The 50,665-nt window shown below is 44.5% G+C and overlaps 1 long non-coding RNA gene and 1 other non-coding gene across 2 annotated transcripts; one reads left to right on the top strand and one right to left on the bottom strand.

The window, feature by feature from the left end:
• Nucleotides 1–1,979: 1,979 nt before the first annotated feature.
• Nucleotides 1,980–19,285, bottom strand: LOC140187770 (uncharacterized). The gene is made up of 3 exons (XR_011883150.1): nucleotides 19,218–19,285; nucleotides 11,826–12,016; nucleotides 1,980–2,246 (listed from the first exon to the last, which is right to left on the bottom strand). It is a non-coding gene; the product is annotated as an uncharacterized lncRNA (long non-coding RNA).
• A 3,985-nt stretch (nucleotides 19,286–23,270) lies between these two features.
• trnar-ccu (transfer RNA arginine (anticodon CCU)) lies at nucleotides 23,271–23,343 on the top strand. Its single transcript has one exon. It is a non-coding gene; the product is annotated as a tRNA-Arg (tRNA).
• The last annotated feature ends 27,322 nt before the right edge of the window (nucleotides 23,344–50,665 follow it).

A 50,665-nucleotide genomic window follows, 5' to 3' on the forward strand; every position in this document is an offset into this window, starting at 1 on the left:
TGTGCAAGACTCCTAGAAGGTTAATCTCTCTACCACTACTGTCTACCTCTAATTTCCAAACCAATTTTGAATCTAATTATCTAGTTCACTTGAAATCCCAGATGCCTAAACCTTCTGGACCAGCTGATGTTGCAGGACTTGTGAAATATATTGATAAAGTGTGTTTGGACAACATCTGCTGTCCTGCCTTCATCAATCTCCTTTGTTAACTCCTCAAAAAATTCAATCAAATCAGCGAGACAGCCTTTTCCCTGTACAAGGCCAGGTCAACTAACCTTAATCAGTCACTGTTTTCCAATGAACATAAATCCTTTCTTTGCTGTTTTACTGAGGCAGCAGGAAGTAAGCTCACAGAGGGGAGGCTGGTTCCCACGAACAGCTGAGCTGTGTCGACAACTCTCTGCGGTTTGTTGCAGTAACGTGCAGTGCAGTTGCCATCTCAAGCTCACGATGGTGATGTCAAGGCCACTGGGCAGTAGTCAATAAGACACGTTACCTTATTTTTCTTAGGCACTAGGATGACTGTGGTCTTCTTAAACTAGGCGGGAATGACAGATTGAAGCAGGGAGAGGCTAAAAATGTCTTCAAGTAACCCTACCAGCTGACCTGTGCAGGTTCTAAGGACACCATCTGGGCCTGATGCTTTCCATGGGTTGTCTATCCGGACTGATCTTATGTTCACAACAGTAACTGTGGGTTGAGATTCACTGGCGATTGGAGACTATTGGGATGGCTGTTTCCATACTCATTTCCATCTGATCAAAACGAGAATGGGATCCACATTAGGAAAGGGTGTGCTGTTGTTAGCGATTCTGCCTGACTTTATTTTTAACCCTTTGCGGCATGTAAGCCCTACCACAGCTGACAGCTGGACTGAGACTCAGTTTTATACTAGTACTGTTTCTTGGCATCTTTGATAGGTTTAATTTGTATCCCAGTTTTTTGTACAGGTCAGGTTCATCTGATTTGAATACTACAATCCTGCACTTCAGTAGAGGGCAGATCTTCTGGTTCATCCACAGCTTTCAGTTTGGGATCAAATGGATTCAGTTCTAAGGTACACAGTCCTCAACACAACTGCTGACAAAAGCTGAGCTGGTGGTGACATGAACATCTGGGATGACTTCTCAGTGTTTGAACATGGACCAGAGGAATAACTCAACAGAGTCATGTATAAGCTCATCAGTTTTCTCAGACCAGCACCGTGTGACTCTGTATTGGATCCTCCCATTTCAAGGTTCACTTTGTAACACTGTGACCCTCCAGTCCTCTGATTACCTCAACAAAACTCCAAAAATCTTATATATAACCATATAACAATTACAGCACGGAAACAGGCCATCTCGGCCCTTCTAGTCCATGACGAACTCTTACTCTCACCTAGTCCCACCGACCGGCACTCAACTCATAACCCTCCATTCCTTTACTGTCCATATAGCTGTCCAATTTAACTTTAAATGACAACATCGAACCTACCTCAACCACTTCTGCTGGAAGCTCGTTCCACACAGCTACCTCTCTCTGAGTAAAGAAGTTCCCCCTCGTGTTACCCCTAAACTTTGGCCTTTAACTCTCAACTCATGTCCTCTGATTTGAATCTCCCCCACTCTCAATGGAAAAAGCCTATCCACGTCAACTCTATCTATCCTCCTCATAATTTTAAATACCTCTGTCAAGTCCCCCCTCAACCTTCTACGTTCCAAAGAATAAAGACCTAACTTGTTCAACCTTTCTCTGTAACTTAGGCGATGAAACCCAGGCAACATTCTAGTAAATCTCCTCTGTACTCTCTCAATTTTATTGACATCTTTCCTATAATTCGGTGACCAGAGCTGTACACAATACTCCAAACTTGGCCTTCCCCGCCAAATAACAGATAATACACCATATGCGATTAAATGATTACACTTTATAAGTATTTACTGGAACTATGTAATTAATAGAGATACAATATAAAAGGAAAGTAAAAGGCACCAGACTTATCAAAGTTCAACCACTTCGTGCACAACCGTTGTAGCTCAATTAACAGAGTCTTCTTTCCACCATTCGATCCCCTCTGACCTCCTCGACCTGCCACCTGGGACCAACCACGGTGGTCGACCAGACGCTCCACACGAGTCTGTCCTCGTCTCCTCTCCCCGCCGAAGATCCTGGGCCTCGGACTCCCGCTCGGGGTCCATTCTGTCGCCCAGCTTACAGTATCGCGTCTCCTCTCTCTGTTCCCATCGCGCCTTCTCCCCCAAAGCCTGCGAAAACAATAGCTTACAGACACACAGGAAAGAATAACGTCTATCCCAATTGGTTAGCAAATGAATACAAATTCTCGCTATTAGCTTTATAACCCAAACAAGTTGTTAGAGAGAGAACCACTGTCTCAGCAGTTAACATCGCAGAGAAGCCATTTTATTTTTAACATAACAAAGAAGCCATTTTATTAGCCTTAGCAGTAACATAAAAGAAGAAACCCCCTTACACTACCTTAAATCCCATACCGCCCCGGGATAGATCTAATTTGGCCATCCGATTTATCCAGCTTTACATATTCTAAGATATTTGGTACCTCTATAGTCTTAATATTAACATGCTCCAGATGCAAAATGTATCCCTTGGTGTGGTCATTGCCCACCTGGGTGCCTAGATGAATCAGAGAAGAAGATACGACTTAGGACCTCACCAACATCCCACAGCTCTGAACATAGACTACCAGTTGGGTATGCAAGGGAACCCATTCTGTATTGGTTAAAATCTTGCTCTAAATATAGAATGACATCCAAATATTACCTGGCCTCTTTTTTCCCATGACTGACCCCACACCAAACCCCACATGCCAAACCCTGCACACCCAGCCCCACACACCAAACCCCTCACACTGACATCACACATTGACCCCCACATAAACTACACACACTGCCCCCACACACGGACCTCACACACCAAAAATACATGTGTGTGTAGATGTGAACTTGTGACCAACGAGGCCATCCAATGTAACCGAGCCAGTGTAATCAAGGCCTGGATCTCTGGGATGTTGGCCTGCCAGAAAGTGATGATGTTGTAACACCTTACCTTCCAGTGAGATATTCTGCGTGCTTATTCCCATCTTATTCTCTCCTCATTCTCAGTAAGCCTTACATCAGTGGTAATAAAGCTACTGGAGAAGGACTGCCCGGACAGAATTTAGCTGCTTTTGGAAAAGCATGGACATTAGGCTAACAGTCTGGCTTTATGCAGGTCAGTTCTTGCCTCACAACTTCAGGACGGAGCTTTTGATGTTGTCTACGTGCATTTGGGGGAGGTATTTGACAAGATCCTTCATGGAAAGTTGATTCGAAATATTAAGTTGTTTCGGATTTACAGCAAGTTTGTAAAATGAATTATAGTATCAGCTTAGTCATAGTAGTCAGGGGGTAATGGAGATCTGGTTCTCTGACTGGGGGTGTGCAACTCATGCTGTTCTGCAAGAATCAGTGATAAGCTCTCTGTTGTTTATATGTACACAGAACAATACATCACAGGAACAGGCCCTTCAGCTCATGATATTGTACCTAACTAATTAAACCAGTAATCAAATGTCTAACGAAACAAGTCCATTCTGCCTACACAATGTTGATATCACTCCTTTGTCTGCACATACATCTGCCTGACCAAGAGCCTCCAGCGCCAGTCTTGGCACAGCATTCCAGACACCCACCGCTTTCTGTGTAAAAACTTGCCACTCACATCTCCTTTGAATATACTCCCTCTCACCTTAAATGCATACCTCTGGTATTAGACATTCTGACACTGGGAGAAAGATAATGGTTATCTTCTCTGTCCATGATGGAATTTAATGCAGACAATTGCAAGGTGTTGCTCTTCAGTTGGGGCAACTAGGGTAGGTCTTACACAGTGAACGGTACGACACTGTAGAATGTGGGACAACAAAGGGATCTGGGATTATAGGTTCATAATTCTTTGAAAATGGCGTCACAGGTAGAAAGACCCTGCAGCAGTTGGTGAGGTCAGCTGAGAAGATCATCGGGGTCTCTCTTCCCGCCATTATAGACATTTACACTACACGCTGCATCCGTAAAGCAAACAGCATTGTGAAGGACCCAATGCACCCCTCATACAAACTCTTCTCCCTCTTGCTATCTGGCAAAAGGCACCGAAGTATTCGGGCTGTCACGACCAGACTATGTAACAGTTTCTTCCCCCAAGCCATCAGACTCCTCAATACCCAGAGCCTGGACTGACACCAACCTACTGCCCTCTGCTGTGCCTATTGTCTTGTTTATTATTTATTGTAATGCCTGCACTGTTTTGTGCACTTTATGCAGTCCTGGGTAGGTCTGTAGTCTAGTGTAGTTTTTGTGTTGTTTTACACAGTTCAGTGTAGTTTTTGTATTGTTTCATGTAGCACCATGGTCCTGAAAAACATCGTCTCATTTTTACTGTGTACTGTACCGGCAGTTATGGTCGAAATGACAATAAAAAGTGACTTGACTTGAAAGGGTCATAAAGATCATTTTTGGCACAGTGATCTTCATAAATCAATGTATTGTATATAGGAGGTGGGATGTTATAAGACATTGGTGGGACCTAATTTGAGTATTGTGTGAAGTTTTGGTCACCTACCTTCAGGAAAGATGTAAACGAGGTTCAAAGAGTACAGAGGAGATGTACAAGGATGTTGCTGGCTTTGGAGGAGCTGAGTTATAAGGAGAGATTGAATAGGTTAGGACTGTATTCCTTACAACGTAGAAGAGTGAGAGGAGATTTGATAGAGGTGTATAGAATTGCAGCTATATAGGACCCTGGTCAGACCCCACTTGGAGTACTGTGCTCAGTTCTGGTCGCCTCACTTCAGGAAGGATGTGGAAGCCATAGAAAAGGTGCAGAAGAAATTTACAAGGATGTTGCCTGGATTGGGGAGCATGCCTTATGAGAATAGGTTGAGTGAACTCAGCCTTTTCTCCTTGGAGTGACGGAGGATGAGAGGTGACCTGATAGAGGTGTATAAGATGATGAGAGGCATTGATTGTGTGGATAGCCAGAGGCTATTTCCCAGGGCTGAAGTGGCTAGCACGAGAGGGCATAGTTTTAAGGTGTTTGGAGGTACAGAGGAGATGTCAGGGGTAATTTTTTTATGCAGAGAGTGGTGAGTGCGTGGAATGCCGGCGACAGTGGTGGAGGTGGATATGATAAAGTCTTTTAATAGACTCCTGGACAGGTACATGGAGCTTAGAAAAATAGAGGGCTATGGTAATTTCTAAGGTAAGGACATGTTCAGCACAACTTTGTGGGTCAAAGGGCCTGTATTATGCTGTAGATTTTCTATGTTTCTAAAATTATCAGGGCTATAGGTAGGGTAAATTTAAGCAGACTTTTCCCACTGAGGTTGGGTTGGACTACAACCAGAGGTTATTGGTTAAGAGCAAAGGGTGAAAATTTTAAAGGGAACATGAGGGGAAATTTCTTCACTCAGAGGGTCGTGCGAGTGTGGAGTGAGTGGCCAGAACAAGTGGTGCATGCACACTCAATTTCAACATTGCAGAGGAGTTTGGATAGGTACATGGATGATAGGGGTATGGAGGGCTGTAGTCCAGAGTAAGTCAATGAGAGCAGGCAGTTTAAATGGACTAAATGGGCCAAAGGGCCTGTTTTTGTGCTGTGCTTCTCTATGACTCTGTGTCTCTCATAATCTCTCCTAATCAAGTTTCCCCTTAGCCTCCACCACTCCAGAAAAAAAAACATTCAAGTTTGTCCAATATCTCCTTATAGCACATGCCTTTAATCAGGGCAGCATCCTGCTAAGCTACTTCTGCACCCTCCCCAAAGCCTCCACATCCTTCCTGTAATGGGGCGACCAAAACTGAATGCAACACTTCAGACTAACCAGAGTTTTACCAAGCTGCAGCTTGACATCCTGATTCTTGAATTCAGTGTCTTGACCAATAAAGGCAAGCATGTCATACACCTCCTTTACCACTTTACCATCAATCTGCGCAGCCACTTCCAAAGAACTATAGACTCTACCAAGATCTCTCTGTACATCAGTGTCCTAGAATTAACAGCATACTGTCCCTTTGCATTTGATTTCTCAAACTGCCACACCTCACACTTGGCTTGATTAAATTCCATCTTCTACTTCTACATATCTGTAAGTGATCTACATTCTGCCGTATCCTTCGGTAATATTCTACACTATTCACAATATCACCAATCCTTATATCATTTGCAAACTTACTAAACCAGCCATCTACATTTTCATCCAAGCCATTTATTAATATCACAAACAACAGTTGTCCCAGCAAAACTCCACTAGTCAGGAACCTCCAGCCAGATGAAACCTATCAACCACTGCCCTCACCCCCTATGGGCAAGGCAAGTCTGAATCCACACGGCCAAGTCACCATGGATCCATGCATCTCAATTTTCTGGATGAGCCTCACATGAAGGACCTACTCAGTGCCTTACTAACCCACATAGACAACATCCTCTCAAAAAATTTGTAAGATACAATTTGCCTTCCATAAAGTTCCTAATCAGCCAATGGTTTTTCAAGTGCACACAAATTCTACCCCTCCAAGAGCTTCCCTCTCACTGATGTGGGGCTCACAGATCTGTAGCTCCCAGGATTACACTTACCCTTGAACAAAGGGAAAGCATGGCTACTCGCCGTTTCTCAGTGACCTCACGTGTTGCTGCAGAGGACACGAAGATCTTGTGTCAAGACCCCATAATTTCATCCCTCACCTCTCTCACGTAACTCTCTCCCATCAGGTCCAGAGGACTTAGCCTCTTTAACCTCCTTCTTTACCCCAAATCATCTGTTAGTACACTCCACACTAATCTCCTTCACTTCAACATCCTTGTAAAATACCAAAGCAAAATACTCAAAAGAAGGATAACCCTTTCTCTTCTCCTCACTTGCCAATCACCTCCCATTGGCTCCCCTCCTCTTTCTCTTCTGGTTCACTGTCTTCTACTATTAGATTTCTCCTTCTTCAGTCTTTTACCTCTTCCACCTATCATCTCCTAGCTTCTTATATTATTCCCCCCCTCCGCCACCCACTGCCCCCTCACCTGGTCTCACTCATTACCTTCGAGCTTGTACACTTTCCCCTCCCCTCACCTTCTTATTCTGCCTTGCTTTCCAGTCCTGATGAAGGTCTCAGCTGGAATTGCTGGCGAATTATTCCCCTCCATAGACGCTGCCTGACCTGCTGAGTTCCTCCAGTATTTTGCCTTGCGCACTTAAGACCTCCCCTACATTCTCTGCCTCCAAGCTCATGTTTCCTCCTACATCCTGAGTGTCCCGCCTTCCCCCTAGCTATTCTCCAGCAAATGTAAAGAATTTGGATGAAAATGTAGGTGATTAGTAATTTTATAAGCAAAACAGAAATTGATGGAGTTGTGGATGTTAAGGAACGTTGTCAAAGGGCACAGCAGAATATAGGTAAGTTGGAAATTTGGATGGAGGAATGGCAGGCAGAGTTTAATCTGGACAAGTGTGAGGTGTTGCTTTTTGGGAGGTCAAAAGTACGAGGAAAGTAAATGGCAGGACCTCAGGAACATTAATATTAAAAAGGATCTTGGGGTGCGAGTCCATCACTTCTTGAAAGTGGCAACACAAGTTGGGTTGGGACACTAAGTATAAAATTTGGAATGGAGACTCAACAGATTGCAGATGCTGGAATCCCAAGCAACAAAGAATCTGCTGGAGGAACTCGCCCAGCTGAGCGGCAGTTGTGGTTGGCATTAAGGGTTGAGACCCTGCATCAGGTCTGAAAAGTAGACGGGAGATAGCCAGTATAAAGACAGAAGTCTGCAGGCAATAGGTGAAACTAGGTAAGGTTGGGGAGAGAGAACCGGGGTGGGCGTGGGTAAGTAAATTCAGGGCTGAGGGTTACCTGAAACTGGGAAATTCAATGTTCATAGCATCGGGTTGCAGGTAACCCCAGTGCAATACGTCAGGTATTGGTCTTGGCATATTGGCAAGTCAAGATACAGCTATATAAACCTTCAGTCAGGCCAGATGGAGTACTGTATGCAGTTCTGGTCACCACACTACAGAAAGCATGTGAAGGCTTTGGAGAAGGTGCAGAAGAGGTTCACTAGGATGCTGCCTGGGTCAGAGGGCATTAGCTACGTGGAGAGGTTGGTCAAATGCATTGTTTTCTCTGAGTGGTGGAGGCTGAGAGGAGATCTGATAGAAGTTATAAATTTATGTGAGTCAGCGATAAAGTAGATAGTCTTTTTCTCAAGTTGAAAATGTCAAATACCACAGTGGAGGGAAGATTAAAGGAGATTTACATGTCAAGTTTTTTCACACAAAAGGTGGAGGTGCCTAGAATGGTGGTGGTGGTGGTGAAGGCAGGCATGAGGGCAACATTTAGGAGGCACAGAGACAGCCACATGAATAGGCAAACAGATAGGATTAACTTAGACCGGCATTACAGCCAGCACAGACCTGATGGGCCGAAGGGCCTGTTCCTGTTCCATATGTAACTGCCCCGGATTCACCAATCCGTGTGCTTGGGATGTGGTAGAAAACCAGAGCACCTGGAAGAAATCTGCTGAGTCACAGGGGGACTGTGTAAACCCCTCACAGGCAATAGTGGGGGTCAGGACCAAACGCGAACCCGGGTATCTGGAGCTGTAAGGTGGCACCACTGGATTGAGAGGACTCTGTACAACCTCCACTCTGAGAGTGAGGTTGTTTCGGTCTCTGCACAGAATCTCCTGTCCCCATCCTCCACATCCTTCCAGTACGGTAGGCACTGTGGCTGCTGCCGCAGGCCAGAGACGGGCTCTCTCGGAAACAGACAGGCCTGGCACTGGCACTGTCTCGGGCTGGCGGCCCTCCACCTGATGCTGCAGGTTAATTTGTTTCTGTACTTCTGTCACAGGCTGAGTCAGATTTGACCTGTCCTTTGGAAATTCTGATTCAACGTGGATCGTAACACACCTTTCAAGCACCATTAACTAAGGCAGCAGGAAACTGGAACGGGAGCATCGCTGGGTCTCTGTCTCCTACTGCAGCTGCCTTGCTAGCACTGGGATAAGCGCCAGCTCATTCCAAGCAGTTGTCAGGCAGGTCTTCGAGACACAGACCCACAATGTGAAAAGTAAGTGATGACCTTATAGAGGTGCATAAAATCACGGCGGGCATGAAAGGGGTGAATGCAGTGTTTTTCCCAAGGGGTGGGTATCAAAAAGCAGACAGCATAGGTTTAAGGTGAGAGGGGAGAGATTTAGTGGGAACCCGTGGTGCAAACTTTTCTCCCAGAGGTCAGTGTTTGGCGTAGGCTACCAGAGGAAGTGGTTGAGGCAGGTACTGTACATTAACAACACTTTAAAGGTACTTGGACAGGTACATAGATAGGGACATGGGCCAAATGCAGAAATGGGACCAGCTTAAAATTGGAATCTTGGTCAGCATGGACCAGGAGGGCCAAAAGGCCTGTGTGGCACTCTGATTCAGATTTACTGGTGCTCACTGCCCTAACCCTGGCTGTCCTACACGTAAACTCAGAGTCACACAACAATACAAGCCCTTCAGTCCATTGAGTCTAGACGCAGCAGACTCGACGGGCCAAATGGCCTAACTCTGTTCGTATCTCTTATGGTCTCACACACCAACGTGCTGAGCTGTGAGCGGAGTCGTTTCGTACTGATCCTCCTATGGTCCACATTACGGAGAGCGTGGTATCTCTGCCAACCCAGCTACCTGGGTTAGTATTCAAGGACTCGGCAGCTAACCTCGATCAGTATGCCTCAGCTGTCATGAACTTTATTTGGAAATGCACGGAGGACTGTGTGTCTCGCAAGACGATCCGGGTATTCCCTAACCAGAAACCTTGGATGAATTATGAGGTCAAGTCCCTTTTAACGGCTAGAGCTGCGGCTTTTAGGTCCGGGGATACCAGTTGCTACACAGAATTCAGGCGTGAACTCCAGAAAGCCATTAAGGGCACCAAGAGGCAATATTGAGCCAAATTGGAAGACCAGGCTAACCAGAGGGATGCCAGTAGACTATGGCAGGGTCTAAATGAGATCACTGGGTGCAAAGAAAAGGCTGGGAATATCAATAACTGTGGCACTTCTCTTCCTGACGAACTTAACGTATTCTACACAAGATTCAAACAGAAGAGGAGCGTCCCGCTCCATCCGGATGAACCGGACCTGGTGGCATCGAGATTCATCGTCACCGAGGAGGACGTTAGATGGGCCTTCCTGAAGATAAATCCAAGGAAGGCGACGGGCTCAGATAGCGTCCCAGGTCGGGTTCTCCGGGCCTGTACAAGCGAGCTAGCTGGAGTGTTTGCTGACATCTTCAACTGCTCCTTGTCTAAGATCCCCTCGTGTTTTAAGAAGGCAACGATAGTCTCAGTGCCGAAGAAGAGCAAGGTGGCATGCCTGAATAACTATCGACCTGTGGCTCTGATGTTAATTGCTATGAAGTGCTTCGAGAGATTGGTTATGGCACACATCAACCACAGCCTACCGGTCAACCTCAAGGCTTTGCAATTCGCCTACCGGAGCAACAGGTCAAAGGCAGATGCCATCTCTCTGGCCCTACATTCCTCCTTTGAACACCTGGAGAATAAAGACGCATATGTAAGGCTCCTTTTCATTGACTACAGCTCTGCCTTTAATACCATCATTCCAAATAAACTGATTCCTAAGCTCCAGAACTTGGGCCTTAGCACTCAGATCTGCAGCTGGATCTTCAACTTCCTCACAGACAGGACCCAGGTTGTAAAAATAGGGGACAAGCTCTCCTCTACAATCACTCTGAGCACCGGTGCCCCACAAGGCTGTGTACTCAGCCCCCTGCTGTACTCACTGTACACCCATGATTGTGTAGCCAAGCTTCCATCAAACTCAATATAAAAGTTTGCTGATGACACAACAATTGTAGGCCGTATCTCGGGTAATGATGAGTTTGAGTACAGAGAGGAAATTAAGAACCTGGTGGCATGGTGTGAAGACAATAACCTATCCCTCAACGTCAGCAAGACAAAGGAATTGGTTGTTGACTTCAGAAGGAGTAGCGGACCGCACGACCCAATTTACATCAGTAGTGCGCAAGTGGAACAGGTCAAAAGCTTTAAGTTCCTCGGGGTCAATATCACAAATGACCTGACTTGGTCCAACCAAGCAGGGTTCACTGCCAAGAAGGCCCACCAGCGCCTTTACTTCCTGAGAAAACTAAAGAAATTTGGCCTGTCCCCTAAAACCCTCACTAATTTTTATAGATACACCGTAGAAAGCATTCTTCTAGGGTGCATCACAACCTGGTATGGAAGTTGTCCTGTCCAATACCAAAAGAAGCTGCAGAAGATCATGAACACGGCGCAGCACATCACACAAACCAATCTTCCGTCCGTGGACTCTCTTTACACCACACACTGTCGGAGCAGTGTTGCCAGGATAATCAAGGACACGACCCACCCAGCCAACAGACTTTTCATCCGTCTTCCCTCCGGGAGAAGGCTCAGGAGCTTGAAGACTTGTATGGCCAGATTTGGGAACAGCTTCTTTCCAACTGTGATAAGACTGCTGAATGGATCCTGACCTGGATCTGGGCCGTACCCTCCAAGTATCCGGATCTGCCTCTCGGTTTTTTTGCACTACCTTACTTCCCATTTTTCTATCTTCTATTTATGATTTATAATTTAAATTTTTATACTTACCAATTTTTACTATTTTTAACATTTTTAATATTTAATATTTGTAATCCAGGGAGTGTGAAGCACAGAATCAAATATCACTGTGATAATTGTACGTTCTAGTGCCAATTATTTGGCGACAATAAAGTATAAAGTATGAAGTACCTGTGGCCTACCACGGGCCTCGGCACCCCCATCTCCTCTTCCGTGAGGAACGCCCTGCCTGGACTGACTGTCTGGCTGCCAGCAACTTTGCTCAGTTCTGGTCGACAGAACATGTTGGGATGAAACTGGTGTTGAAACATGTGGTTCCTAGTGGGGCCGGGAGAGAAGGGGTGTTCAATTCTGTTCTGCAGCTTGAGAGAATGAGAAATGAGCAAGTAAATTAATTCCTGACTGAGTCACATGCAATGTCAGTGATTACTTTCCCAATCCCCCTACAACACAAACATTCCCAGCACACATGGTTATCCCTTCACCCTAAGCAGCTGCCTCCGGAACCAATTTCACTCCCCCGTCCTGTCCCCAGAGTCAACAAGCTTCCTCTGCCTTACACAGTGAGAAGAGAGATCAAACGGCATTCAGCCGGTGCCGTTCCCAGACTCAGCCGTGGCAGTGATATGGGACCCAAGGCAGGACGACCCCTCTGCCTCAGAGTGGGATGGCTGGCGTGCTGTTCCCATCCACTCAGAGGAACATCTTATCCAAAGGACAACAGCTTTGAACCGAGTACTCGGGGAGTGTGCACACCCTCTCACTGATGTCTTCACGGACATCTTCAACACTTCACTCTTCCAGGCTGCTGTCCCACATGCTTCAAATCAGCCACCATCAACCCTGTACCAGAGAACTCTACACCTTCAGAACTAAATGACCACTGCCTGGTGGCACTGACACCAATCATCATGAAGTGCTTTGAACGGCTGGTATTGGCATATATCAAAAACTCCATTTCAGCCACATGGGACACTCACCAATATGCTTACTGACAGAACTACTCTACAACAGATGCCTTAGCATCTATCATGCACCTGGTCCTTACACACCTAGAAAAGGACACTTCTGTCAAAATCTTTTTTCTGGATTTTAGTTTGGCATTCAACATGATTGTCCAACAGACCTTGGTGAATAACCTCCTACTCCACACCACTGTGCAGCTTCCTCATCAGACAGTCAGGATGCTTCTCCCTCCCTTCAGCTTTAACATGGCTGACCCCAGGGCTGCCTGCTGAGCCCACTGCTGTACACTCTGCTCACACCTGACTGCACGCCCAAACACCCAAGTAATCACATTGTCAAGTTTGCCGATGACACCACAGTGGTGAGACTCATCATCAACAACGATGAGGCAGCCTTCAGGCGTGGGAGAGCTCGAGGCAGCTGCCAGGCAAGTAACCCCCTCCACAATGTTAACAAGACAAAGGAGATGGTTATTGACTCTGGGAGAGCTCACACCCCTTTTTACATCGGTGGTACAGCAGTGGAAACTCCTGGAAGTGCACGCCTTACACTTCATCTCATGGCCCCAAAACACATGATCACAAAAGCCCTCTCATTTTAACCATTTTAGCCCTAGGAAAAAACCCAGGCTATCCACACGATCAATGCCTCTCATCATCTTATACACCTCTATCAGGTCACCTCTCATCCTCTGTCGCTCCAAGGAGAAAAGGCCAAGTTCACTCAACCTATTCTCATAAGGCACGCTCCCCAATCCAGGCAACATCCTTGTAAATCTCCTCTGCACCCTTTCTATGGCTTCCACATCCTTCCTGTAGTGAGTTGACCAGAATTGAGCACAGTACTCCAAGTGGGGTCTGACCAGGGACCTATATCACTGCAACATTACCTCTCAGCTCTTAAACTCAGTCCCACGGTTGATGAAGGCCAATGCACTGTATGGCTTCTTTAACCACACAGCCAACCTGCACAATACAGGCCCCTTGGCCCACAAAGCTGTGCCGAACAAGTCCCTACCTTAGAACTACCTAGGCCTTACCCATAGCCCTCTATTTTTCTAAGCTCCATGTAGCCATCCAGGAGTCTCTTAAAAGACCCTATTGCTTCCGCCTCCACCACCACCGCTGGCAGCCCATTCCACGCACTCACCACTCTCTGTGTAAAAAACTTACCCGACATCTCCACTGTACCTACTTCCAAGCATCTTAAAACTATGCCCTCTCGTGCTAGCCATTTCAGCCCTGGGGAAAAGCCACACGATCAATGCCTCTCATTATCTTGTACTCCTCTATCAGGTCACCTCTCATCCTCCGTCGCTCCAAGGAGAATAGGCCAAGTTCACTCAACCTATTGCAAGTACAGAGGAAGAACTACTAAACTTAATTGATATAGTTGTTGAAGAAAGTGAAAAAATGGGTCTGTCTATTAATTGCAAAAAGACAGAATGTATGGTGATATCCAAAAAGAAGGAGAATCCTATCTGTAGGCTGAAAATAAACGGGGAAGACATAAAACAAGTAAAGAACTTTTGCTATTTAGGAAGCTGGGTGACATCAGATGGCAGGTGCGACTTGGACATCAAAAGAAGAATAGGGATGGCAAAAGACACCTTTACGAGAATGAAGAGTATACTGACCAACACTAAACTAGGCATGACAACCCACCTCAGAGTACTGAAATGTTACGTTTATCTAGTTATGTTATATGACTCAGAATGTTGGGACAATATCTAGTACCATGAGGGAACGAATTGAAGCAGCAGAGATGTAGTTTTTGAGGAGGATGCAAAGAATATCATGGACGAAAGCAAAAGGAAGGCAAAGACAAATGATGACGGAGACAGCAGCCAGAGAACTGGAAATGAATACCAATGGATTGATCCACTTGACCCGAAACAGGAGTGTGTGGGCCATGACAGTCAAAGCTTAAACTGGGCATGGCACCTGATGATGATGATGATGATGACGCCTCCAAGTGGGGTCTGACCAGGGCGCTATATAGCTGCAACATTACCCCTCGGCTCTGAAACTCAATCCCACAACTGATGAAGGCCAATGCACCGTATGCCTTCTTAACCACAGAGTCAACATGCGTAGCAGCTTTGAGTGTCATATGGACTTGGACCCCAAGATCCCTCTGATCCTCCACACTGCCAAGAGTTTTACCATTAATACTATATTCTGCCATCATATTTGACCTACCAAAATGAACCACCTCACATTTATCTGGGTTGAACTCCATCTGCCACTTCTCAGCCAAGTTTTGCATCCTATCAATGCCCCGTTGTAACCTCTGACAACCCTCCACACTATCCACAACACCCACAACCTTTGTGTCATCAGCAAATTTACTAACCCATCCCTCCACTTCCTCATCCTGGTCATTTATAAAAATCACAAAGAGTAGGAGTCCCAGAATAGATCCCTGAGGCACACCACTGGTCACCAACCTCCACACAGAAAATGACCCATCTACAACGACTCTTTGCCTTCTGTGGGCAAGCCAGTTCCAGATCCACAAAGCAATTTCCACTTGGATCCTATGCCTCCTTACTTTCTCAATAAGCCTTGCATGGGGTAGCTTATCAAATGCCTTGCTAAAATCCATATACACTACACTACATATTGATTCTCTACCTTCATCAATATGTTTCGTCACATCCTCAGAAAATTCAATCAGGCTCGTAAGGCACAACCTGCCTTTGACAAAGCTATGCTGACTATTCCTAATCATATTATGCCTCTCCAAATGTTCATAAATCCCGCCTCTCAGGATCTTCTCCATCTACTTACCAACCACTGAAGTAAGACTCACTGACCTATAATTTCCTGGGCTATCTCTACTCCCTTCCTTGTATAAAGGAACAACATCCTCCAGGGTAACAATCTCGGTATTGCTACCTGTGCCACGTGCGAGTGAGGCGAGGAACAGAAGGATTATACAGATCAATACGTGGCTGAGAGGATGGTGCAGGAGGGAGGGCTTCAGGGTTTTAGATAATTGGGCTTTGTTCCAGGGAAGGTGGGATCTGTTCCGACGGGACCGTTTACACCTGAACTGGAGGGGTACTAACATCCTTGCAGAAAAGTTTGCTAGTGCTGCTTGGGGGGGTTTAAACTAAATTTGCAGGGGGCAGGGATCCAGAATGTGAGAGAGGATAGCGAGATGAAGTATAAAGGACAGGTGGGGACTACACGGTTCCGGAATATTAAGTGTGAAGTAGAGAAAGGTGAGGCGGAACGAGTGATAAGGAGGATACATGTGCAGAGGGATGGTCTGATGGAGCATGGAGTTAAATGTGCAGAAAGAGTAAGTAAATTTAAGAAGGACAACAAAATTCAAGGGGCGTATAGCCCGGTGAGAGTTCGGGGAGCTGGGTTATGCACAATAGGCAGTGATTTAAACAGAGAGAGGAGAAATGGGTTAAAAATTCTATATCTGAATGCATGAAGTGTCAGAAATAAGGCGGATGAGCTTGAAGCTCAGGTGCGAATGGGTAACTATGATGTTGTTGGGATAACTGAGACATGGCTGCAGGGGGATCAGACCTGGGAAATGAATGTACAAGGGTATACGTGCTATTGAAGGGACAGAAAGGTGGGCAGAGGGGGTGGGGTGGCCCTGTTGGTGAGGAATGAGATTCAGTCCCTTGCAAGGGGGGACATAGAATCAGGAGAAGTAGAATCAGTGTGGATAGAACTGAGGAACAGTAAGGGCAAAAAGACCCTAATAGGTGTTATCTACAGGCCCCCAAACAGTAGCATGGATATTGGGTGCAAGTTGAATAGGGAGTTAACAATGGCATGTAGCAAAGGAAATGTCGCAGTAGTTATGGGGGATTTCAACATGCAGGTGAACTGGGAAAATCAGGTTGGTACTGGACCCCAGGATAGGGAGTTTGTAGAGTGCCTACGGGATGCATTTCTGGAGCAGCTTGTAGGAGAGCCGACCAGGGATAAGGCTATTTTGGATTTAGTGTTGTGCAATGAACAGGTTTTGATTAGTGATCTTGAAGTAAAGGAGCCATTAGGAAGTAGTGACCATAGTATGATAAGTTTTTATCTGCAAGTTGAGAGGGATACGGGCAGATCAGAAGTGTCAGTATTGCATTTGAACAAAGGAGACTATGGAGCCATGAAGGAGGAGCTGGCCAAAGTTGACTGGTCGGATATCCTAGCAGAAAAGACAGTGGAACAGCAATGGCAGGTATTCTTGGGAATAATGCACGAGGTGCAAAATCAGTTCACCCGCCAGAGAAGGAAGAATTCAAAGGGGGGAAAGTGGCCACAGTGGTTGACAAAGGAAGTCAGAGATAGCATAGCATTAAAAAAGAAGTATAACAGAGCTAAGGTGAGTGGGAAGATGGATGATTGGGAATTTTTTAAGGAGCAACAGAACTTAAACTAAAAAGGCAATACGGGGAGAAAAAATGAGGTATGAACGCAAGCTAGCTAGGAATATAAAGGAGGATAGCAAAAGTTTTTTTAGGTATGTGAAGAGAAGGAAAATAGTTAAGAACAATGTTGGGCCCTTGAAGAATGAATTGGGAGAAATTGTTATGGAAAACAGAGTCATGGCAGACAATTGATAAGTACTTTGGATCTGTCTTCGCTAGGGAAGACACAAGCAATCTCCTAGATGTATGGATGGGCCAAGGACATAGGGTAACAGAGGAACTGAAACAGATTGACATTAGGAAGGAAATGGTGATGAGTAGACTGATGGGACTGAAGGCTAACAAATCCCCAGGTCCAGATGGTCTGCATCCTAGGGTACTAAAGGAGGTGGCTCTGGAAATTGCGGATGCATTGGTGATCATTTTCCAATGTTCCTTAGATTCAGGATCAGTTCCTGAGGATTGGCGAATGGCTAATGTTATCCCACTTTTTAAGAAAGGAGGGAGGGAGAAAACAGAGAACTATCACCCTGTTAGCCTAACATCCATAGTGGGGAAGATGCTAGAGTCCATTATTAAAGATGAAAGAGCGGCATATCTTGATAGCAGTGATAGGATTGGGCCGAGCCAGCATGGATTTACCAAGGGCAAATCATGCTTGACTAATCTATTGGAGTTTTTCGACGATGTAACCAGGAAGATGGACGCGGGAGATCCAGTGGATGTGGTGTACCTTGACTTTCAGAAGGCATTCGATAAGGTACCACATAGGAGATTGGTGGGTAAAATCAGAGCTCATGGCATTGGGGGGAGGATATTGACATGGATAGAAAACTGGTTGGCAGATAGAATGCAAAGGGTAGCAGTGAATGGGTGTTTCTCGGAATGGCAGGTGGTGACTAGTGGGGTGCCACAGGGCTCGGTATTGGGACCACAGTTGTTTACGATTTACGTCAATGATTTAGAGGAAGGCATTGTGAATAACATCAGCAAGTTTGCTGATGTTACTAAGCTGGGTGGTAGTGTGACATGTGATGAGGATGTTAGGAGAATTCAAGGTGACTTGGATAGGCTGGGTGAGTGGGCAGAAACTTGGCAGATGGTGTTTAATGTGAATAAGTGTGAGGTTATTCACTTTGGGAGCAAGAACAGGAAGGCAGATTATTATCTGAACGGTGTGGAGTTAGGTAAGGGAGAAATACAAAGAGATCTAGGAGTACTTGTTCATCAGTCTCTGAAGGTGAATGAGCAAGTGCAGCAGGCAGTGAAGAAGGCTAATGGGATGTTGGCCTTTATTACAAAAGGAATGGAATACAAGAGCAAGGAAATCCTTTTGCATTTGTACAGGGCCCTGGTGAGACCACACCTGGAGTATTGTGTGCAGTTTTCGTCTCCAGGGTTAAGGAAGGACATCCTGGCTGTGGAGGAGGTGCAGCGTAGGTTCACTAGGTTAATTTCTGGGATGTCCGGACTGTCTTACGCAGAGAGGTTAGAGAGACTGGGCTTGTACACGCTGGAATGAAGGAGATTGAGGGGGGGATCTGATTGAGACATATAAGATTATTAAGGGATTGGACAAGATAGGGGCAGGAAATATGTTCCAGATGCTGGGAGAGTCCAGTACCAGAGGGCATGGTTTAAGAATAAGGCGTAGGTCATTTAGGACAGAGTTGGGTTGGAACTTCTTCTCCCAGAGAGTTGTGGAGGTGTGGAATGCGCTGCCTCAGAAGGCAGTGGAGGCCAATTCTCTGGATGCTTTCAAGAAGGAGCTAGATAGGTATCTTATGGATAGGGGAATCAAGGGGTATGGGGACAGGGCAGGAACCGGGTATTTATAGTAGATGATCAGCCATGATCTCAGAATGGCGGTGCAGGTTCGAAGGGCCGAATGGTCTACTTCTGCACCTATTGTCTATTGTCTATTGTATCCACAACTGTCCAATCCTCTGGAACCTGTCCCGTCCTCATTGATGCAAAGATCATTGCCAGAGGCTCAGCAATCTCCTCCCTCACTTCCCACAGTAGCCCAGGGTACATCCCGCCTGGTCCCAGTGACTTATCCAACTTGATGCTTTCCAAAAGCTCCAGCACATCCTCTTTCTTAATATCTACATTCTCAAGCTTTTCAGTCCACTGCAAGTCCTCCCCACAATCGCCAAGATCCTTTTCCGTAGTGAATACTGAAGCAAAGTATTAAGTACCTCCCGTATCTCCTCCAGTTCCATACACACATTTCCATTGTCACAGTTGATTGGTCCTATTCTCTCACGTCTTATCCTCTTGCTCTTCACATACTTGTAGAATGTCTCGGGGTTTTCCTTAATCCCATCCACCAAGGCCTTCTCATGGCCCCTTCTGGCTCTCCTAATTTAATTCTTAAACTCCTTCCTGCTAGCCTTATAATCTTCTAGATTTCTATCATTACCTAGCTTTTTGAACCTTTCGTAAGCTCTTCTTTTCTTCTTGACTAGATTTACTACAGCCTTTGTACACCACTGATCTTGTACCTTACCATCCTTTCCATGTCTCATTGGAACGAACCTACTTAGAACCCCATGTAAATATCCCCTGAACATTTGCCACATTTCTTCCGTACGTTTCCCTGAGAATATCTGTTTCCAATCTATGCTTCCAAGTTCCTGCCTGATAACCGCATATTTCCCCTTACTCCAATTAAACATTTCCCTAACTTGTCTGTTCCTACCCCTCTCCAGTGCTATGGTAAAGGAGATAGAATTGTGATCACTATCTCCAAAATGCTTTCCCACTGAGAGATCTGACACTTGACCAGGTTCATTTCCCAATACCAGATCAAGTACAGCCTCTCTTCTTGTAGGCTTATCTACATATTGTGTCAAGAAACCTTCCTGAACACACCTAACAAACTCTACCCCATCTAAACCCCTCACTCTTGGGAGATGCCAATATTTGGGAAATTAAAATCTCCCACAACATCCCTGTTATTCCAGAATCTGTCTCCCTATCTGCTCCTCGATATCCCTGTTACTATTGGGTGGTCTATAAAAAACACCCAGTGTAGTTATTGACCTAACGTCCTAACGTCCACCCACAGAGACTCAGTAGACAACTCCTCTATGACTTCCTCCTTTTCTGCAGCCATGACACTATCTCTGATCAGCAGTGCCGAGCCCCCACCTCTTTTGCCTCCTTCCCTATCCTTTCTTTTCTTTCTTGGTTCCATGGTGACCCAGAGAATTGAAGATTTCTAGAGTTGTATACTGTGATATTAAATGAACCTTTGATGATGGATGCTGCTCACTGGTGAGGAAGTTTTTCCTGTGATGGATTGGGCTGTATTCACCACTTATTGCAACCTTTTTGGCATTGTTGTTTCCATTCCAGACCATGATACCAGTCACTATACTCGCCATTGTGCATCTATAGAAGTTAACAGTTTCAGATGTCATGCTGAATCTTTTAGGAACGTAGGATCTCCCAATCTTCAGCATGTCATAAACCAATCAGTCAGGATGCAGCCCTGGGTCCCACAGCTCAGCTGAAATGACTTCCCAGCCCATCCAACACAAGACGATCCCACCCCCGTGGCCCCCAACACAACCCTTTCACAGAGAAATCTATTGCTGGACCCTTGACACCTGCCTTGTACAGCAGGAGTACCTGTCCACGTGCAGAATGCTGTAACATTTCCATGATTCTGTGACCCCGCAGCCAGCAGGAACTCAGCCTGATCTCTCAGAGAACCACGAGGAGCACTGGGCATGAACAGGAAGGAGCCATGCCCCTTTGCAAAAGGGCAGAAACAGTGATGGGAAGGGGCTTGTTGGCGGAGGAGTGAGGTGATTTAAAATACTGGGAAGGATCAGAAGAGAAGTCTGTCTGATAAATCTGTTAAGAGTTCTTTGAGGAAGTAACAAGCAGGGTGGAGAAAGGAGAGGCAGTGGATGACTTTTATTTGGATTTTCAAAAGGCATTTGAAAAGGTGCCACACATGAGGCTGCTTAACAAAATAAAACCCTATGTCGTTACAGGAAAGATACTGGCATGGATAGAGGAATGGCTGACAGGCAAGAAGCAGTGAGTGGGAATAAAGGGGGACTTTTCTCGTTGGCTGCCAGTGACTAGTGGTGATCCCCGGGGACTGTTACTTTTCATATTGTTTGTCAGCAATTTGGATAATGGAATTGATGACTTTGTGGCAAAGTTTGTGAATGAAATGAAGATAGGTGGAGGTTTAGGTAGTGCTGAAGAAACAATGCGACTGCAGCAGGACTTAGACAAATTGGAAGAATGGGCAAAAAAAAACTATTATCTGAATAGGGAGGAGAATCAAACAACAGAAGTGTAGAGGGACTTAAAAGCCCTCGTGCAAGACTCCCCAGAAGGTTAATTTATAGGTCGAGTCTGCGGTAAAGAAGGCAAATGCAATGTTAGCATTTATTTCAAGGGGAATCAAATACAAAAGCAAGAATACTGAGCCTTTATAATACTCTAGTCGTCACACTTCAGGTATTGTCAACAGTTTTGGGCCCCATATCTCAGAAAGAATGTGTTGTCATTGGAGAGAGTCCCCAGAGGAGGTTCATGAGGAAGATTCCAGGAATGAAAGGATTAACATATGAGGAGTGTTTGGCAGCTTTGGGCCTGTACTCACTGGAATTTAGAACAGGGAATCTCATTGAAATCTACAGAACGTTGAAAGGACTAGATAGGGTGGATGTGGAGAGGAAGTTTCTTCTGGCAGGGCTATCCAAAACTAGAGGGCACAGCTTCAAAATTGAGTGACAACCTTTTAGAACAGAGATAAGGAGGAATTTTTTTAGCCAGAGAGTAGTGAATGTGTGGAATGCTCTGCCACAGACTGCGGTGGAGGCCAAGTCCGTGGGTATATTTAAGGCAGAAGTGGATAGTTTCCTGACTGGAAGGGCACTAAAGGATATGGTGAGAAGGCAGGTGTATGGGGTTGAGTGGGATCTGGGATCAGCCATGATGGAATGGCAGAGCAGATTCGATGGGCTGAATGGCCTAATTCGGCTCCTATGCCCTATGGGACCAGTTTTTATAACATCAAACAGTACTGCACAGAGCAGACAGACCCCTTATCTGACAATGCGTGATGAACTAATTCAGCAAGACACCCTTCAGCCGGCACATGGTGCTTATCCCTCAATTCTCTGCACATTCATTTGCTTATCTCAGAGACTCAGATGTCGTAGCTGGCTCCACCACCATCATTGGCAGGGCATTCTAGGCACCCACCAAACTGTGTTAAAAAAGTTTGCCTTGCACATCTTTTTTGAACTTATCCCCTCTCACCTTAATGCATGCCCTCTGTTATTAGATAATTCAATCCTGACAGAAAGATACTGATTGTCTACTCTATCTATGCCTCTCAATATCTTCTCATGTCTCCCCTCAGCCTCCGCTGCTCCAGAGTAAACAACCCAATTTATCAGTGGAATTTATTGCCACAGGGAGCTGTGGAAGCCTAGGCATTGGGTGTTGATTGATTCTTGATTAGTCAGGGCATGAAAGGATATGGGGGCTGAGAAGGAAAATGGATTAGCCATGATGAAATGATAGAGCAGACTCAATGGGTCCAATGGCCTAATTCTGCTCCTATATTTTATGGTCTTATAAGTTTGTCCAACCTTTCCTTCTAGCACATGCCCTCTGATAGAGGCTGCATCCTCCACATCCCTCCTATAACGGGGAGACTAGCACTGAATGCAATACTCCAGATGTGACCTGCAATTTTATAAAGCTGCAAAATAACTTACTCTAATATCAATTTAGAATTCCTCTGGCCACGGAAGGAGGAGGGCTAGCAATCCCAACTCGTAAAATCCCAGAGCTACAGAAATACCGACAGAAGCTCCAAAGCCCACATCCCTGGGAGAAAAATGAAGTCGTGTGGTAAACCTTCGGCCAGGGTCCTGGTCAGAGGATTCTGGCGAGCTGCTGTCCCAGCCAGAGTGACGGGTTTAAAAACAACATAATCTCCCGACTCTGGCGTAGTAACCCCACCGACTTCTTTCACCACAGAGGGGCCCTCTACACCCGCCATCACCGGGCCCGTCCCGCCCACGCTCCAGCCCCTTCTGCTCGGCCCTCTGTCCCTTATCGTCCCTGTCCCCCTATCCCGCCCGCCATTCCTTTCCTCTCTGCTCTTCCCCTCAAACCATTCACCCGCTTCCGCGCCTCCCCTCAGCCGGCTCGGCGCCTCCGGTGATCAGTCTCTGAAAGATCAGCGCCGCCATCTCCGCACCCGGGCAGCCCCAGTGGCCTAATGGATAAGGCACTGGCCTCCTAAGCCAGGGATTGTGGGTTCGAGTCCCATCTGGGGTGGGAATTTGCTTTTACCTGCTCGCCGCATCAGCGTTACAGTATTTAGAATTTACTACGATTAATTTGAAGAGTAAACGCTTTGTCCTAAATCTTTTAATAGGTATTTCTCGATGCTGGTTTAGAACAGTTCCGGCTCAGTACCTATTCTGGAGAATCAGCCCAACAGACAGCTTGAAAATTTCCAATAAATACACAGTAAATGATAAACTGTGACACAAACACAACGACCTCTCCCCTTGCCTGCTCTCCTTCTTCCTCTCTTCATCTCCCCTCCTTCCCTTCCTGCTTACATCCCTTACCCTCTTCCCTTCTCCTTCTCCCTGGCCCCACTCGTTCTTCCTCTTCTTCTCTCCCCCTCTCCCCGTCACCCACCTCCTCTTTTTTTCATGCTCTGCTTTCTTTTCCTATCAGATTCCAACATCTTCAACCCTTTGTCATCTCCACTGATCACCTCCCAGCTCCCTGCACCACCCTTCCCCACCACCACCTCATTACATGCACTGTTTCCTGTCCTCACTTCCAGTCCTGAGGAAGGGTCTTGACCTGTCTATTTCTCCCGCAGACACTGCCTGTTGGCTGAGTATGCCAGTGTTGTGTGTGTTGCTCCAATACGAAAGGGTGAGTAAGCTGCCAGTGCTTGGACCTGCACAGCTGGAGATGCTCTGATGCTGGTGGATAGAGAAGGGAGCAGAGTTCCATGGCGTCTGTGAAACCAGGAGGGCAACACAGGAACATCAGCTCCACTGCTGAAGGGTGAAGACTCTCTTGCCAGGAGTGCCAGTGTTTAAAGGGACACTCAGTCCGATGACTTCAGAAGTTAACATGACCAAATGAGAGTTGGGCACTGCCAGCAGATTTAGACTGGTTGGGGAGGGACAGTGGGTTGACGGAGAGGCTGAGGGGAGGGAGGCTTGGTGGGTGAGGGGTTTGAGGAGTTTGACAGGCAGTCGGTGAGAGGCAGAAAGGGTGTTTTCTGTAGGACAGGGATGGAGAATGAGGGTGAGGGGCCAAGGAGAGGATGGATTGAGTGGGAGAGGGGCTGGGGAGGGGTATTTTCTGCTGCGGCAAAGACAAGGATCTGGGAGACGTCACTTGCAAGTTACAGTTATAGAATGATAGAGTCCTAGAGCACTACAGCACAGAAAGAGGCCTTTCAGCCCACTTAGTCTTTGCCAGCCTGGTTTTCTGTCCTGTCCCAACAGCCTATACCTAGGCCATAACCCTCTATGCCTCTGTCATCCATGTACCTATCTGAACTTCTCTTAAATGTTACAATTGAAGCCAATGAACCACTACCATTGGCCACTCATTCCAAATCCTCCCCAGACTCTGAGTGAAACAGTTCACCTTTCATCCTAAACCTATAACCTCTAGTTCAAGATCCACCCCATCTGAAGGGAGAAAGCTGCATACATTCACCCTATCTACTCTGCTTATAAAATCATACATCTATAACATCTCCTCTCATTCTCCTGTGCTCCTAACCTATTCAACCTATCCCTGTAACTCAGACCTTCAAGTCCTGGCACATCCATGTAAATTTTCACTTCACCCTTTCAAGCTTATTGATATCTTTCCTGAGGTAGGAAGCCAGGACTCCACACAACATAACGCCCCAACTCCTGTATGCAAGGCCAATGTGCCGAAAGCTTCCTTTACCATCCTATCTACTTGTGATCCACTTTTAAGGAACTATGGATCTTTTTCTAGGTTTCTTTGTTCTACTGCTCTCCTCACTGCCTTATTGTTCACTGTCCTTCCAAAGTGCAACACCTCATACTTGCCTGTGTGAAATTCCATCTGCCATTTTTGAGCTGATTTCCCCAGCTGGTCCAGATCACTTTGCAAACTTTGATAGACTTTCTCACTGTACACTTCGCCCACCCCTTTAGTGTAGTCTGCAATTTTGCTGTTCTAGTTTATCACACTATCATCTAAATCATTAATATAAATGATAACATTGGCCCAGCACCAATCCCTGCGGCATACCACTCCAGTCAGAGAGACAATGATCTACCACCATTCAATAGCTTCCTGCGCTAAACCAATCAATGTTGAAACCAATCCTGAATGTCTTCTGGACCAGCCTCCCTTGCTAAACTTCCTTGTCAACTATCCCTAATCAGGTCTTGAATAATGTGAATTAGAATCTCAACCCGAGGACCAGTCCTATACTTCTTCATGATTATCTTGAAGCTAATGGAATTTTGTTCACTAGATTCACAGTGCATCCCTGCACACACTTCTGTCACCTGGCTTGTCGCATTTCCTAACAGGAGATAGAGTATCTTTTTTTAAACAAGATAAACTTTATTATAAAGATATTTATGAGAATAAACTATTCAATGCCTTTTCATTCTTAACGTTCACAGTCAATGCTTTTCGCACTGTTCTATTGCACATACACATCAACAGCACTGTTACCACTCTGGGGTGTTATGCCATGAAAGATTTGAAGGGCTTCTTTCCTGTCTCTCCCGACATAGAAGAAGAACCCGACATTGTGGGGTACTTGCAGTGGCTGCACCAAACTTCAGTGGGACCCTCAGCACGTTCTCTGCTGTCTGGAATCTGTGAGTTTGCAGCATTCCTCCACAGATGTCTTGATGCGCTGGTAGACCAGCAATTTTTGGGCAAACCAAAAGATCTTTCACCAAGTCAATGACCTGCACTCGATCTCTGTTCGTCTGTGTGCATCCCCAGGAACATGCCGTGAATCAGAGGGTCCTCTTTCACGCAGCTGCTTGTGACGAACTGTGACACAGGCCCTTGCGTCTTTCTCCACACCCACTTCACAAACCCATCCTGCAGAGAGACCATAAGACGTAGGAACAGAATTAGGCCATCTGGCTCATCAAGTCTTCTCTGCCATTCAATCAAGGCTGATCCTTTTTTTCTCCCTTCTCAACCCCAGTTCCCGGCCTTCTCCCCATAACCTTTGATGTCATGTCCGATCAAGCACCTATCAATCTCTGCCTCAAATACATCCAACGACCTGCCCTCCACAGCTACAAATTCACCACCCTTTGGCTAAAGAAATTTCTCTGCATCTCTGTTTTGAAAGGGCACCCCTCTATCCTGAGGCTGTGCCCTCTTGTCCTGGACTCTCCCACCATGGGAAACATCCTATCCACATCTACTCTGCTTAGATCTTTCAACATTTCTTGATTACCTGACTGGCAGACCACAGTATGTGTGCTTGCAACACTGTGTGTCCGACAGAGGGATCAGCAGCACTGGGGCTCCACAGGGGACTGTCTTGTCTCCCTTTCTCTTCACCATTTATACCTTGGATCTCAACTACTGCACAGAGTCTTGTCATCTTCAGAAGTTTTCGGATGACTCTGCCATAGTTGGATGCATCAGCAAGGGAGATGAGGCTGAGTACAGGGCTACGGTAGGAAACTTTGTCACATGGTATGAGCAGAATTATCTGCAGCTTAATGTGAAAAAGACTAAGGAACTGGTGGTAGACCTGAGGAGAGCTAAGGTGGTGACCCCTGTTTCCATCCAGGGGGTCAGTGTGGACATGGTGGAGGATTACAAATACCTGGGGATACGAATTGACAATAAGCTGGACTGGTCAAAGAACACTGAGGCTGTCTACAAGAAGGGTCAGAGCCGTCTCTATTTCCTGAGGAGACTGAGGTCCTTTAACATCTGCCAGACGATGCTGAGGATGTTCTACGAGTCTGTGGTGGCCAGTGCTATCATGTTTGCTGTTGTGTGCTGGGGCAGCGGGCTGAGGGTAGCAGACACCTACAGAATCAACAAACTGATTCGTAAGGCCAATGATGTTGTGGGGATGGAACTGGACTCTGGTGTCTGAAAAGATGATGCTGTCTAAGTTGCATGCCATCTTGGTCAATGTCTCCCATCCACTACATAATGTACTGGGTGGGCACAGGAGTACATTCAGCCAGAGACTCATTCCACCGAGATGCAGCACAGAGCGTCATAGGAAGTCATTCCTGCCTGTGGCCATCAAACTTTACAGCTCCTCCCTTGGAGGGTCAGACACTCTGAGCCAATAGGCTGGTCCTGGACTTATTTCATAATTTACTGGCATAAATTACATATTACTATTTATGGTTCTATTACTATTTATTATTTATGGTGCAACTGTAACGAAAACCAATTTCCCCCGGGATCAGTAAAGTATGACTATGACTATGACTATTTGAAAGGTTTCAATGAGATCCCCCCTCATCCTTCTGAATTCCAGCAATTACTGACCCAGAGCTATCAAACGTTCCTTGTATGATAACCCTTTCATTCCTGGAATCATCCTTGTGAACCTCCTCTGGATCCTCTCCTGTCCATATACCTATCCAATTTTACTTTAAATGATAATATCAGACCTGCCTCTACCACTTCTACTGGAACTTCATTCAACACTTACTTCAAGCTCCCCTGTCCTCCCCTGATAATTGACTCATCACTATATTCATGCGAGGAAAATATGCGCTGTGTGTTTAATATTAAATTCGTTAGATAAACCCTTTTAGAAATGAAATTGAGTGTATTAGCACTTATCACCTATATTCCAGTTGTGATTAACACCCCCCCCCGAACAGAATCGTCAAAAATAATTTGTAGAAGAGATCGGCACGTACACGCAGGCGCAAGTCACGCATATGCACTGGTGCCCGTGCAAGGCTTCATGGTCATGGTAGTCTTTCTTGGGGTAAACACAACATATTTTACGCTACTCTTGTCCGTTGGCAACACTACCCCCCCACCCCACCCCCCACTCCCGGTCGGCCGGTCCGCAAGAATATTGTCGATATGAAACCGGTCCGCAGTGCAAAAAAGGTCGGGAATCCCTGATGTAGACGATAGTGTCCCTGAGCAGTGCGAGACTGTTAAAGATCTTTCTGCGGTTTGGCCTCTCCCAGAACGGATGATCATGTTAGCAAAGGCCTTGGACAGGATTCTACAGCCTACATTTGACAGTGAAGTGGGTTTCCAGTTCCTGATGATATCCCTCTTCCCCTTCTGCTTGTAGATGAGGGTAATGCTGCCCTTATTCCCAGAGTGTGATATGCTGCAGCCCGAAGGATAGCATTGTACTCTTCCAGCAGGCCTGGGCCACCCAGTCCCACTGATCTGAGCTGCTAAGCCATCGCTTGAGGGAGTTGCGAAAGAATGGATGGAGCCAGTCAGCTCGTACAGCTGGTCCAGACTCCCGCCTGTTGTCCAACACCTCCGTGATAGACAACAAAAAGCTGCAATATAGTATTGCACTCTCTCTGCTTGGGTCCTCTATATGTTGATTCAGAAAACTTTCCTGAATACATTTGACAAACTCTATCCCATTCAGTCCTTTACAGTATAAGAAGCACAGTCAGTATAATATGTATGTGGAAAGCTAAAATAACCTAATATCTCAATCTTAGTTTTCTGCAACTGTCTGCTATCTGTCTACTCTAAATCTCGCTGACTATTGGGAGGTCTATAATATAGTCTCATTAATGTGGTCAATTCTTTTGTATTCAGTTTCACCCACATTGCCTCAGGAGATGAACCCTCCAACAGTTTTTCCCGTTTTACCACCGTGACATTTCCCCGAACTAGTAAAGCCAGTCAGTGACTATACTTTATCAGGAGTTTGAAGAGATTTGGTATGTCAATAAAAAGAAATCAAAAACTTACATAGTTGTACCGTGGAGAGCATTCTGACAGGCTGGATCACTGTCTGGTATGGAGGGGCTGCTGCACAGGACCGGAAGAAGCTGCAGAGGATTGTAAATCTAGTCAGCTCCATCTTGGGTACTCGCCTAAGAAGTACGCAGGACATCTTCAAAGAGTGATGTCTCAGAAAGGCAGCGTCCATTATTAAGGACCTCCAGCACCCAGGGCATGCCCTTTTCTCACTGTTACCATCAGGTAGGAGGTACAGAAGCCTGAAGGCACACACTCAGCGATTCAGGAACAGCTTCTTCCCCTCTGCCATCTGATTCCTAAATAGAGATTGAACCCGTGAACACTACCTCACATTTTTTATATATATGATTTCTGTTTTTGCATTATTTTTAATCTATTCAATATACATATACTGTAATTGATTTACTTAGTTATTTATTTTTACCTTTATTTCTTCTTCTATATTATGTATTGCATTGAACTGCTGCTGCTAAGTTAACAAAATCACGACACAGGCTGGCGATAATAAACCTGGTTCAGCTTGTGATTAATACCTCCCTTTCTAACGTGCCTAAAAAATACAGAATACTGGAATATTGAGTTGCCTGTCCTGACCCTCCTGCACCCAAGTCTCACTAATGGCTACAACATCTTAATTCCACGTGCTGATCCCATGTTCTAAGCTCATCCATCTGACCTATCATACTGCTTGCTCTGAGAACTAGTCCCATCATGTTCAACACTTCTGTTCCATCTTTGCTTGTAGGCTTAACATCTACTTTCCCCACAGCCACTATACCTGCTGTCATGTCGATTTGGCACTGCAGTTCGAAGTCTGTCCAGGCTGCAGATGACAGCTCCCAGGAACGCTTCCTTAAACATGGATGTGGTCTGCAACAAAGGAGTGAACGTGGACTGAGATAAAACACCTCACTGTCGCTGGCCACACTGTCGATCTCTGTACAACACCTGGTCTCTGGTCTTCCTGAGGAAAGTGGTCCATAATGTCACTTCAGTTCGTGAAATGAAATGAGATTAAATGATGCTTCACTTCATGTTATCTGGCCTCAAGTTTAGGAGTCAAGTGATCAGTACATACATCATTTCAAAAGATGTCTCAAAAGCCATGCCTCAGTAGGAAAGGATAATATTGTGTCTTTTCCAAGCTCCAAATCAATATATCACAGAACATGGAAGAGTACAGCAGGGACCAAGATACTGTGCTGAACTAATTGCATAATCATGTCCGCACATATATCCTCCACTCTCTGTAATCTCCGACACAATCTCTATATCCTCCACTCTCTGCAATCTCCTACACAATCTCCATATCCTCCACTCTCTGCAATCTCCTATACAATCTCTATATCCCTCCTCTCTGCAATCTCCTACACAATCTCTATATTCACCACTCTCTGCAATCTCCTATACAATCTCTAAATCCCTCCTCTCTGTAATCTCCTACACAATCTCTATATCCTCCACTCTCTGCAATCTCCTATACAATCTCTATATCCTCCACTCTCTGCAATCTCCTATACAATCTCTGCATCCCCCTTCTCTGCAATATCCTATGCAATCTCTATATCCCTCCTCTCTGCAATCCGCTATACAATCTATATCCTCCACTCTCTGCAATCTCCTATACAATCTCTACATCCTCCACTCCCTGCAATCTCCTATACAATCTCTATATCCTCCACTCTCTGCAATCTCCTATACAATCTCTGCATCCCCCCTCTCTGCAATCTCCTATACAATCTCTATATCCTCCACTCTCTGCAATCTCCAATACAATCTCTATATCCTCCACTCTCTGCAATCTCCTACACAATCTCTATATCCTCCACTCTCTGCAATCTCCTATACAATCTCTGCATCCCTCCTCTCTGCAATCTCCAATACAATCTCTATATCCCTACTCTCTCTGCAATCTGCTATACAATCTCTATATCCTCCACTCTCTGCAATCTCCTATACAATCTCTGCATCCCCCTTCTCTGCAATATCCTATGCAATCTCTATATGCCTCCTCTCTGCAATCTCCAACACAATCTCTATATCCTCCACTCTCTGCAATCTCCTATACAATCTCTATATCCTCTACTCTCTGCAATCTCCTATACAATCTCTATATCACTCCACTCTCTGCAATATCCTGTACAATCTCTATATCCCTCCTCTCTGCAATCTCCTACACAATCTCTATATCCTCCACTCTCTGCAATCTCCTATACAATCTCTATATCCTCCACTCTCTGCAATCTCCTACACAATCTCTATATCCTCCACTCTCTGCAATCTCCTATACAATCTCTGCATCCCTCCTCTCTGCAATCTCCAATACAATCTCTATATCCCTACTCTCTCTGCAATCTGCTATACAATCTCTATATCCACCACTCTCTGCAATCTCCTATACAATCTCTGCATCCCTCCTCTCTGCAATCTCCTATACAATCTCTAAATCCCTCCACTCTCTGCAATCTCCCATACAATCTCTATATCCTCCACTCTCTGCAATCTCCTATACAATCTCCTGTACAATCTCTATATCCCTCCTCTCTGCAATCTGCTATACAATCTCTATATCCTCCACTCTCTGCAATCTCCTATAAAATCTCTACATCCTCCACTCTCTGCAATCTCCTATACAATCTCTATATCCTCCACTCTCTGCAATCTCCTATACAATCTCTGCATCCTCCACTCTCTGCAATCTCCTATACAATCTCTATATCCCTCCACTCTCTGCAATCACCTATACAATCTCTATATCCTCCACTCTCTGCAATCTCCTATACAATCTCTATATCCCTCCTCTCTGCAATCTCCAACACAACCTCTATATCCTCCACTCTCTGCAATCTCCTATACAATCTCTATATCCTCCACTCTCTGCAATCTCCTATACAATCTCTATATCCCTCCACTCTCTGCAATCTCCTATACAATCTCTATATCCCTCCTCTCTGCCATCTCCTACACAATCTCTATATCCTCCACTCTCTGCAATCTCCTATACAATCTCTATATCCTCCACTCTCGGCAATCTCCTATACAATCTCTATATCCTCCACTCTCTGCAATCTCCTATACAATCTCTGCATCCCTCCTCTCTGCAATCTCCTATACAATCTCTATATCCCTACTCTCTCTGCAATCTGCTATACAATCTCTATATCCACCACTCTCTGCAATCTCCTATACAATCTCTGCATCCCTCCTCTCTGCAATCTCCTATACAATCTCTAAATCCCTCCACTCTCTGCAATCTCCTATACTATCTCTATATCCGTCCTCTCTGCAATCTCCTGTACAATCTCTACATCCCCCCTCTCTGCAATCTCCTATACAATCTCTATATCCTCCACTCTCTGCAATCTCCTATACAATCACTATATCCTCCACTCTCTGCAATCTCCTATACAATCTCCTATACAATCTCTATATCCCTCCTCTCTGCAATCTGCTATACAATCTCTATATCCTCCACTCTCTGCAATCTCCTATACAATCTCTACATCCTCCACTCTCTGCAATCTCCTATACAATCTCTATATACTCCACTCTCTGCAATCTCCTATGCAATCTCTGCATCCTCCACTCTCTGCCATCTCCTATACAATCTCTATATCCCTCCACTCTCTGCAATCTCCTATACAATCTCTATATCCCTCCTCTCTGCCATCTCCTACACAATCTCTATATCCTCCACTCTCTGCAATCTCCTATACAATCTCTGCATCCCTCCTCTCTGCAATCTCCTATACAATCTCTATATCCCTCTTCTCTGCAATCTCCTATACAATCTCTATATCCCTCCTCTCTGCAATCTCCTGTACAATCTCTACATCTCTCCTCTCCGCAATCTCCTATACAATCTCTACATCCCCCCCCTCTGCAATCTCCTATACAATCTCTATATCCCTCCACTCTCTGCAATCTCCTATACAATCTCTATATCCTCCACTCTCTGCATTCTCCTATACAATCTCTATATCCCTCCTCTCTGCAATCTGCTATACAATCTCTATATCCTCCAATCTCTGCAATCTCCTATACAATCTCTACATCCTCCACTCTCTGCAATCTCCTATACAATCTCTATATCCTCCACTCTCTGCAATCTCCTATACAATCTCTGCATCCTCCACTCTCTGCAATCTCCTAAACAATCTCTATATCCCTCCACTCTCTGCAATCTCCTACACAATCTCTATATCCTCCACTCTCTGCAATCTCCTATACAATCTCTATATCCCTCCTCTCTGCAATCTGCTATACAATCTCTATATCCTCCACTCTCTGCAATCTCCTATACAATCTCTACATCCTCCACTCTCTGCAATCTCCTATACAATCTCTATATCCCTCCTCTCTGCCATCTCCTACACAATCTCTATATCCTCCACTCTCTGCAATCTCCTATACAATCTCTATATCCTCCACTCTCGGCAATCTCCTATACAATCTCTATATCCTCCACTCTCTGCAATCTCCTATACAATCTCTGCATCCCTCCTCTCTGCAATCTCCTATACAATCTCTATATCCCTACTCTCTCTGCAATCTGCTATACAATCTCTATATCCACCACTCTCTGCAATCTCCTATACAATCTCTGCATCCCTCCTTTCTGCAATCTCCTATACAATCTCTAAATCCCTCCACTCTCTGCAATCTCCTATACTATCTCTATATCCGTCCTCTCTGCAATCTCCTGTACAATCTCTACATCCCCCCTCTCTGCAATCTCCTATACAATCTCTATATCCCCCACTCTCTGCAATCTCCTATACAAACTCTATATCCTCCACTCTCTGCAATCTCCTATACAATCTCTGCATCCTCCACTCTCTGCCATCTCCTATACAATCTCTATATCCCTCCACTCTCTGCAATCTCCTATACAATCTCTATATCCTCCACTCTCTGCAATCTCCTATACAATCTCTATATCCCTCCTCTCTGCAATCTCCAACACAACCTCTATATCCTCCACTCTCTGCAATCTCCTATACAATCTCTATATCCTCCACTCTCTGCAATCTCCTATACAATCTCTATATCCCTCCACTCTCGGCAATCTCCTATACAATCTCTATATCCTCCACTCTCGGCAATCTCCTATACAATCTCTGCATCCCTCCTCTCTGCAATCTCCTATACAATCTCTATGTCCCTCTTCTCTGCAATCTTCTGTACAATCTCTATATCCCTCCTCTCTGCAATCTCCTGTACAATCTCTACATCTCTCCTCTCCGCAATCTCCTATACAATCTCTGCATCCCCCCCTCTGCAATCTCCTATACAATCTCTATATCGCTACTCTCTCTGCAATCTGCTATACAATCTCTATATCCCTCCTCTCTGCAATCTCCTATACAATCTCTATATCCTTCCTCTCTGCAATCTCCTGTACAATCTCTACATCCCCCCTCTCTGCAATGTCCTATACAATCTCTATATCCCTCCACTCTCTGCAATCTCCTATACAATCTCTATATCCTCCACTCTCTGCATTCTCCTATACAATCTCTATATCCCTCCTCTCTGCAATCTGCTATACAATCTCTATATCCTCCAATCTCTGCAATCTCCTATACAATCTCCACATCCTCCACTCTCTGCAATCTCCAATACAATCTCTATATCCTCCACTCTCTGCAATCTCCTATACAATCTCTGCATCCTCCACTCTCTGCAATCTCCTAAACAATCTCTATATCCCTCCACTCTCTGCAATCTCCTACACAATCTCTATATCCTCCACTCTCTGCAATCTCCTATACAATCTCTATATCCCTCCTCTCTGCAATAGGCTATACAATCTCTATATCCTCCACTCTCTGCAATCTCCTATACAATCTCTACATCCTCCACTCTCTGCAATCTCCTATACAATCTCTATATCCCTCCACTCTCTGCAATCTCCTATACAATCTCTACATCCTCCAATCTCTGCAATCTCCTATACAATCTCTATATCCCGCCTCTCTGCAATCTCCAACACAATCTCTATATCCTCCACTCTCTGCAATCTGCTATACAATCTCTATATCGTCCACTCTCTGCAATCTCCTATACAATCTCTATATCCCTCCACTCTCTGCAATCTCCTATACAATCTCTATATCCCTCCTCTCTGCCATCTGCTAAACAATCTCTATATCCCTCCACTCTCTGCAATCTCCTACACAATCTCTATATCCTCCACTCTCTGCAATCTCTTATACAATCTCTATATCCTCCACTCTCTGCAATCTCCTATACAATCTCTGCATCCCTCCTCTCTGCAATCTCCTATACAATCTCTATATCCCTCCTCTCTGCAATCTCCTATATAATCTCTACATCCCCCTCTCTGCAATCTCCTATACAATCTCTATATCCCTCTTCTCTTTAATCTCCTATACAATCCCTATATCCTCCACTCTCTGCAATCTCCTATACAATCTCTGCATCCTCCACTCTCTGCAATCTCCTATACAATCTCTATATCCCTCCACTCTCTGCAATCTCCTATACAATCTCTACATCCTCCACTCTCTGCAATCTCCTATACAATCTCTATATCCCGCCTCTCTGCAATCTCCAACACAATCTCTATATCCTCCACTCTCTGCAATCTCCTATACAATCTCTATATCCCTCCTCTCTGCAAACTCCTAGACAATCTCTATATCCCTCTTCTCTGCAATCTCCTGTACAATCTCTACATCCCTCCTCTCCGCAATCTCCTATACAATCTCTGCATCCCCCCTCTGCAATCTCCTATAGAATCGCTGCATCCCTCCTCTCTGCAATCTCCTATACAATCTCTATATCCCTCCTCTCTGTAATCTCCTATACAATCTCTATATCTCTCCTCTCTGCAATCTCCTGTACAATCTCTATATCCCTCCGCTCTCTGCAATCTGCTATACAATCTCTATATCCTCCACTCTCTGCAATCTCCTATACAATCCCTGCATCCCTCCACTCTGCAATCTAGGATACAATCTCTATATCCCTCCTCTCTACAATCTCCTATACAATCTCTATATCCTGCCGCTCTGCAATCTCCTGTACAATCTCTACATCCCCCCTCTCTGCAATCTCCTATACAATCTCTATATCCCTCCACTCTCTGCAATCTGCTATACAATCTCTATATCCCTCCTCTCTGCAATCTCCTATACAATCTCTATATCCCTCCTCTCTGCAATCTAGTATACATTCTCTACATCCCCCCTCTCTGCAATCTCGTATACAATCTCTATATCCCTCCTCTCTGCAATCTCCTATACAATCTCTATATCCCTCCTCTCTGCAATCTCCTATATAATCTCTACATCCCCCTCTCTGCAATCTCCTATACAATCTCTATATCCCTCCTCTCTTCAATCTCCTATACAATCTCTATATCCCCCGTCTCTGCAATCTGCTACAGAATCTCTATATCCCTCCTCTCTGCAATCTCCTATACAATCTCTACATCGCTCCTCTCTGCAATCTCCTATACAATCACTATATCACTTCACTCTGCAATCTCCTATACAATCTCTACATCCCTCCACTCTCTGCAATCTCGTATACAATTTCTGCATCCTCCACTCTCTGCAATCTCCTATACAATCTCTATATCCCTCCACTCTCTGCAATCTCCTATAGAATCTCTACATCCTCGACTCTCTGCAATCTCCTATACAATCTCTATATCCCTCCTCTCTGCAATCTCCTATACAATCTCTATATCCTCCACTTTCTGCAATCTCCTATACAATCTCTATATCCCTACACTTTCTGCAATCTCCTATACAGTCTCTATATCCCTCCTCTCTGCAATCTCCTACACAATTTCTATATCCTCCACTGTCTGCAATCTCCTATATCATCTCTATATCCTCCACTCTCTGCAATCTCCTATACAATCTCTATATCCCTCCTCTCTGCAATCTCCTATACAATCTCTATATCCCTCCTCTCTGCAATCTCCTGTACAATCTCTACATCCCTCCACTCCGCAATCTGCTATACAATCTCTGCATCCCCCCCTCTGCAATCTGCTATACAATCTCTATATCTCTACTGTCTCTGCAATCTGCTATACAATCTCTATATCCTCCACTCTCTGCAATCTCCTATACAATCTCTGCTTTCCTCCGCTCTGCAATCTCCTATACAATCTCTATATCCCTCTTTTCTGCAATCTCCTATACAATCTCTATATCCCTTCTCCTGTACAATCTCTACATCCCCCCTCTCTGCAATCTCCTATACAATATCTATATCCCTCCACTCTCTGCAATCTGCTATACAATCTCTATATCCCTCCTCTCTGCAATCTCCTATACAATTTCTATATCCCTCTTCTCTGCAATCTCCTATACAATCTCTACATCCCCCCTCTCTGCAATCTCGTATACAATGTCTATATCCCTGCTCTCTGCAATGTCCTATACAATCTCTACATGCCTCCTCTCTGCAATCTCCTATACAATCACTATATCACTTCACTCTGCAATCTCCTATACAATCTCTACATCTCTCCACTCTGCAATCTCCTATACAATCTCTACATCCCTCCTCTCTGCAATCTCCTATATAATCACTATATCACATCACTCTGCAATCTCCTATACAATCTCTATATCCTCCACTCTCTGCAATCTACTATATATTCTCTATATACCTCCTCTCTGCAATCTGCTATACAATCTCTATATCCTCCACTCTCTGCAATCTCCTATACATTCTCTACATACCTCCTCTCTGCAATCTGCTATACAATCTCTGCATCCCCCCTCTCTGCAATCTCCTACACAATCACTATATTACTTCACTCTGCAATCTCCTATACAATCTCAACATCCCTCCTCTCTGCAATCTCCTATACAATCTCTGCATCCCTCCACTCTGCAATCTCCTGTACAATCTCTACATCCCCCCTCTCTGCAATCTCCTACACAATCTCTATATTCACCACTCTCTGCAATCTCCTATACAATCTCTATATCCCTCCTCTCTGCAATCTCCTACACCATCTCTATAACCTCCACTCTCTGCAATCTCCTATACAATCTCTATATCCTCCACTCTCTACAATCTCCTATACAATCTCTATATCCTCCACTCTCTGCAATCTCCTATACAATCTCTGCATCCCCCTTCTCTGCAATCTCCTATGCAATCTCTATATCCCTCCTCTCTGCAATCTGCTATACAATCTATATCCTCCACTCTCTGCAATCTCCTATACAATCTCCTATACAATCTCTATATCCCTCCTCTCTGCAATCTGCTATACAATCTCTATATCCTCCACTCTCTGCAATCTCCTATACAATCTCTACATCGTCCACTCTCTGCAATCTCCTATACAATCTCTATATCCTCCACTCTCTGCAATCTCCTATACAATCTCTATATCCCTCCACTCTCTGCAATCTCCTATAGAACCTCTACATCCTCGACTCTCTGCAATCTCCTATACAATCTCTATATCCTCCACTTTCTGCAATCTCCTATACAATCTCTATATGCCTACACTTTCTGCAATCTCCTATACAATCTCTATATCCCTCCTCTCTGCAATCTCCTACACAATTTCTATATCCTCCACTGTCTGCAATCTCCTATACAATCTCTATATCCCTCCTCTCTGCAATCTCCTGTACAATCTCTACATCCCTCCACTCCGCAATCTGCTATACAATCTCTGCATCCCCCCCTCTGCAATCTGCTATACAATCTCTATATCTCTACTGTCTCTGCAATCTGCTATACAATCTCTATATCCTCCACTCTCTGCAATCTCCTATACAATCTCTGCTTTCCTCCTGTCTGCAATCTCCTATACAATCTCTATATCCCTCTTTTCTGCAATCTCCTATACAATCTCTATATCCCTTCTCCTGTACAATCTCTACATCCCCCCTCTCTGCAATCTCCTATACAATATCTATATCCCTCCACTCTCTGCAATCTGCTATACAATCTCTATATCCCTCCTCTCTGCAATCTCCTATACAATTTCTATATCCCTCCTCTCTGCAATCTCCTATACAATCTCTACATCCCCCCTCTCTGCAATCTCGTATACAATGTCTATATCCCTGCTCTCTGCAATCTCCTATACAATCTCTACATGCCTCCTCTCTGCAATCTCCTATACAATCACTATATCACTTCACTCTGCAATCTCCTATACAATCTCTACATCTCTCCACTCTGCAATCTCCTATACAATCTCTACACCCCTCCTCTCTGCAATCTCCTATATAATCACTATATCACATCACTCTGCAATCTCCTATACAATCTCTACATCCCCGCTCTCTGCAATCTCCTATACAATCACTATATCACTTCACTCTGCAGTCTCCTATACAATCTCTACATCCCTCCTCTCTGCAATCTCCTATACAATCTCTGCATCCCCCCTCTCTGCAATCTCCTATACAATCTCTATATCACTTCACTCTGCAATCTCCTATACAATCTCTACATCCCTCCTCTCTGCAATCTCCTACACAATCTCTACATCCCCCCTCTCTGCAATCTGCTATACAATCTCTATATCCTCCACTCTCTGCAATCTACTATATATTCTCTACATACCTCCTCTCTGCAATCTGCTATACAATCTCTATATCCTCCACTCTCTGCAATCTCCTATACATTCTCTACATACCTCCTCTCTGCAATCTGCTATACAATCTCTGCATCCCCCCTCTCTGCAATCTCTTATACAATCTCCATATCCCTCCTCTCTGCAATCTCCTACACAATCACTATATCCTTCCTCTCTGCAATCTCCTGTACAATCTCTACATCCCCCCGCTCTGCAATCTCCTACACAATCTCTATATTCACCACTCTCTGCAATCTCCTATACAATCTCCATATCCCTCCTCTCTGCAATCTCCTACACCATCTCTATATCCTCCACTCTCTGCAATCTCCTATACAATCTCTATATCCTCCACTCTCTACAATCTCCTATACAATCTCTATATCCTCCACTCTCTGCAATCACCTATACAATCTCTGCATCCCCCTTCTCTGCAATCTCCTATGCAATCTCTATATCCCTCCTCTCTGCAATCTGCTATACAATCTATATCCTCCACTCTCTGCAATCTCCTATACAATCTCCTATACAATCTCTATATCCCTCCTATCTGCAATCTGCTATACAATCTCTATATCCTCCACTCTCTGCAATCTCCTATACAATCTCTAAATCGTCCACTCTCTGCAATCTCCTATACAATCTCTATATCCTCCACTCTCTGCAATCTCCTATACAATCTCTGCATCCTCCAGTCTCTGCAATCTCCTATACAATCTCTATATCCCTCCACTCTCTGCAATCTCCTATACAATCTCTATATCCTCCACTCTCTGCAATCTCCTATACAATCTCTATATCCCTCCTCTCTGCAATCTCCAACACAACCTCTATATCCCCCAGTCTCTGCAATCTCCTATACAATCTCTATATCCTCCACTCTCTGCAATCTCCTATACAATCTCTATATCCCTCCACTCTCTGCAATCTCCTATACAACCTCTATATCCCTCCTCTCTGCCATCTCCTACACAATCTCTATATCCTCCACTCTCTGCAATCTCCTATACAATCTCTATATCCTCCACTCTCTGCAATCTCCTATACAATCTCTGCATCCCTCCTCTCTGCAATCTCCTATAAAATCTCTATATCCCTCTTCTCTGCAATCTCCTATACAATCTCTATATCCCTCCTCTCTGCAATCTCCTGTACAATCTCTACATCTCTCCTCTCCGCAATCTCCTATACAATCTATGCATCCCCCGCTCTGCAATCTCCTATACAATCTCTATATCGCTACTCTCTCTGCAATCTGCTATACAATCTCTATATCCTCCACTCTCTGCAATCTCCTATCCAATCGCTGCATCCCTCCTCTCTGCAATCTCCTATACAATCTCTACATCCCCCCTTCTGCAATCTCCTATACAATCTCTATATCCCTCCTCTCTGCAATCTCCTATACAATCTCTACATCCTCCACTCTCTGCATTCTCCTATACAATCTCTATATCCCTCCTCTCTGCAATCTGCTATACAATCTCTATATCCTCCAATCTCTGCAATCTCCTAGAGAATCTCTACATCCTCCACTCTCTGCAATCTCCTATACAATCTCTATATCCCTCCTCTCTGCCATCTCCTACACAATCTCTATATCCTCCACTCTCTGCAATCTCCTATATAATCTCTGCTACCCTCCTCTCTGCAATCTCCTATACAATCTCTAAATCCCTCTTCTCTGCAATCTCCTATACAATCTCTATATCCCTCCTCTCTGCAATCTCCTGTACAATCTCTACATCTCTCCTCTCCGCAATCTCCTATACAATCTCTGCATCCCCCCCTCTGCAATCTCCTATACAATCTCTATATCGCTACTCTCTCTGCGATCTGCTATACAATCTCTATATCCTTCCTCTCTGCAATCTCCTGTACAATCTCTACATCCCCCCAATCTGCAATCTCCTATAGAATCTCTATATCCCTCCTCTCTGCAATCTCCAATACAATCTCTATATCCTCCACTCTCTGCATTCTCCTATACAATCTCTATATCCCTCCTCACTGCAATCTGCTATACAATCTCTATATCCTCCAATCTCTGCAATCTCCTAGAGAATCTCTACATCCTCCACTCTCTGCAATCTCCAATACAATCTCTATATCCTCCACTCTCTGCAATCTCCTATACAATCTCTGCATCCTCTACTCTCTGCAATCTCCTATACAATCTCTATATCCCTCCACTCTCTGCAATCTCCTACACAATCTCTATATCCTCCACTCTCTGCAATCTCCTATACAATCTCTATATCCCTCCTCTCTGCAATCTGCTATACAATCTCTATATCCTCCACTCTCTGCAATCTCCTATACAATCTCTACATACTCCACTCTCTGCAATCTCCTATACATCTCTATATCCTCCACTCTCTGCAATCTCCTATACAATCTCTGCATCCACCACTCTCTGCAATCTCCTATACAATCTCTGTATCCCTCCACTCTCTGCAATCTCCCATACAATCTCTATATCCCTCCTCTCTGCCATCTCCTACACAATCTCTATATCCTCCACTCTCTGCAATCTCCTATACAATCTCTATATCCTCCACTCTCTGCAATCTCCTATACAATCTCTATATCCTCCACTCTCTGCAATCTCCTATACAATCTCTGCATCCCTCCTCTCTGCAATCTCCTATACAATCTCTATATCCCTCCTCTCTGCAATCTCCTATATAATCACTATATCACATCACTCTGCAATCTCCTATACAATCTCTACATCCCCGCTCTCTGCAATCTCCTATCCAATCACTATATCACTTCACTCTGCAATCTCCTATACAATCTCTACATCCCTCCACTCTGCAATCTCCTATACAATCCTTACATCCCTCCTCTCTGCAATCTCCTGTACAATCACTTTCTCACATCACTCTGAAATCTCCTATACAATCTCTACATCCCCCCTCTCTGCAATCTCCTATACAATCTCTGTATCCTCCACTCTCTGCAATCTCCTTTACAATCTCTACATCCCCCCTCTCTGCAATCTCCTATACAATCTCTATATCCCTCTTCTCTGCAATCTCCTACACAATCTCGACATCCCCCCTCTCTGCAATCTGCTATACAATCTCTATATCCCTCCACTCTGCAATCTCCTATACAATCTCTACATCCCTCCTCTCTGCAATCTCCTATACAATCTCTGCATCCGCCCTCTCTGCAATCTCCTATACAATCTCTATATCACTTCACTCTGCAATCTCCTATACAATCTCTACATCCCTCCTCTCTGCAATCTCCTACACAATCTCTACATCCCCCCTCTCTGCAATCTGCTATACAATCTCTATATCCTCCACTCTCTGCAATCTACTATATATTCTCTACATACCTCCTCTCTGCAATCTGCTATACAATCTCTATATCCTCCACTCTCTGCAATCTCCTATACATTCTCTACATACCTCCTCTCTGCAATCTGCTATACAATCTCTGCATCCCCCCTCTCTGCAATCTCCTATACAATCTCCATATCCCTCCTCTCTGCAATCTCCTACACAATCACTATATTACTTCACTCTGCAATCTCCTATACAATCTCTTCCTCGCTACTCTCTTCAATCTCCTATACAATCTCTGCATCCCTCCACTCTGCAATCTCCTATACAATCTCTATATCCCTCCTCTCTGCAATCTCCTATACAATCTCTATATCCTTCCTCTCTGCAATCTCCTGTACAATCTCTACATCCCCCCTCTCTGCAATCTCCTACACAATCTCTATATTCACCACTCTCTGCAATCTCCTATACAATCTCTATATCCCTCCTCTCTGCAATCTCCTACACAATCTCTATATCCTCCACTCTCTGCAATCTCCTATACAATCTCTATATCCTCCACTCTCTTCAATCTCCTATACAATCTCTATATCCTCCACTCTCTGCAATCTCCTATACAATCTCTGCATCCCCCTTCTCTGCAATCTCCTATGCAATCTCTATATCCCTCCTCTCTGCAATCTGCTATACAACCTATATCCTCCACTCTCTGCAATCTCCTATACAATCTCCTATACAATCTCTATATCCCTCCTCTCTGCAATCTGCTATACAATCTCTATATCCTCCACTCTCTGCAATCTCCTATACAATCCCTACATCGTCCACTCTCTGCAATCTCCTATACAATCTCTATATCCTCCACTCTCTGCAATCTCCTATACAATCTCTGCATCCTCCAGTCTCTGCAATCTCCTATACAATCTCTATATCCCTCCACTCTCTGCAATCTCCTATACAATCTCTATATCCTCCACTCTCTGCAATCTCCTATACAATCTCTATATCCCTCCTCTCTGCAATCTCCAACACAACCTCTATATCCCCCAGTCTCTGCAATCTCCTATACAATCTCTATATCCTCCACTCTCTGCAATCTCCTATACAATCTCTATATCCTCCACTCTCTGCAATCTCCTATACAATCTCTGCATCCTCCAGTCTCTGCAATCTCCTATACAATCTCTATATCCCTCCACTCTCTGCAATCTCCTATACAATCTCTATATCCTCCACTCTCTGCAATCTCCTATACAATCTCTATATCCCTCCTCTCTGCAATCTCCAACACAACCTCTATATCCCCCAGTCTCTGCAATCTCCTATACAATCTCTATATCCTCCACTCTCTGCAATCTCCTATACAATCTCTATATCCCTCCACTCTCTGCAATCTCCTATACAATCTCTATATCCCTCCTCTCTGCCATCTCCTACACAATCTCTATATCCTCCACTCTCTGCAATCTCCTATACAATCTCTATATCCTCCACTCTCTGCAATCTCCTATACAATCTCTGCATCCCTCCTCTCTGCAATCTCCTATACAATCTCTATATACCTCTTCTCTGCAATCTCCTATACAATCTCTATATCCCTCCTCTCTGCAATCTCCTGTACAATCTCTACATCTCTCCTCTCCGCAATCTCCTATACAATCTCTGCATCCCCCCCTCTGCAATCTCCTATACAATCTCTATATCGCTACTCTCTCTGCAATCTGCTATACAATCTCTATATCCTCCACTCTCTGCAATCTCCTATACAATCGCTGCATCCCTCCTCTCTGCAATCTCCTATACAATCTCTATATCCCTCCTCTCTGCAATCTCCTATACAATCTCTATATCCTTCCTCTCTGCAATATCCTGTACAATCTCTACATCCCCCCTCTCTGCAATCTCCTATACAATCTCTATATCCCTCCTCTCAGCAATCTCCTATACAATCTCTATATCCTCCACTCTCTGCATTCTCCTATACAATCTCTATATCCCTCCTCTCTGCAATCTGCTATACAATCTCTATATCCTCCAATCTCTGCAATCTCCTAGAGAATCTCTACATCCTCCACTCTCTGAAATCTCCTATACAATATCTATATCCTCCACTCTCTGCAATCTCCTATACAATCTCTGCATCCTCTACTCTCTGCAATCTCCTATACAATCTCTATATCCCTCCACTCTCTGCAATCTCCTACACAATCTCTATATCCTCCACTCTCTGCAATCTCCTATACAATCTCCTATACAATCTCTATATCCCTCCTCTCTGCAATCTGCTATACAATCTGTATATCCTCCACTCTCTGCAATCTCCTATACAATCTCTACATACTCCACTCTCTGCAATCTCCTATACATCTCTATATCCTCCACTCTCTGCAATCTCCTATACAATCTCTGCATCCACCACTCTCTGCAATCTCCTATACAATCTCTGTATCCCTCCATCTCTGCAATCTCCCATACAATCTCTGCATCCTCCACTCTCTGCAATCTCCTATACAATCTCTATATCCCGCCTCTCTGCAATCTCCAACACAATCTCTATATCCTCCACTCTCTGCAATCTCCTATACAATCTCTATTTCCTCCACTCTCTGCAATCTCCTATACAATCTCTGCATCCCTCCTCTCTCCAATCTCCTATACAATCTCTATATCCCTCCTCTCTGCAATCTCCTATATAATCTCTACATCCCCCTCTCTGCAATCTCCTATACAATCTCTATATCCCTCCTCTCTTCAATCTCCTATACAATCTCTATATCCCTCCATTCTCTGCAATCTCCTATACAATCTCTACATCCTCCACTCTCTGCAATCTCCTATACAATCTCTATATCCCGCCTGTCTGCAATCTCCTACACAATCTCTATATCCTCCACTCTCTGCAATCTCCTATACAATCTCTATATCCTCCACTCTCTGCAATCTCGTATACAATCTCTGCATCCTCCAGTCTCTGCAATCTCCTATACAATCTCTATATCCCTCCACTCTCTGCAATCTCCTATACAATCTCTATATCCTCTACTTTCTGCAATCTCCTATACAATCTCTATATCCCTTCTCTCTGCAATCTCCAACACAACCTCTATATCCCCCAGTCTCTGCAATCTCCTATACAATCTCTATATCCTCCACTCTCTGCAATCTCATATACAATCTCTATATCCTCCACTCTCTGCAATCTCCTATACAATCTCTGCATCTCTCCTCTCTGCAATCTCCTATACAATCTCTATATCCCTCTTCTCTGCAATCTCCTATACAATCTCTATATCCCTCCTCTCTGCAATCTCCTGTACAATCTCTGCATCTCTCCTCTCCGCAATCTCCTATACAATCTCTGCATCCCCCCCTCTGCAATCTCCTATACAATCTCTATATCGCTACTCTCTCTGCAATCTGCTATACAATCTCTATATCCCTCCTCTCTGCAATCTCCTATACAATCTCTATATCCCTCCTCTCTGCAATCTGCTATACAATCTGTATATCCTCCACTCTCTGCAATCTCCTATACAATCTCTACATACTCCACTCTCTGCAATCTCCTATACATCTCTATATCCCCCACTCTCTGCAATCTCCTATACAATCTCTGTATCCACCACTCTCTGCAATCTCCTATACAATCTCTGTATCCCTCCACTCTCTGCAATCTCCCATACAATCTCAGCATCCTCCACTCTCTGCAATCTCCTATACAATCTATATATCCCGCCTCTCTGCAATCTCCAACACAATCTCTATATCCTCCACTCTCTGCAATCTCCTATACAATCTCTATATCCCTCCTCTCTGCCATCTCCTACACAATCTCTATATCCTCCACTCTCTGCAATCTCCTATACAATCTGTATATCCTCCACTCTCTGCAATCTCCTATACAATCTCTATATCCTCCACTCTCTGCAATCTCCTATACAATCTCTATATCCTCCACTCTCTGCAATCTCCTATACAATCTCTGCATCCCTCCTCTCTGCAATCTCCTATACAATCTCTATATCCTCCACTCTCTACAATCTCCTATACAATCTCTATATCCTCCACTCTCTGCAATCACCTATACAATCTCTGCATCCCCCTTCTCTGCAATCTCCTATGCAATCTCTATATCCCTCCTCTCTGCAATCTGCTATACAATCCATATCCTCCACTCTCTGCAATCTCCTATACAATCTCCTATACAATCTCTATATCCCTCCTCTCTGCAATCTGCTATACAATCTCTATATCGTCCACTCTCTGCAATCTCCTATACAATCTCTACATCGTCCACTCTCTGCAATCTCCTATACAATCTCTATATCCTCCACTCTCTGCAATCTCCTATACAATCTCTGCATCCTCCAGTCTCTGCAATCTCCTATACAATCTCTATATCCCTCCACTCTCTGCAATCTCCTATACAATCTCTATATCCTCCACTCTCTGCAATCTCCTATACAATCTCTGCATCCCCCCCTCTGCAATCTCCTATACAATCTCTATATCGCTACTCTCTCTGCAATCTGCTATACAATATCTATATCCCTCCTCTCTGCAATCTCCTATACAATCTCTATATCCTTCCTCTCAGCAATCTCCTATACAATCTCTATATCCTCCACTCTCTGCAATCTCCTAGAGAATCTCTACATCCTCCACTCTCTGCAATCTCCTATACAATATCTATATCCTCCACTCTCTGCAATCTCCTATACAATCTCTGCATCCTCTACTCTCTGCAATCTCCTATACAATCTCTATATCCCTCCACTCTCTGCAATCTTCTACACAATCTCTATATCCTCCACTCTCTGCAATCTCCTATACAATCTCCTATACAATCTCTATATCCCTCCTCTCTGCAATCTGCTATACAATCTGTATATCCTCCACTCTCTGCAATCTCCTATACAATCTCTATATCCCGCCTCTCTGCAATCTCCAACACAATCTCTATATCCTCCACTCTCTGCAATCTCCTATACAATCTCTATATCCTCCACTCTCTGCAATCTCCTATACAATCTCTATATCCTCCACTCTCTGCAATCTCCTATACAATCTCTATATCCTCCACTCTCTGCAATCTCCTATACAATCTCTATATCCTCCACTCTCTGCAATCTCCTATACAATCTCTGCATCCCTCCTCTCTGCAATCTCCTATACAATCTCTATATCCCTCCTCTCTGCAATCTCCTATATAATCTCTACATCCCCCTCTCTGCAATCTCCTATACAATCTCTATATCCCTCTCTTCAATCTCCTATACAATCTCTATATCCTCCACTCTGTGCAATCTCCTATACAATCTCTGCATCCTCCACTCTCTGCAATCTCCTATACAATCTCTATATCCCTCCACTCTCTGCAATCTCCTACACAATCTCTATATCCTCCACTCTCTGCAATCTCCTATACAATCTCCTATACAATCTCTATATCCCTCCTCTCTGCAATCTGCCATACAATCTGTATATCCTCCACTCTCTGCAATCTCCTATACAATCTCTACATACTCCACTCTCTGCAATCTCCTATACATCTCTATATCCTCCACTCTCTGCAATCTCCTATACAATCTCTGCATCCACCACTCTCTGCAATCTCCTATACAATCTCTGTATCCCTCCATCTCTGCAATCTCCCATACAATCTCTATATCCTCCACTCTCTGCAATCTCCTATACAATCTCTGCATCCCCCCCTCTGCAATCTCCTATACAATCTCTATATCGCTACTCTCTCTGCAATCTGCTATACAATATCTATATCCCTCCTCTCTGCAATCTCCTATACAATCTCTATATCCTTCCTCTCAGCAATCTCCTATACAATCTCTATATCCTCCACTCTCTGCAATCTCCTAGAGAATCTCTACATCCTCCACTCTCTGCAATCTCCTATACAATATCTATATCCTCCACTCTCTGCAATCTCCTATACAATCTCTGCATCCTCTACTCTCTGCAATCTCCTATACAATCTCTATATCCCTCCACTCTCTGCAATCTTCTACACAATCTCTATATCCTCCACTCTCTGCAATCTCCTATACAATCTCCTATACAATCTCTATATCCCTCCTCTCTGCAATCTGCTATACAATCTGTATATCCTCCACTCTCTGCAATCTCCTATACAATCTCTATATCCCGCCTCTCTGCAATCTCCAACACAATCTCTATATCCTCCACTCTCTGCAATCTCCTATACAATCTCTATATCCTCCACTCTCTGCAATCTCCTATACAATCTCTATATCCTCCACTCTCTGCAATCTCCTATACAATCTCTATATCCTCCACTCTCTGCAATCTCCTATACAATCTCTATATCCTCCACTCTCTGCAATCTCCTATACAATCTCTGCATCCCTCCTCTCTGCAATCTCCTATACAATCTCTATATCCCTCCTCTCTGCAATCTCCTATATAATCTCTACATCCCCCTCTCTGCAATCTCCTATACAATCTCTATATCCCTCTCTTCAATCTCCTATACAATCTCTATATCCTCCACTCTGTGCAATCTCCTATACAATCTCTGCATCCTCCACTCTCTGCAATCTCCTATACAATCTCTATATCCCTCCACTCTCTGCAATCTCCTACACAATCTCTATATCCTCCACTCTCTGCAATCTCCTATACAATCTCCTATACAATCTCTATATCCCTCCTCTCTGCAATCTGCTATACAATCTGTATATCCTCCACTCTCTGCAATCTCCTATACAATCTCTACATACTCCACTCTCTGCAATCTCCTATACATCTCTATATCCTCCACTCTCTGCAATCTCCTATACAATCTCTGCATCCACCACTCTCTGCAATCTCCTATACAATCTCTGTATCCCTCCATCTCTGCAATCTCCCATACAATCTCTGCATCCTCCACTCTCTGCAATCTCCTATACAATCTCTATATCCCGCCTCTCTGCAATCTCCAACACAATCTCTATATCCTCCACTCTCTGCAATCTCCTATACAATCTCTATATCCCTCCACTCTCTGCAATCTCCGATACAATCTCTATATCCGTCCTCTCTGCCATCTCCTACACAATCTCTATATCCTCCACTCTCTGCAATCTCCTATACAATCTCTATATCCTCCACTCTCTGCAATCTCCTATACAATCTCTATTTCCTCCACTCTCTGCAATCTCCTATACAATCTCTGCATCCCTCCTCTCTCCAATCTCCTATACAATCTCTATATCCCTCCTCTCTGCAATCTCCTATATAATCTCTACATCCCCCTCTCTGCAATCTCCTATACAATCTCTATATCCCTCCTCTCTTCAATCTCCTATACAATCTCTATATCCCTCCATTCTCTGCAATCTCCTATACAATCTCTACATCCTCCACTCTCTGCAATCTCCTATACAATCTCTATATCCCGCCTGTCTGCAATCTCCTACACAATCTCTATATCCTCCACTCTCTGCAATCTCCTATACAATCTCTATATCCCTCCTCTCTGCAATCTGCTATACAATCTATATCCTCCACTCTCTGCAATCTCCTATACAATCTCTATATCCCACCTCTCTGCAATCTCCTATACAATCTCTACATCCTCCACTCTCTGCAATCTCCTATACAATCTCTATATCCTCCACTCTCTGCAATCTCGTATACAATCTCTGCATCCTCCAGTCTCTGCAATCTCCTATACAATCTCTATATCCCTCCACTCTCTGCAATCTCCTATACAATCTCTATATCCTCTACTTTC

Source organism: Mobula birostris, chromosome 25 (assembly GCF_030028105.1).
Source record: "Mobula birostris isolate sMobBir1 chromosome 25, sMobBir1.hap1, whole genome shotgun sequence".
NCBI classification, from domain to species: Eukaryota; Metazoa; Chordata; class Chondrichthyes; order Myliobatiformes; family Myliobatidae; genus Mobula; species Mobula birostris.